The sequence below is a fragment of the Sylvia atricapilla genome, chromosome 8 (assembly GCF_009819655.1).
Source record: "Sylvia atricapilla isolate bSylAtr1 chromosome 8, bSylAtr1.pri, whole genome shotgun sequence".
Lineage (NCBI taxonomy): Eukaryota > Metazoa > Chordata > Aves > Passeriformes > Sylviidae > Sylvia > Sylvia atricapilla.
Genome location: NC_089147.1, coordinates 21,821,968 through 21,894,056, shown reverse-complemented (window position 1 = coordinate 21,894,056; position 72,089 = coordinate 21,821,968). Strand labels below are relative to the sequence as shown.

Below are 72,089 nucleotides of genomic sequence, written 5' to 3'. Positions count from 1 at the left end.
TCAGTACACGTACTGTCCTGCAAGTCTCCAGGGAGGGGGTAGCAGGAGACCACCTCCTCTGTCACCACAAGGGCAGCTTTTCTTTCCTAATATTACTGAGGCTATCTTCCTGTGCAGCCCTCTAGTCCTGCAGGAGGCAGAGGAACAGAACACCCCTCACTCAGTGTACAGGCAGTAAAAACTTGGTGGACATGCCCCAGTTACAGAGCCAGCTAGTAAAGGATGACTCCAAACTACAGCAGGTACTGCTGAGGCATTTTCACAGAGTTTCCTGCATAACACAATAAGCTAAACACCTCAGAAAGGGCATACATGCTCACATCTAGGAAATACACTCTGGCTCATTGCCAGTTAAAGGGCAGTGGGGGGATCTCTAAGCATGTTTAATAAAAGTTGCAGAGCAAGCGTCAGATGACAGAAATAATTTCAACTGTGTAACTGCTGCAAAGAGCCTGGAGGATTAGGAGCAATTTTATACATTGAGAAAGAAGCAGTTATTTTGGGAGATGGAGTGAAAAATGTAATTTATCAACTGGATACATATTTGGGGATTTCGGGATTATCTAGTTCCTGGTTCTAGGAAACCCTAAGGTTGAATCCAGTTCGAGTACTTCAAAGTTTGAGGAATGCAGGCAACATCTTCCCTTGAACAGCCTGGTCCTTGAAGGAACAAAGGCTGAGTTCCATTAGAAGGCTCCTGCAGGTACATCTGGAAACACACAAACCATGAGACTCAAGGCAAGACTCTGTATCAAAGGAACATTCTGAATACCTGAATAGATTAACAACACAGCCTACGTGCTATGGGGGGAATAACTAGAAGGGGAAGTGCTGGACTGACAATTACCAGGGCTCAGTTTGTGTCAACAGTTAAGAACTTGTTTAGCTAACAAGGAAATCCAAAGGTGAGGTTAGTTCAGAGCCCCTAAGTTTCGGGGGTAGTTTATAATTTTTCATCTACTTCTCTCTACTTAGAATATTTTCATGGAATAAATAAATCCATGTTTTCAGCAAACTACTGCTGCTGTCTTTCAAAAGGCTGCATCATGAAATCCTTTCCAGAACTTCAAGAGGGATCAAATCTATGTGGGCCTGCAGGAGGCAGCATCTCCCTGCCCAGAGATGCTGCATGTTCAAGCAGTACATCATAAAAACAGAGTGAAAACTGCAGCTTAAACAGCTCTAAGGACAGACATGGAACTGGAAAAGGCAAAGTCCCCACCGGAAAGAAAGAAACATATCTAAACCACTAAGACCAATCTCAGCTGTGGAACATGCAACTCCTTTCAACCAGTTTGTGTTGTGCTGACAGAAAGGCAAAGCACCCAGCCTTTCTTTGCAGGATGCAGTGAAAAAGCTTTGCTCAGTTCAATAGGAAACAAATTAAAAACGCTGACAGAGCAGAAGAAATAGACTGAACTGGCCCTTGCAAAGTCAACACCTTTCGCCACATTACCATTGCCACCATGCACATTAACTTGACCTTCAGCTCCATGGTCCATACTAGTAAAGGAGGGGGATAAGAGGAGACAGCAGTCAATTTAAGAAAGTGTTATTCCCATGCCCTCCTTGTTCTAGTTTTGCTCTCTCTCTCCATCACCACTTGGGTTCAACAAATCTTTTCAGCTTGTTTTAATAAGACTGCAATTATCATTTATGATTAATCCTAGCCACAGTAGAAAGCTGCAATCAGAGTTTTTTGCTGGAGGGGATGTTATACTTGGTACAGTGTAAAATTTTGTAATGCATGCTGACATGCAATACATGTCTTGGGGGAGGGTATCAAAAATGAGATATTTGGACTCTTGGAGGCAATAGCTTAAGATAAAAATGGACCAGGATTTCTGCTTCATCTGAGCCCATGAACTCTTATGTATCTTTGAACATTGCCATTCTGAGTCCATACACAAGAGGATCATATTTTCATCCCCATTTTTATGGTGTTGATGTGTATAACTTTAGTTATGGAGGATAATGCATGGGACAAAAGTTTTCATATAGTGAAGTTGCAGCAGTCCATAAGTTTAAGCATGAGGAAACATCTGCATTACAAGGAAGCTGAAAAGCCTTGTGAGCATGTTCTCTTTGACACCTTCACTGCCAACAACTTATCATATACCTAAAAACTTGCTCCCTCTTTACTGAGAAAATACAAGTAGTTTGTGCCCAGCAGCTACATGAATTAGGAACTATTTTTTAAAAGGAAGATATAACAGACACATTTCACAGAAAATGGTCCATATTACCTACTGTGGGGAATAAAAGTTGCCTACAATATGCTCATGCGTCGTACTAGGTCATTGTACAATTTCAATCCTGTCCAAATATTTAAATAAAATATTTTATTGCATGGATATTTCTAAACAGCATTAGGCAATTGCTCTACTGTGCACTGAAGCACAAGAAATTTTTTTCTAGACCAGTTGAAAGACTCGGTAGATGAATCCTAGAGAAAATGTCTGTAGCTGTACCAGTTCAGAAGCATGGGATCTCCAGTTTTCTGGGATGCCTTGAAGCATAAAAGCAACGTGTCTCAGCTTATTAGAGAAGCAAAAATGGAGGAAGAAGCTTGACAGTTTTCTGGCTAGACTTAGCCTATGTGTATTATGCCAAGTCTGCTCTAGAAAATCACTTTAGCAAAAGGCTTCTTTATGTTTCTGAACCAGTTTGGTTTCATGAAATATTAAAGATCAGCCATCAAAAGGGAACATGTCACTATGAACATTCCTCTCCCATACAGAAACATCCCACAGTTAAGTGACATGACATTAATGTTACGCTCTTGCCCTATTATTTTCTGATGACTGCCTGCTGCCTGGGCCTTTAGAGAAGTCACGGCCTGGTTTTGAGGATCTGTTGTTTCCTGAACCTTTGTCTAACACAAGAGAAGTTGAGTAGGACAGGTTTTCTAGCAAAAGTGAGTTGTTTCAGTCGACATGAGCTATGAAATCTGAGACACTACAGTTGTACCGGGACATTTGGAGGGACCAAGGAACACACTGGCAGTTGGTATTTAACTTCCATGAGTTTACACTAATGTACACTGGCAAAACAATCTTAACTCCTCCTGTACACTGTTGAGTTGCTAATACTCAACAAAAAAGGGAGGCCTTTGAAAGGAATAAAGGCAGAGGAGTCAACCTGAAAATCACAATAAAGTTGCCTACTCTCTTCCCACTCAGAAGAGTTACTAAAGCAGACAGCTTCCCTCTTTCTTGGCTCTGTTTAGCAAAGCTTAGAAACTATTCACACACAGATAGGCAACTTCTAAATCAAGCTGTCATCTGAAATACCTAGCTCAATCTTCCCTCTGAAAACACAGGGAAAAAACCAAGATAATTGAAAGCAGATCTAGGAAGATGAGTGGAATCAAGAGGCTGCACAGGAGCTAGAAATAAAAATATTCTTTTTGTCTGTTATTAAGTAGTTTGTGCTCTCTGCCACTACACAAGGCCACATAAAGGGGGCTGAAGCAATATCACTTTCAGTGCCCTTTTCATGCAATGACTGAAAAGCAGACACCTAAGATCAGGAGAAGTTCACTAATGAAGTTAATGACAGAATGCAATAATGATCACACCAATTCTTTTGAAGTAAAGTAAAATTCAGAACTAGAAGCAAATTTCCAAGAGGCAAGTCAATTTGGCATTAGAGACTACTAGTGTATTAAGAAATTAAAATCTGGTTAAAAAAATTCAAAGGTGGTACATGAGATTTGGGATTTAAAATGGACAGCTCCCACAGAGCAGAGTCATACAAATTACATTATCACACATAAAAAGGAGAAGCCAACATCTTCCTCTCATGATGAGGGGTCACCAGCACCCACTACATCTAGAAGTAGTTGTCAGTTTTATAATTAATCTGTGCTGACAGATCCATTAATTGGAGCAGACCACATTGCCCAAGCAATGTAGGTCACAATATTTTAAGAATACCAATGCAAAGCAGTCAGTGTCTCGAATCACCTCATGCCACAGCAATTTCTTTTGCAAAAAAGGACTCCACAAGGTAAAATCCTTGCACCTTTCTCCCTTTCGTGGCCGTCTTCTATCATAAGGAAAGATCAAACCGCGGCACATGTGGGAAAAAGTCATTTACTATGCCGGTAAATGGTAGAGGCAAATGCTGCACTGTCAGTTGCAATTTGGTCTTACAAACTGTTTCATTGGAAGTTTTATGTACAGCAATAAGATTTCCCTGCTGCACCAAAAGTAAATCTGTCCATCCAATTACCAGCAAATTATCAACTGTTAAATTCATTAGTGTACAGTAATTTTTCCTATCCCACAGGGGAAAAAGAAGATAGAAAAATCCTAACCCTGACCGACTTGTGTTCATTTACAGCAAAATTGTTTTCAATTCACTACTCTTCATGTGCCCAGAGTGAGTTTGCAGGTCACTATAGTTGATTGACTTGGAAAGTTACACAAAATCAGGGAAACCTGCAATGGCAAAATAAGCTCTGAAAGGAGAAATACTGTTGAGTCACACATACACACAGCTTCTCTTCCGGCTGCACTGACGCAGGTTCCCTATGTCACCCTGCAGAGATACCTGCTCTGCATCAGACGTGGCTGGCCTGAGGGCACAGCCCCCTGCAATGCAAAGACATACTCCGACTCCCAACATACACCTAGGCTGCTCTCAAGAGCCCAAAAGGTAAAAGTTCACTTGGAGCAAGCTGGAAGGTTGCTGAACATTCTGAATCAAAGCTACAAGTTCTTTGAGAACATCTAACCCCTGTCTGTTCCCTGGGGAAACCAGAGATGATTGACTACAGACTAAGAGACTGAAGCCATCCTTGCAGAAGTTTCCACTCATTCCAGGCATTCCAGTTTTGCATGCTTATTAAAAGCTGATATTTTGTCATACACAAGCAGCTTTTTGGTCCTATGAAACACAAAGGCATCAGCCTGTATATTCTTGATTGCCACCTACTGGCATTTTACATATTAGAGTAAGGTTTACAAACACTCACAAAATAGAAAATAGGCAGCTTCAGATAATCATTGCTGAAGCACACACAAATAATAAATAATTTTCTAAATCATAGCTTTTCTTTAGTACTCTGAACAACAAAGAAAGGAATGAAGTCTCACAAAACCACTACTTCATGACTAATTTAAACTATTGCAAACACAAAACCTGATTTTGGAAAACATATAAAGGAAGGGTTTTCCTTCCCACCAATTTTTATCTCCTTGACAGAAAAGTCCTTCTTCCTGCTTCATTGTATTAGAAATTTGAAACTAAAGCTTTAATCTGAGTTGAAGCTTACTTAAACGGTGAGCAACACGAAACACTAGAATAAACAGCACCTAAGATTTTAAGCAGCACTTTTCACGAGGAGATAGAGAGTACCAGGACAAGTCTCCTCCTGCACTGGTAATGTGAACTGAGAAAAAGTTGTACATTTTGCTTTGCATCTTAAAGGAAACCAGAATCCTCAACCCTGCTCACCAGATACAGAATTGGACACAAGAAACAAGAATGCTTTAGTTTAGCTGAGGTTACTCAGCAAACCAGAGACATGGCCAGGACATGGCCACGAAGGCAGGTCATCTCTAATCACAGGTCATGTTGCCAACCAGAATCCAAGCTACCTTCCCAGCAGAACGACTTCATCAGTGATGGAGCCAGCCTTGTAGGACCTCTGAAAGTAACCATCCTCTGCTAGGACACAACTTTGCATGACTAGCACTAGAGTCAGCTTTAAGAAGTCATTGATGGCTTTTCAGAGTTTCAACCTGACCTGTCCTGTGCATTACACTTCTTCAGATAGTTGGTCCCTCCTTTTATTCCATTGTTGCAGTGCTGAATGTCAATATGGCAATAATTAGGCTACTCAAAACATAAGGAATAAAATAAGAACATCCAGGTTTTGCAGGTTTTCCAGTAAAACCATGCTTTCTGAACAGGTCTTCTAGGCAATGCTGGAGGAACAAAGTAAGAGTGTATTAAGACTATATCAGGTTCATAATTATGCTATGGCACCAATTAGGAAATAAATTCACAAGCTACAAAAACAAAAGTCAAAGTCAAGAGAGTGCAGGAAAAAAAAAATCATTCATTTTCATCATGTGTTATTTTCATTCTTTTAATGAATCAACACAGTGACATTTTTATAAAGTAAGAAGGAAACCAGCCTCTATATTGAGTCATTCCTCAAAAAAACCTCCAACAACAGTCTACAAACTTAAGTCCAAAATTAAGTCATCAAAATTAGTAGGATCCTTTTCACATTACTATTCCCCCATTTCAGGTACTTACACACCTTAGCACAAAGTAAAGATTTAAGCAGCAACGTATGATACTCATAGTTCCACACCTGCACAGAAATCACAAGGATTTGCAAGTTTGAAACCTAGATCACATATTAACACATTTCAAAATAAAGCACAGTCCTTTGTGGAAGAGAGCAACATAGTATGATATTTGTGCAACCATAAATGGTTAATTCTCCCAGTAGCATTTTGAATATCAGCTTGGTCACTTTGATATCAGCTTCAGTGTATATGCCATGTTTTTTTATGTCTAATGCTTAAGTGTTTCTTTGCCTTTTTATTTTAATCAACTATTTGCTGGTAACCATTAGTGATATTTGACAATTCCTAGGAAGAACAGATCTTTTTTTTAACTTGCTTATTTTTAAGTGAGTTAAGTAAATCAAGAATCAATACTCCAAAAACATTTTTCACACTTGAAATCTAAGAATTCTTTTCAGCAGAACCTAAGAAAAAAGTTTCCTAACACTGCAAAGACCAAATCCAGAAATACTACACGATTAGACAACCACCCTTACAAGTTCCTTCAATCAAACTGTAAAAAGCATTTCATTCTGCCAGAGTAAGAAACTGGAAGGATTCTCTCTCTATTTATTTTTCTCCAAATCCAAGGTCAATTTTTGGAGGAGCAACAAGAACTGTTGCAGTAACATACTCCATGTCAGCACAGTATTCTTCTTTAACTGGTGCTCAGACTGTACTCCAAACAAGAGTCTCCAACAGAAAGGTGCTTAAAAGAAATAAACCACGTTACACAATTCTAATTGCCACCCAGGCTATCTGCTGCTTAATAACAGCATTCACATTTCCTGCCAGACAGAACACAGATCAGGACCTCTGTCAAGCCACTGGTCTTAAAACAAGCTTATCATAGCTACGATTGAGACATAAGCATTACATTCAGAATCAGACTTTCTAAAGTTGAGAACAATTTCACCCAGGCATTGTAATCAGATCACTTCTACTTCAGAAGAAAGAAAATAAATCATCACTTATTTGCTCCACTTTTATTTTCCTGCCAACTTCTCTGTAATCTCGTAAGACTCTCTTCATTATGTAACTATCCAAGCCATTCTTCCTTGTCTCTCTTTTCTCAGCATATCAGATAGAAACTGATGGATCAAACTTCCAAGGGCAAATTCATCTTTGGTATTCAATATTAGCCAACTTCTTTTCAAAGACTAAAGGTTGGAGCTTTGGCTCATACATATTCTATCTCAAAAAAAACTAATGACAGTTGATGTTGTGAGGATAATTTTCATTAATTGCTCTCATAGCAGGAGAGGAGGAACAGACTTCAATATCACAATCACCCCACATGAGAGTTCTTTGAAAAAAAATACAGGGAAATACTGTACAGGCCTCTGTATTCAACCATAGACATTCAGGCTAAAAACAGGAGTTAGTCAAGTTGTGTGATTACCATGGAGAGAGAAGCCTGGAAGCCTTCTATATGAGCCACAGAAGACAGCATTGACTTATTGCAGCAACTGCTTTGAAGATCTACTAACAGAGGAAACCATGAAGCCAGACAGTCTCCCATGAAGGGCCAGAGAGAACAGCATATAACCACTTCAGTTAAGTATTATGCAAGAAGCTAAGTGACACTGCAGTGCACAATTAACTGTAGATTCTCACCTACCTCTTTATTTCATGTTCAGGCAGGGGGGCCCTCACTTTACACAGACGGTCTTGATAATGGCAAAAGACAAAACCAAATAGAACATAAGGAATGTGCTCCCAGATGACAGTGGGGAAACCAACAGGAAAAAAATTAAAAGGCCTCAATTTCTTGCAGCTGACAAGAGATATATGACACTCCAGACCTGAGACTGGCTTTACATCATTTCTCCTGGTGAAACTGCCTGAGTAAGAAAGTAAAGTAAAGGTTTTAGAATCAGATAATCTCAAGACCACGCTGACTCTAGTGAGATAGGTATGACTCAACACCTGGCTGTGTCAGATAAGGCTTCATGAAAACCAGGCAGAGATACACCTCCACTTGTACAAGTCGCAGCTGGATTCTGCTAGTGCTACTCAACTACTCTGTGACTACTCTTAGAAGTGTCCTTCCCTACAAATACTTTCCTTTGACTAGGTTAACATTCAGTTATTCTAGAAACACAGATCCTACTCAGCCTCTGATCAAAACATCACAGGGAAGATGCAGGCACCTAGATAGCTATTGAATGCAACTGTATTTGACTGTGCATACCCAGTACCCACTGATCTAACACTAGCCATCCTGTTACTTGGCCACAGCACAGGCAAAGTCAAACCTGTGCTGCTGCAGAGGCAAGGGATTCCACAAGGGGCCCAGGCTCCAGAGAGCACTCCTCAGGTACCCAAATACAGTACATATGTTAAACACTCCCACTCAGCCTGGCCTTCAGCCAACTCTCAAAGTACCCACACCTTAAAGGTGTTCATTACCCATTACAGGACACTCTGTAAACTGGGAAGCAAAGAGTACCAGTTTCTCAATTCCTTCTGCTATGCTATATATAAAGACCCTCAGGAAAAGCCAGGAAAATCTCTCCTGCCATGAAGTCATTAAATATATCGAGGCAAGACAAAAGTGGATATGCATATTCCTGTTAACAGGAAACAGGCACAAAAGAAAAGTTTTGGTCAGTCCAGAGTCCTTTGGCAGGCTCATTGGATGTCAGGTCTCACAAGTCCTAGAACAGTGCTACTCTTCCAAGAGATAGGGTCAGACAATCACCTAAAGCCTGTTAAACTCCAAACTAGACAGCCAATATCATAATCGGAACAAAACCAAATCTGAACTCAGAAATCAGCAGCTTCCTTACTCTGCACTACTATTAAATGAAGCAGGAAAGACTTTCATGCACACATGCATCTGTAGGTGTTGCACACAAGTTGAATGTGATAGACTCATTTCTAGTGATTACTTGTAGGTTATTTTCTTGAAGGGGGGGAATATTAAAAAAAAGTCTAAATTCCAGAAAGATAACACTCATAATGTTGGATGCTAGTCTGTAAAAGCAGAGGAGCATCTGACAGGCTGGGTTCTTAATCTAAATGATCCACATTGACAACTGACAGTCCTTCCAATGAAGAAGCATCTGAGTACTTAATAACAGAGAATTAACAATCTGACAATAGGTAAGGCACTTGCTCAGGCATTAGTAAGGAAACAGAATGACACCTTACATGAAAAGCTACCTGAACGCCATTTAAACTTGTCAAATTGCAGAAAAATAGAACTTCAAAGTGATAAAATCAAGGTTATTCATTATGTGAACTGATGTCTAATTTTCTTAAATTGCATCCATTTTACACAAGTTAAAACAAGAGAGCTCTTCTTTCTCCTGTTCGCGGGAGCAAACTACCCAGCAACACCAAGAACTACTATAATGGACTCTCAGACCCTACAGCTAGAAGACACCAAACCAATCACCCTTTCTGACCTCCTGTAAAACACTGATCATACCAGTCCCTAAATGAAGTCCCTGACTAGAGCATGCTGTCAAGGAAGACTGAAATTGCCAACAGAGAAAAATCCATGACAGCCCTTAGTAAAACACTCCAGTGGTTAATTAGCCCCATTCTTTTCAAACACAGCTCTTTCTTCTTCTCTAAACTTGTCCAGCTGCAACTTCCAGCCAGCACCAATCACAGCACACTTGTCAGCTAGACAGAACATTTCTGGTCCTTATATAGGTACTTATAGACTGGTCAAGCCACCTTTAAACCTCTGCGAAATAAACTAAAGCAGATTGTGCTCTCAGAGCATGTCACTAAAGGACATTTTTTCAGACCTTTTAATCATTCTGACATTGCCTCTGATCCTCCTCCAATTTATCAGCATCCTTCTAGCACTGTTGAAATGAGAGCCAGGCACACTATTACAAAAGCAATTGCACCAGCGACAAAGGAATTACCCTTAGCCTCTCATTTAAAAATCCCTCGTTTTCACACCCAAGGACCTCATTAATCCTTGTGGTAACTTAGGAACTAGTTATTCAGCAGATGCCTCTCAGAGTCCCTGTCAGGGTCCCTCTCAGGGTCTACCCCATCCCAAAAGGGTCTCCCACTCTGGAACCACAACCTCTTTAGTTCCTAGGTGCCAAATTTAACTATTAGCCCTACTAGGAAGCTCCACATTTGCTCATGTACCTTTTCCTATATGCTACTACTGGCTTGGAAACCTGGTATTACAGAATACCATCTTCCTTGTTGACACAAGACTGGGGGGAGCATAACTGCAGACTTTAATCACTAATGATCTGGGGGGTTATTCCACAGTCATGCAATTAAAAAGCATCAAACAGATCTGGGAGCCAAATGCTGCAGAACCTTACTAGAAACACATGCTCAGCAATGATTTCTTATTAACCATCATGTTTAGAGACCTGTCACAGCTGGCCAGTTGGTAATATCATTAGTGTGTGCCATGCTAGTTCTCTATCACTTTTTGCCAAAATGTCCTGTGGTAGTAAGTCAACTGCTTTAGAGATGTCTAGAGAATTTCCTTTAATCAACTAAATTTATCAAAAGAGATATCAAGTTAGTTTGACAGGATCGCTTTTCCATAAATCCAACTTGACTGACATTAATTATATTACTCTTTTTAACTCTTTGCTACTCAAATCCTTTAATCAGCCATTTCATTATTTTGCCCGGGATAAATATCAAGTTGACAGGGCTACAATTACCAGATTTGTCTTGTTTTCCCTTTTTATGCATTGGCACAACATTAGGTTTCTTCCAGGCTTCTGGAATCTCACCACAAATCCAAGAACAAATATCATCACCAGTAATAACAGAGAGACAGACGCGCCATCATTTTAAAAACTTATGGTTTTTTTATGCTTATGGTTGCACAGTGTAAATTGGCTCCAGCACCTACATACCTGTCACAGGACGTGCATCACATCTCTCACTGAAGCACAACTAAGCCAGGAGCAAACACCAAGAAAGGGCAAGTTAAAATGCTAGATGGCAGGTGCCTCAATCTAGCACACTTTGAAGGCCTCGAATTACCACAAGAGTATTTCAAGCCTCCTTTGAGAGGCAAGCCCTCTGCAGCTGCCTCCTGACCTGTCCATCCAACAGAAGTGGGGAGACAGCCCCTGAAATGCTGCCCTACGTTGCATGGTTTGATCAGAGACCACAAATCAGAGCAAAGGTTGAACTGTGCACAAGTGAGCACATTTGGGAGAGTGGTAACAACAACTCATTACCATGAGAGGAGATGCTGTTTGCTGAAGCCTTCTAGGCATGGGCTCTAATTGAAATCAATGCTGAACTCTCAAAGTCAGGAGATACAGAAGCTTAAAGATGTCAGCAAAATCTAACTCTTAATGAAAAAAAGATTAGACAAGTGGAAACCAGGCTACGAAGGGGCTCGAGGGCCTAGATGGAAGTGATAGTTGATGTAAGAGATGGGGACATGTCAAAGAGAAAGAAATGTTGCAGAAGGACAATAAGGCAGCAGAGGAGAAAGAAGCAGTTAACACAGAAAGGATGGTGGAGGAGAAAGATATTAAATCAGTGGTACCACTGCAAAGCCAGATGTAATTGCTTGAAAGCATGTTTCAACAGTCCCCTCTCAGCCTGCTTCAGTCAGCTTTCACAGCCTTTGCTCAGTGCTGTCAAGTGCCATCCCACTGCACAGAGGGGAACAAATACTACAGGCAGCAAAAAAAAAGAAAACAGAGCTTTCAGGATGGAAAGCTGGACCTCCTCACCAGTCACTGCAGCCATGTAACTGTGGCTGCTCCGCTCTCCAGGGCTCTAACGCAACCTGTGCTAACACTGGGCAGAGCCAGAATATTTGCCTGATGGAAACAAAACAGACAACAAAAGTCAACAAAAGTCGCATTGGTGAATGTACAGTAGGTGAAGCTTTTTATTTGCCTCCTAACACAAGCAGCATGATACTGCATTGCTCTGAATAGGGGAAGTCACCAATCCAAGAAACTTCATTTCAAAGATCCACTCTCATCCTTAAAAGCAAATTTGGGCTTTTAAGATAGATTGAAGATGAGGTTGTGCATTTCCAATCTTATTCCACTGTATCACCCAAATTAATTGAGGTGAAAGAGACAAAAGGAAGCAATAACATTTCTATCTCAGAAAAGAAATAAGGGTGGCAGTGGCAGTGATGCCCTATGACAAAAAAACAGAAGAGGGCTATATTTTGAAAGGACATGGATAACTGTAACCTGACTGCACAAGACCTTCAACTGCAATGGTGACAACACTGGTAAGGGAATGCTAGCTGTGCCTCACTTTCATGGCAACAGACACAAGCAAAATAAAAGTATTATCAATTTACTAGGTTTAGTAAAACTTTATTATGCTATGTTCAAAGCATATTTGCCTCTATGTAAATCAATACCAAACCCATTGCAGACCTGGCCAAATTGACTGGCAACTCAGAAGAGATGGCACAGCTAACAGCAACCAAGCTAAAATGTTGGGACTAAATCAAACTGACAATGTCCCTTTAAGGGAACAAGCATACCCAAATAGGTCTATTTTTAAACCACTTTTGCAGAAAGCTGCCATTCCTGACACTGCTACCGGCAGCCAAGACAGCATCTGCGGCAGCAATTTAACAGAGACAGTAGAGTGGCAGGATGTTCCTCTACCTCCCTCCCCAGCCTTGTCTTAGGAAAAGAGGCGTGAAGAGATTTAAATGAATTTTGTTCCCCAAAAAACTCAAAGCAAAGCAACCAGCATATGGTGCATTCATCAAATGGAACAACAATAGCCACAGCTGTACACACTCTGTGCTCTGATCTTTTAGGCAGTGGTGTTATTGTTAGTCAGACCACTTGTGGCTCTAGAATATCAAAGAAGGACAGATGCAGCAATTCATCAGTATCTGTAAGAAATGGGTGAGATTAAATCCACATCCAGAGCCACAAGGTAGCAGACTTGAACTCCTGGTAAAGATTGGTCTCTAGAGGACCTTTCCTCCTCTCTGCCACCCAAACAAAATTCACTCATTTTTCAGAAAGTGTGTTAGGCATTAAGGGGAAAAAAAAAAAGAAAATCTTTTTTTTTTTTGTCATGCGAAGAAACAACACTATTCCTTGCAGAGTAACTTAAAAGACATCACAATTTTTATATGTTCTTAAACCGATTTTGTTTATGACTTCTGCGGTCATTCCTATCCAATATTTGGAAATACAAGTCTGAAGAGATGTAGCACACCTAGGCAAAGGACCCATTGTAAAATACTTCAGACAATATGAGACTTGGAGGAAAAGTGCCTACAAATCCTATGGTACGAAGTATTTTTCACCTCCCACTAGTGAAGAGTCAATTGATCTAGCTGATTCATTCAGAAGTAAAATCCAAGAGATGCTCCATGCATCAGGAAGGCTGTAGTTTTAGATTAGTAAATTCATCTGACATAGCTCTTAAAAGTTGGTCATTTGCAGCCTGTATTGTCACAAAACAGGGAAACTGTAGCAACATGGGATTTAGATGGTGGTTGCTGGTACCTATTTCCCAACAAGCATCACGTTTAGAAAGGCTGCTGGGTAGGCATTCAGGCAAAGCAGTCAAGTCCACACACCACACGCACCATGGCTAGCTCAGCTAAGAGAGGCAAGAAGGGCCTTTTGTATGATACATTCCAGCAAAGCTTATTCTAACACACCAAAGGCAATTAGGGACAAAAGACCCAGACCATGTAGGGCTCAGTGGTTAAGTAAGGGGTCAGGAACCAACGGTCTGAGGGCACAGGGGTGGTACAGAGGGCACAGCAAAGGGTGCCCTATGGGGGACACAGGGGCAGGCCACCAGGGATACCACAACCAATGCAGAAACAGGGAAAGGAGAAACCACGAGATTTAGGGACATATGGGGAGAACAAAACTGGAGTAGATCACATAGTGTTGCAAGGCACCACAGGGGAAGTCTTTTCTTTCAGCCTAGGTGGAGATTCTACTGTATATTCTTCCAGGGCAAGGCCCTAGGGATTACCTTGAGGGGTTCAAATGTTTCCACTGGAAACATATGCCAATTAACAGCAGTACTTCTGAGAGCTGAGTAGTTATACCCAATATTGGCAACGTTTTACCTTTCCACACTAGGGAATACAGCCATCTCTGCAATTCTTCAGATTTCCTTCACATTGTGGAACACAATTTAATAGAGGCACAACCTCCCCAACACTTTCCCTTTTCCCATTAACAAGTTTCTAACAGCCCTGTGGCACCCTCAGCAAGACCTTATGCAGCAAAGAAATAGCAGGGAGACATTTAAACCGTTTCAGCTGTCTTTCATACAGTTTTAACCATGTGATCAGCAAACACTACAGGCCACAGCAATCTACAAACTGTAACTTCATTATCTACTGCAAAACTGGACAGCTACATGGATTGCAACAGTGTAGCACAGAGTTCATAAAGCATCCTCTTCTAACCTTAAAAAGCGTAATTTCCAGAGCAGAAAGTGCTCCCTTATTCATTAACATCAAAATGTCACTAATAGTGCCACTAGGCATCAAGCAGCATCCTTTTGAGAATCTGGCACATTCTTCACTCCCAGCTTTCAGATGAGTAGAGCATTCGGCTGAATAGCTTTTGCAACAAATGACATGTCACAGCCTTGACACAAAAATACTTGCACCTTGTCAATCATTCACTCACCATCAAGTTCAAATGTTCATCTTCACAAAGATGAATTTGATCTGCGCTGCAGTTAATGTTAAATATGGACTCACAGAAGAGAAGACGAGTGTAAGTAAAAGTACAAAGTAATTGTGGCAAATCAGAGAAAATACCATGTCATTTGTACATTAAAGTGGCAACTAGGAACTTCTGTGGCATGTAGACATTCAGGCACACAGAACAACAACAGCTGAGTGTTAGATGACAAGGATGGAAATGTAAGCTGATATGGATGGCCTCCAATTTTAAACTGCTGACCTAGACGTCCCAGCCCAAAGGTTAGCTACTGTTTTATCTATCAAGGTTGTTATACTGCAACCATCACTATAATATAACACAGCCAGTCAGGTACTTTATTGCCAGAGAGAAATCCATGTGTCATTTCCAACACCCCAGTTGTTTTTTTGATAGATGTATAAAACAAAGCACTATTGTGCACAGCAAGTTGCCTGTACTAGCCAAGGCATCATTCACCACACGACTCAAACCAATTCAGTCTGAACTAAAAAAAAACCTGGTAAAAATTAAACATACCCACTACAAAATTATTCCAGAAAAATAATAGCAATTACTAACTTTAGTATATAATCTCTCTGGGTCTAGGTCACAAAAATAATTCAAATATCTTAAAGATGCCTATGAGGAAAGAGCACAAGTCACCTAAAAATCTAGTCAGGCATTTCAAAAAGGTGCAAAAGAATTAAATTCAAAAGATCTGCTTCCTTAATACTTGCAGGTCGCTTCAAAAATAACAATCTAAGATGCCTGCAATGACAAAGTTGTCCCCACTGAATCGAGATGCTAGTGGAATTGTAATTGGAGATGCTAGTGGATAGTAATGCAAGAGACATGCTACAGGAAAGGTCTTGGTTAGTTTTACACTATTCCTGCTTTTCAGAGTAATTTTAGACTTGTCTTGGCCTCATTCTCCCCTCCTCCCATAGTGGGCTTTACACTGAATTCTATAGTGTTTCACAACTGCATTTTTAATGGAGAACTACATTTAAAATAGAAAGCCATTTACTAGCATAGCACCACTTTGACACGATGTTTTTAACCAGACTGTTCCCAGTGTTTTTCCAGTCCTCTCAAATCACCCAGAGAAGACATTTTAAATATCCATGTATGCTATCTTCCATGGAGATCCTGTTGGGCCACCTCACATAGCTAGGACACAACTGAGTTTTTAATCAGGCATGTCTCACTCTAGAGTTAAGGATTGGGATATATTATTCCTCTCATTTAACATTGTTTATTTCCTTTTATCTTGATACCAAACACCTTAGACAATAACAGATTAAATAAACTTGTCAGTCATCATGCACCATCTAAGCTGATATACAACAGTTCTAAGGTTATTGATTCATACAGATTTTAAAATCCCATTGAGCAACCCAATATGATTAACTCAATTTAATTGAATGCCACTCATTCATTATTTTGAGCTCTTAACTCCCACATGCTCAGTCAGCTAGATTTCTGTCTCCTCAGTTTTCTTTTTATCCCTGTGTCACAGATCAGGTTACTCTATACAGTATTTGCAGTCAGAGACCTCAAGGAATCAATTCAAGAGCAGCAAGCAGTCCCTCCATTAAAGAAGGCTGCAAATAGTCCCTCTTTGAATGAAGGTGCTGCTGCTTTAATAAGAACCCCTCCAGTGTGGGGCATTCTAAAGACTCAAAGTAATGGACAACTGGCAGGATGGATAGCCAGGACTCACTGGGATAATGCCTCCATGTTCAGTGACAGCAGATAAAAATCACACAGTCACCAAGGTTGGAAAAGACCTCCAAGATCGAGTCCAAGCTTTGACCAAACACTCCCAGCCAACTAAACCATAGCACTAAGTGTCACATCCAGTCATTTGTTGAACAATTCCAGGGATGGTGACTCCTCCACTACCCTGAGAAGTTCATTCCAACGTTTCACCACCCTTTCAGTGAAAAAAAATTTTTCCAATATCCAACCAGAACTTCCCCTGCACAACTTGAGGCTATGTCCTTATGTCCTGTCATTGGCTGCCTGGGAGAAGAGGCCAATCCCCATCTTGCTGCATCCTTCTTTCAGGTGGCTGTAGAGAGTGATAAGATCATCACTGAGCCTTCTCCAGACTGAACTACTCCAGCCCCCTCAGTCCCCCTCCTCATATGACTTATTCCCTACATTCTTAGAGCAGCCTGCTCTTATGCCTCTCTTGGCACTTTGATCCTTTTTCAAGTTACTCTGGGATGGCTGGAAGCACTACACCTCCTCTTTTCACAGTGGCCTCCATGCAGAGAACTTCTTCCTGCTTTACTGTGCCAGTGCAACACAGCTATATTTCCTCTTCTAAGCCCTTTTATCTAAGGAGGGCTCTCATATATGAACACTGGCATGAGGGAGAGAAGAAACATAATAGCAAGTACTGGAGCTCTTAAAGCAACATATTTTTCTCCTGGTTCTAAATAATTTTATTTTATCTCAGATTTTCATCACATTATCTCAAATGGCAGGAACTGGCCCACCACTTGCTTTCATAGCATTGCCATTACTGCAAAGAAGCATTTCTTAATGGTGCCAGGGTTATTGCTCCAACAGAAAAAAAAAAAAAAGGTTTGTGGTAGGGTGCCCATTTACCCACTGCTACCTCATTTCATCAGCCATTTATCAACACATTCTTCATTTAGAGAAATAAAATCAATGGTAAGTGGAGCTCTTTCAGTGCATTTAACTTCCCTGGCATGATACAGGTGGTAACACAGCTGAGATCAAACACTTTCATCTTTCCTCCAGAGCCAGCTTGGCTGCAGACTAGCTGCTTCTCAATTAGAGACTGCAATATTTCTGGCAAGGATTATGTGTGCTTTCTACAGCTCAGATTTGCCTTGCTGATGCTTTTTTTACTTAAAGAACAATCACTTTCTTCTTACTAGATCATTCACCTTTTACTCAGGTCTGTAAGAAATAAAAAGGCCTGGCTCAAGTTATGTATGAGACATAAATCTGTGGAAAACTTTAAGCAGATATGAAGACTGAGATTTTAGAACATTGATTCTGTGTTACAGTTTATAAATCCTGTCACACACTGCAATAAGCATTTCTCTGTTGGTTTCCTGAAAGAGAAGGGTTATAACTGCATTTTGAACAAAGACCAAGGAAGCATCAGGTCACCTGGTCTGTTGCTAAGTAATTTCTGTACCCTGGACAGCTATATTCCACATTAGGATAACAACAGTTCCCCAAAAACAATTCCCTTGCACAGCAAATTTTACCAAGTTTAATTTCCTCAAATATCCAAGACATCAACAGAAAAGGGGTACCACCATTCCAGTGCTTTGCAGGGAGAAAGAGGTACTGTAGTAGCTTGTTCCACTTTCAGAATTCTTTTTCCCTTTCTTGGTTTTATATTTAACATGTAATTTAATAGGTAAAATTAGCTATCCGAGCGCTAGAAAGATTAGAAATCCTAGAATCAAAAGGTTAGTAATGCCTTATCTTTCCACGGCACCATAAGTGAGATCTCTGTTATGGCCTGTAAGAGTAGCTGATCTGGAGTCAAAACAAATACAAACCTTTTCTTTTTGACAGGGTCAGAGTATTTTATAATATAAACCACGTAACAAAAAAGACCAACTAGAAGTTCCTATATTTGGCATAAGTTCCCCATGACCTCTTTAATGACACTTATTACATTATTTAATATTGTAGTAGATCTTCAGATCTACATTAGATCTTTATCTGCATCCACACCTATCTACATTAGCTGCAGGGTCCACAGGATGACAGTACACAACTTAACTCATTTAAGCTTCTACATATTTCTATTTGTTAGCATTTGCTTCAGTTGGTCAGTCTTTGCAATTTATCTCCACTTCACAAGTAATGATTCAAAATAATTCAGATGTCTCATTTTCAAGTTTAAAGCCAAATGACCTGTAGTCTCACTCCTGATACTGAGATCAGTCACATTTGGCTGACAAGGTAACATACTGATTTATACATACGAGTGTTTAAAACGCTACATACCAGAGACATTTCTCCCCCCATCTTCAGGCCAGCTCCTCATCCAGTAATGTACACATTGTGTTTTGCACTTTATGAATTCCCACTATGCATGTAGCTCAATAAATCAGCGCTTATAAATCAGCCCCAGCTTCTGTGTTGCATCCATCTTCCCACTCCCTGCCCTGAAATGCTTTGTCAGCAAAGGCTTGAGCTATTGGTTCTGCAGGTGCAGGTAGATCAATATTAAACACATGGCAGTTCAGTCTGCAGTGACTAATTCTATCTCTGCTCCCCCAGTCATTCGAGAGTGCACGTACCTGGCTGAGATTTCCAGAGCCCTCAGCACTGACCAAAGCCCCCATATAACTCTTGTTGACACCCAGCATACAGGCTCTCCCATAGGCACTGATTATACTGACCATGGACAAAAAACACTCCTGAAAGTTGAGGAAGAAGGGCCACCTTAAAAGGAAGGACTGGATGGTTCAGAATAAGCTGTTGTGGGGTGCAGTTAACAGCTTTCACCTGCTGAAACCCACAAACCAAGCTCAGGGTACCCAGAACTCTCACTTTACTACCTTTTGCTGATATTCAATGCAAAGGGGAATCCAATTTTTCTACTCATTTTAGATTGCACCTTGTCTGACACTCCAGGAAATAAAATCATGGAATCATAAAAAAAGAAACAAAAAATGTATACCAGAGATCAGGCTGAAGCAGCATGACTTGGCATAAACTGTTTTCATCTACAAAAACAATCCTGACTCTTAATTCCATTAATATTTTCTCTTACCAAAGAGCTAGGAAATGGTTTATTGCTGAAGCACCGCATGATTTTTGGAAAGGTATCATCATAAGCAGATGAAAAGCTAAGAACTGGAATATAACAGAAAAAAAAATATTTTTAGTCTACTTGGAAGGGATGTAGAAAAACAGCATCAAGGAGGCAGCAGTGTTTCAGCCACAGGTATCACAGCTTAGTATATAGTCCCAGAGTAAATATGGGGGGCAGCAAGCTGATCCAGGGCTGCAAACACAATCAGAGACCATCACTGATGCTTCAGATAGAGGAATCTGCCAGCATTTTTTAAAAAAAAACCCTCCACCCCACACTCACAAAAACATCATACACTACCTGCCCAGCTCAGCTGTGTGGACAGGCAATAAAAATAATTCATACTGCAAACTTAGCACCTCTGTCAAGGAAGACAGTATGCCTATCATGGAGTGTCATGACATACTACAGACAAACAAAGCCCTTCACAGCTTTCAATTGACAGGTAAATCAAGCACAAGAATAACTTCTTTCCTTCTGGCATCACCACTGGAATGCAGTCTCCTCCAGAGCAAAACACTGAAGGAATTTAACAGCAAAAATGTAACTCCACACTGTAGATAGTACAAAGGAAACCACAAAGGTAGGTGAACTAAGGAAACAGTCTATAGCTGGAATAGAGCCAAATACTATATACAAATACAGGACATAATCCTGGTTGCATAGAGGGGTGGGACATAATACCACTCGTTAATGGCAACTTAAGTCTTTGCCTTAGAAACCCACCTGGAAGGAACTTCAGCAGTTCAAATAAAAAGAACAAGCCACCTAATAAATCATCATCCCTTCTTCTGCAGCACACAAAGTTTCTGCATTTAAAGTGCTCACCTGAGCATCTCAAGCTCTTGCCAGTTACAACCTGAGTGCAGCTTTCAGAGGGGAGGTACAGGGAGGCTCCAGACTGCTATGACAGACTGTTCCACACTGTCAGTAGGTACTGTGAATACCCTGTCAGACTGGGTCCATACTCTGGACCAAGGTGGTTTAAACCCAGGCAGCAACCCAGCCCCACACAGCCATTCACTCACTCTCCCACCAGCAGGACTAGGGAGAGAATCAAAAGGGTAAAAGCTAAAAGACTTGTACATTGACATAAAGACAGTTTAATAGGGAAAACCACACACGCAAGAAACCCAAGGGACGAATTCAGTGTTTCCCATGGGCAGGCAGCTGTTCAGCCATCTCCAGGAGGGCAGGGCCCCATCACATCTAACAGTGACTTGGGAAGACAAACACCGTCACTCCAAACATACCCTCACTTCCTGTCCCTGATCCCACAGGTGGGGAAGTCAGTGCATGGTACTTGGTTGCTGGCTAGGTTTAAACCACAACACAAGGGCACATTTTTACAGGCCCCAATATGAAATATGCAGGCTATTACATTTACATACAGTCTTCACGTTCCAGCTGCTTTAGGAATAAGACAATAGTCCACAGAGAATGCCTCTCTGCTCTTTCCTCTTGTTCTTTTCATACCCTTGAGCCGCTTTGCTTTTAGGCAAATACCAAAGATATCAGGCTTTCATCCTCCACGGCAGCACTCTACCCCACAGGGAAACACATCAAAGCTGTCAGTCCTACACACACATCAACATTTACTGAGAAATTGCCCTGTCCTATCACCCACCCACCCCTCAACAGATAAGCAACCTCACCACATGTGTCAGTCTTCAGTATGAAATGGAAAAGCCTGCAGCCAAAGCAACAGCTGCCACAGTCGATTTAGCCATTGGTAGAAACAGAAGTGAGGGAGAGAGAAGCCTGCTGAAACTCTGTAGTCTCTGCTGGGTTTTTTATTACAGAAGGCCTTAATCAACACCATTTCAGATATAATACCTATACACATTAAGAACCTGGATCAGGGTAAAGCCCCAGTATACAGGAGACATGCAAGAGACCTAGTATTTGTGTTTCTACAACCCACTAATATAGTGGCTACATGATTAATGTCACAAAGGGAAAACTGGGATTTGTGTCTCCTGTGACACTGATCAGCATCAGACTGGGGAATAAGGGGCCATTCACGTGCAAGAACTCCAGCAGCCCAAAAGAAGCCTTTAAGAATGAAATTCAATGAGCAAGTCTCAAAACTATCAAAATCAAACTCTTATGTTAATGTTCCTAAGCTGCTCCCAGGCCCTGAAACAGCTTAATTATTTATGTGGAATGGTGCAGGAGAGGTGAAGACAGAAAACCAGGCCCACAGCACACATTCAGACAATCCAGCAGCAATTTTCTTCTCCTGAGTTAACTTTTACTAAGCCTTCAGCAGAAAGCTCTACACAAGCTCTCAAGCCCCAGGCTGTAAGCAGTGCTTTGGTGTGATGGTTTTTTGTTTGGTCGTTTTCCTTCTGTTGGAGCATAATTTCCACTCATGGATGATCCAAGCGAGAGACAAAGAAAGAACTAAGAGAAGTGGGGTAAGCCTTTTGCCTACTCCATTAGCACCAAAGATGTGCTCCTATATTCCAAGAGACTACTGAAATTACAGCTTGTATCACTCAGAATCCACAGCAGAAGGACATGACATTTCTCCAGACTGCAATATGTCCATAAATTTGCAGCCCTCTCTACCTTGCAAGATGCATTTCCCCTGCCCTACAAGCATATCTGTGTTGTACTGCTGTGGCAAGTAATGGCTGCAGCCAGAGGAGGACTCCATGATGCCAAATGCAGCCCATCTACAGTAAAGAAACAGCTCCTGTCCCAAAAAGCAGTCATAATCTAAAACAAGGTGAAATGAGGGGGATGAACCAAATACAGAGGACAAGGTAAAAGGATGGAAAAGCTATTACATGAACAGGACTTTTAACTGACTCTCTACTCCCCCTCCTATTTTTTAGAGAGCTTAGCTGCCCACAACCAACAGATCATAAAGACTAAAACCATGAATTGCACCTTGAGGCTGTTTTTGGTCCAGAAAAGGGCAGAAATATAACAAAAAGCTACCATAATACAGGGAAATTCAGCTGTTCCCATGCTCTTTTAAGCAAGTAATTACAAGAGATTGGGTGATTCTCTAGAGGTGTGTTAGGGGAGGCAGGGATTTAAATGCTGCTCTGAATTTTACAGCAGGGGAAGATACTTATCTACTCTGACCTGGCCCTGCTTTTTATGACTGGCTTATTCCATTCTCAGATGCCTACAAAGGATGAGAAAGAATGAGAAAGTGTGGGAGTACCATTCTTTTATCCCTGCCTGAAGCAAAGAGAATGTTTAATTTATACCATGCCCACTACACACACCCCTCCACAGCTTGTATCACTCGGAATCCACAGCAGAAGGACATGACATTTCTCCAGATTGCAATATGTCCATTCATTTTCAGATACCAGTACTTCTGCTTAGGATAACTACCGCACACCAGGAAATTACTGGGGCGGGGGGGGGGGGGGGGGGGGGGGGGGGGCGGGGGTGGGTGAAGAAAAAAAAAACAACCCCCGCCATGTGCCAAGAGAAAAGGGATGCATGTGCCAAGCTCTTTTCCAAGAAGATTATGCTAGAAAACTAAGCAGTGATCTGAAAGGATAACTTCAGATGAATAGACTCATATGCAGCCCATGTACTTAGCCCGTATGCCAACTGCCAATATAGCACAGCTCTGCTATTCATCCCATCTGATTGTAAAAGGGTGGGAGTTGGAAGCTTTGCACTGCCAAAATGCCAGCCACTAGCCAAAAGGTACATTTGGTTGCTTGTCAGTGCAGCAGATGTGAAATGGGCAGCCTTTCCCTTCTCTGACCTCCTCAAGGACAGCAAAAGCAGCTTCAGAAAAGAACGGAGATCAGCAAAACTAACCGATTTGCTCAAAGTTCTGCTTTTTGGCGCTATTCCCACATCATGGGCTTTTTCTGACCAGAAATTCATAAAGAAAAAATATTTATCTCTTGTATGAGAAAATCCAGGGAGCTGATAACATTCAGATTAAACAAAAAAGGAGAGTTATCGATAGCAGCAAGAAGGGCTTGTGCTGACAGGATTGAGGGGAATGCTGACCAGCATGGGACTGAGACACCATAGAAAGATAAGCCCATTGGAAATCTCTGTTTTCTCTTACAAATGTCCTGCTTACTCACTGCCTTCTGAAGCACTAAAATATGTAACGTGGTATCCCATATCTGAAGGCATCTATTTTTAAATTCAATTATCACGTAAGTACTGGGGAGAAAAGTTGCTTCACCTTGCTGTGCAGCATGGAAGAAAACTACTTGAACCACAAATACAGAAGGAGAAGGCAGGAGGAAAGGAGTTTCTCTTCCTGAGTCCACTTGAATCAGTGCTAGGGAGAAATCAGGTGCAAACAGGCCAGCTAGAAATCTGTATGTAACAATTCCACCCTTAGAGGATATTGCTCTAAATAAAGATATGACAAAAAAGTAATCTTGCTGTTTAACACAAAGATAAATATTTGCCCAATCCTACCACACTATAAAACAGTCAAAAGTGGGAGTCAACTGCACCAGCTAGACAGATTCCATGCAAAACAGAAACAGCAGAGATGTGAGCAGATGTACAGAGGAGCGGCTTCACAGAGTTACCATCCTGAATGGGAAAGGACACTTGCTCCTCAGTATGCTCACCACCTTCTAGGAACTCCACCAAAAAACTAACAAGCCAAAAATACTCAGTTTGAGCCTTAAAAAGACTAAGATTTTTACATTTGCCTGTTAGGAAGAACTCCTGTATTACATATAATTATAAGCAAATCCATGGGTGATAAGCTTTTTAAAAGTTACTCATTTAATTAGCCATTGTATTTTCAAATTGGAAACTGCATTTAAAGCCACTGGGACACTGAAGTTATTAAAAGTAGGGTTTATTTACAGAGCCATTCTTAGCAGCATATTTAGTTAATAAAATATAGGTAAATTGTATGTGCTATTAATAAGCTTATTAAAACAGTTAACTCAAGCACATTTCTTACTTAATAAAGTAATCCATAACCTTCTCAGAGAACCTCTCCTTCCCTGTTCAAGGGAATTTACTGCAACCAAGCCCCTATTTTTAAATTCAGGCTATAAGTGGCAAATTCAAAGAGATTAATTTGAATGACCAATGTTTTAACATGTTCTATCCAATCATAATAATAAGAACTTCAACAATATGCCTCACTTAGTCACAACTCCTTATAAAAAATAATAATAAAAAAAAATTAAAAAAAAGAGTTCTTATGTTATCCTGGTAGTGCCAGGAAATGATGGAATTTCACCTTAGCAAGTCTGCGATAGAGTAATAAAGATCAGATGGAAACATCTCTATAAGTAGAACACACTTTCATCTACAAAGGCATCACAAACACCTCCAGCTGGAAATACCCGGGGACAAAGGCAAAGCCTAGGAACCAATTGTCTCAATGAAAAGCCAGGTTTCTCGATCACTATACTGTTTTTGTGTTCTCTTGATTACACATAAATAGCTATGCGATTTCCCAAGTACTCCTGAAGTGAATTAACAAAATTCTCACTATATTCCATTTTCCTTTCCAGCCCAGAGAAGATGCAAGGTGGTAATATGTCACAGTTACATGCACACATGCAAGTTAAGGAAGAGCTAGATGATGTGTTGCACTGATCAAAGAGAAAGACAAGCCTTTCTCCCTTAACACCTGAAGATTCACAGCTTTCCATCTCTTCTGCAACTAGTTTCTTTACCTGCCATCTCTACACAGAAGTAGGACAACTCAAAAAATATTCCAGTTCCTCAGATTCAGTTTCTCATGACAATATTTCAGTAACTAATGTCTATCCTTTCTTCAAGCTTCCAAAATTCACAAATGCTTCAGTCATGCACTCCATGCAATATGAGACACTTAAAATTCTGACACCTACACTTCATCTAATAATACAGAGTCAGAGAGCAGCAGGCATTTACAGAACACAATTCATCTTCAGAGATTTTTGGCTACCTACCTATGTGTTGTGCATCCAGAAATACCTGTTTCTCTGAAGTTATGATACACAAAGTCTGGTCAGATGTAGGTGGCTAAAGATATTAAGCTGAACACCTTAAATTCAGATTTACAGAGCACTTCTTCATAGAAACAGTAGGTGAAGCAAAGACACAAAATTAATAATTTTTGAATGGTGCCAGAAGTACACTTACAAATAATATTTAAAAGCCCCAAACTAATTTCCCAACTCAACTTACTTGTCACAGTTGCACAGCCTTTCAACTCACCTCAGAGCTAAAGTCAAGAGTAACCTTTTGCTGCCCTGCATACAAATTTTCTCACATTTCCTATAAACAAGTCCAGTCCCCAGTCCTCATTTTCAGGCCTTCCTCTAAGTTTGATCTGATGATCAAACACAGTTCACTGCTTCAGTATGTGAAGCCATTCTGCAGGCTTAAAAACACCAATTGCCCTTTCTTGACCTGAGACAATATCTTGTGAACAATTCATTCCTGATCATTCTGCATCATGTCCAAGATCTTTTTGCCCATCAGCCACTGTGTTATATTAGAATAGACAAAAGGGAAACAAGCCCCATGGCCTAAATGGCTTTCACAGTCTCAAAAGGAAGAGAAGTGATGTGGAGGTGACAGAAGGCAAAGCAATCCCAACCACTAACACTTCTGTTGAACACAGTCATAGTCAACTAATGATGAAAGTTAACATTTTGTTTTTATAAACATCTAGGAGGAACTGAACAATGCTAATGATGCGCACTGACTTAACAGACAAATTCCTTTATGATGGCAGAAAGAGAAAGTAGGATTTTTCACTTGTCTTTGTACAATTACCATTTGTATTGCTCAGGTTTTGGTTTGCACGGGGGACGCTTTACAGTACTTCATTAAGAGACTACTGTCCCTTAGAAACAGATTCTGGAAGGATCATTTTGCTACTTCCTGCATTCAAGGCTTTAAAAATGTATTACACCAAGGAAAACAGAAGTGAAGGATAACTTGCTGTAGCACTACAGTACCAAACACTGGAAAAGAGCAGTTTAGCCAGAGTTTGATGTACATTAGTGGGGAAAAAAAAAATCAATATATGGCATCAGCCTGCAACACCAGCAAACAGTTTTCTTTGTCAGAGACTCAGGATGACCCAATATGCATATAGTCAAATATCTTGTGTGTATTAATGCCCAATAAAAGCTCTTGGCATTGTCCATGTGAGGCCAAAGCTTCCAAGGCTCCAGGGAATCCCCAATTATTCCTGCACACTCACACTTCATCAGACTCTGTGTCATGACAAGAACAATCCTTCAACGTCTGCATATCTTGTAGCTTTCTCCTTCAACTCAGCAAAGGAGAAACCACTTTCTACTGAAAGATTCCCTGCCTCTGGTAGAAGATTCCCAGTCCACAGCTAGGGGCTGGAGCTAGATGATCTTTAAGGTCCCTTCCAGCTCAAACCACTCTGTTCTTTGATGACTTTGCATGTATGGTCTCAGAATGTACAACTCCTTTAAAAGCATCTAGATTGCTCCTTTTTTTTTTTTTTCACTGTCTTTACTTCTTCAGCTTATTAAGAACACACCTGTTCATTTTTGTGCTTTAAGACAGGAAATAGGTCTGATCCAACAACAGAGCCAGGTTTTAAAGCATGGTAAACATTTGGGCCTTCAAGTTGATTTCAGCAGCAGAAGACCCACCGCCCCCTCTGAGGATGTACCAATACAAAATACCATGGAAAAGGCTGAGAACTGGGGAAGAGCAGTCAGCCTCGTTTACTAGAATTGTTATGGGATGTACAACACTTGGTCCATTATGCCATTTGCCCTTTTTAAGGCTGAGCTGATTGCACAATAAACACCAAGTCCACATTTCATGCCTTATTTTACGTATACAAAAACTCTGCGGGTGCATAACCATCAAAAAGCTAAACAGTCCATGAAAGAGACTGCAACAAGGCTGCAGGAAAAATCTAAATCCCATTTGGCCATAGAAATTGTCTCTGCCTTGGAATGAGACAAACAACTTTGATTTTCCAAAAAGCATTTCATCGGGAAGGTGTATGGCACACAGTAATTACCCATGTTCTCCAAAGTGTCGAGACAGATGACCAGCTGCACACCTATTCTCCTCCTGGCCTAGCTCCCAAGTACTCTGGCATTTCCCCTTGTTGCCTACACTAACGTGACTGAAGACAAAGGCAAACTGCATTAAGGTTTCTGGCAGTTGGGTAGCACTTCATGTTTTAAGGACCACAGGCTAGGATTCAGCTACAACAGTAACTGTGTACAACATGCTACAAATACCCTGTTAGGAAATGTAACAGCTCCAAACTGCTCTGTTCTGTGAAATATGTCAGCAGAGCTCTGCCAGGGCACAGCCACATTAAGTATCCTGCACATCCTTGAAATCCAAATGCTCCTGCCACCAAATCTGACTAACTTCTCACACACTTCCTGTACAGGAAACTAAAGGTGGCTAGATTAATTTCTAAGTTCTGTTTGTCTTGGGTGGTTTTTTTGCTGTTTGTTTGGGTTTGTTTGTTTTGGGGTTTTTTATTAGCTTGTTTGTAGGGTTGTTGTGGTTTGGTTTTTTTTTTAACTTCAAATAAAAACAGTGTTTACTGTTCTGCATCATTTGCCTCTGCCCTTATAAAGCAGAACACCTGAAAATCCAGAGGCAAATAAAAACAGCTTCGCTTCAGTGATATGGTATGACCAGAACTTCTCCAAGTTACCTGTTACCTCTGAAGGCTCATTCAGAAAATCACTTGCCTCGTTTTAAGGAAAGAGCACTTACAATAAGGAGCTACTGCCCTTGTTACAGCTTTAATTTAATCTAATTGCCCAATTACAGCTGCTCCCATTTTCACAAGAGACTATATTATTTGAAGTATTTCTATACCTAGCAGAGTCTTTACTGACATCAAGCAGGTACAGTGTAATTTATTTCAGATAAAGATGAAGAGAGAAACAAAGTAAAGCTCTCAGGAAAGAGCACAGCAAGACTGCATTTCCCCTCTGTGGCAAAATGTAGCAACTTCAAAAGCAAAATGGCGCCAGAAACCATTTTTTAAAAACACAGAAAGGTTTAGGGGAGAGGGAGAAAAAAAAATATATATAGTAAAAGACTAGCAGTTCTACAGCTGTATTTGGAATAAGGGACTACCTACAAAAGGAATGCAAGGTGAAAAGGACTATAGGGAACATGAGGTGCAAAGGAAAGACTGTGAACTAAATTTCTCCCAGATATTTCTTCAAAGAGCATAGCAAATTCAGGAATAGATTCCATAGCAATTGTGCAATGCAACCCAAAAAAGCTAACTGTTGTCCAGAGATATTTATGATGCTCTATACAGGGAGGCTATTATCCCTTGGAATGGACTACAGAAGAATCATTTTGCTACTTCACAGGTCCAAAGCTCTAAAAATCTGTGTTACACTTAGGAGAGTAAAAGTGAAGTATGCAGAAGTGATCAAAAGAGAACAGGCTGGGTTTATAGCCTGCAGGGGAAACAACTGATCATATATTCTTCCTATGACAAACAACTGAGAAAGTAATTGAGAGCCTAGCAGAAACCAATGTTGTTACCTCAGCATTATTGATTTTCGGCAGACATCTTAATCTAACACATGACAAAACTTTGGTCATTCCAGTAAGATATAGCTTTCAAGGAAAAATGATATTTATAAAGGTAGTTTATGGTTCAGTTAGAGATTCTTATGAAGTCAAGCTCAGGCTATAAAGGAATGGAAAGAAAAAGACTTCTTAAAAACAAAATGGATAGAATTTTTGATTAAAAGTGAAAATATGATTCAAATATACTGAAACAGAAGGATCCTCTGATCTTCAAAACACTAAAAGGAGGCAGGAAAAACATAACTTTAAAATACTGCACTAAGAAAGCCTTATTCTTATCAAAGGGATGTGTAGCACTAAAGACTCACAGTTCACCTGTTAGGCAATCTTTTAAAAATTTCGTGCAAAATTTACCAGAAATGTTCCCACTGTTTATAGCAAAAGAAACTGGAGTTATTTACACTTGTATATATAAAAAATGAAGCCATAACAGGATAAGAGGATAAAAATCCATGTAGTCCTTTGTTAACATTCAAACTCAAAGAAATACAAGAGTAAAGTAATGAAAACTATTAATACTGAAGAGCAAAACCTCATAAAATTACAACATATGTCTTACAAACGTATGTTGAGAGAAAAGAGTTAGTTCAGCTCACAGCAATTACAAAGACTACAGCTTCAACAGGAAAGGAGAGAAGAAAGGGGAAGAAGGGGGAGGAAAAAAAAAAAAAAAAAAAAAAAAAAAAAAAAAAAAAAAAAAAAGCACAGTTCCTTCTTACTTTCCCTCTGTTTCCTCCTACAAGCAGCCTCCCCTTTCCAGTCTCAGACACCACCCTCTACATACCTCACTCTCCTGTTTCCTGGGGATATCTGAGCTATTCCCTCCACTCCGCCTTTCCAGCCTGCAGAGGGTAATGCAGCACTCATGGAGTTTCAGGTGATGGCACTAATTGGGTCTCTCTTCAGCAGATGTTTTCTACCTGCTAAAGTCACTACTGCCTTCTTCCCAGCTGCTTCATATTAGCAAACCACAGCTGATTAACACAGATGGCCCCTTCTCTGTTTTTTCCAACTGACAAATTGTCTACTAAGAGTTATTGATTTTAAGTCCCAAAGACAACAGCCAAGCACGGTTTTTACATGCTTGTGACAAATTCTTACTTGTGAAATGAAATCTGACCTAGAGCTCTCTAGAAATCACGCCTAGTGAGATGGCCATTCATCATTCTTTAATATGCTTGGGGTAGGCTACCTAATAACAACCCAGGCTTGCACCTCTCCTGCCATCATGCTGCTGCTGTTGCTTTTGTGCACTCTCGGACAAATGTCCTTAAGAGAAGGGAAAAACCACTCGCTTCCAGAAGTACTCTTTATCTTTGGTATCCATTCACAAGGCTGGTATGAAACAAATCCAGCCTGCTGGGCTTTGACATAGATTTTTTTTATATGTCAAAAAAGAGAGGCAAAATATATAGGCATGGGAGAGCCTGGTTAATGAAGTGTCACAGCTATGGTTTATTTGTTCACTGCTTCTTTAATTTTATTATGTGTATCCAAGTGATAAGAAGCAACATTTCTCACATTTTGTTTATGCACAATACAGTTTAAGGCTTAAGTGGAGCAGCATCTTGAGACTTACAGCAGGCTTTGCAAGTGAAGCAGAATGCTCCACTCATGTTGTGTCTATTTCAATCACATGAGGACAGACCATTTGCAGGAGCAAGTTAATGCTAAGCTTTATTCCTCAGTAATAAACACCCACTGTACCACTGCCCATGCACTTGTTCCAAGTGTGAGGCTGGACTGTGACCTGGAAGGAGATAATTCAGAAAAGTCTGACATCTGTTTTGAGGAATTCAATGTGCTTCTGATCCATGTACTTTGACTGAAAACTCTCTCTGTCAGAAGAACTGCTTCTATCATTGCATCTGTCAAGCTGAGCCACTGAACAAGCCATTTCACTGGGTCTCCCCCAGTCAAGCTCAATTTGAGTTTTACAGTCCTTGATACTTGTGGGATATTGTCATAGAAGCCATTAATGTACTTTGCACTGGGAATTATGCTGCTTGGCAGGGGCCATCTCTCCTCACAATACCTGCATGTCCAAAGCTCAACCTAGTCTTGTAATGAGATTGCAAAAAGTAGTCATATATATTCAAAATGTTGGCCTGTAAGCCAGTAAGGCCTGAAAATATTTACCAATATGTCAAAATGCTTCTAGCTGAGAACCGTTTCTAAACCATTCGCTGTTTGCAAGTTTAATGGCTTAAAGCTTATGGGCTCATGAATCACCAGCTTTCTTAGCAGCAGCATTTGAAATGTTGATATCTTAGCCTTGAAATAGATGTGAAGGTACCACAGCCTTTACAAGCTGTTATCGAAAGACATACTTTAAAAGCTCCCACAAAAGACTGAATGCAATAGAAGTAGCTGAGCGGGATGAAAGTAACCAAACCAACTTAGTTAAAGTCATTGTTCATGTCTGTGTTCCATTTCAGTGATTACCCTCCAGCTGGACAATGAATCATATTAAAGGAAGCTTTGCCACTTACAGTTCGTCTGATAAAAAAATCTAGATGACTTCAGAAGCAATGATGAGTATTTGGGAAGCTATTACTCTTATTTCAAATTACTGAATTCAACTAAAAAAGAATTGGAGATCAATTCCATTTATCACAAATTTTAAAAAAAAAAAAAAGTACCATTCTTAAAATTCCAAGATTTTCAGCTGAGAAGATGAATGAACATTTATGAGGAAAAATTGCTATATCAGATATGTGTGGAATGAGTATCTCTAAGGTCAAGTAGGTTATGCTGGTAAATGGCATACCCTGCTTTACAGAAATGCAAAATGAAATGTTAAGCATAATACTAGAAAGATAACAGGGATGGAACAGACAAATACATAGCAAAATCAATTGAAGAAATAAGAAATTTCAATCATGAATAAAATAATAATTTCATATATAGTCCTCTAAAATACACCACCAAGTGATTTATCTAGGTCTTGCAAGCAGATATACACTGTGGAATGTAAAATTTTTCATCCACAACACCCAAGAAAGATGAATGAACACATAAATATGGTAAATAAATTCTGTTTCAATTTTAAACAAAGATATTACAAAAATCTATTAAAATAGAATAAATAAATACAATTGAATGCTTATGGGTTTGCTTATTTGTGAATATCTTAAAAGGTAAGGAATTCATGGCCTTCATGGTCTTTTCTGAGTATCTGCCCCCATCTATGGACACATTCATCCACAATGTCAGTGCAGATGACTTGTAACTGTGCCTCTTCCCTCCTATCTTCTTGAACCAGATTAAAATCCAAATCTGTATTAAACATTTCTCTGAGGATGGCTAAGATCAAATCAGCCTCAGCTCTACAAAGTTTTTGCTCCATAAATATAGATAAAAATTACTATTTTTCCTCTCAACCAATAACTCTTCATTATCAACCCTCATTTCACTCCAAACCCTAACACTCAGCTATGCAAAAACAAGCAGAAATACTTTGATATTTTCAAGATTGTATGTTCATCTTCACAATCAAAAGCTTTGTCTAAAGTCTCATTACGTCGCCTACTAGGTAATGAGAGGCAAAAATAGTCATTTTTATGTATATTGATGGAGCAAAATCTCATTTGATGGAGCTCTCATCTCATTTGAGTCCCATTTGCCCAGAATTTCAACCCAATCAGCATTCTCAGCAATTAATCTGACCATAGGAATGCATGAATGCAATCTTCCTTGGTTTCTCCTTGTATTTGGGCTTTTACTCATTCTGCACTCATACCTGAGGTAAACTTTTAAACAGCTCCAAACTTCATTTTCTTTCCTCCTGATCACTCCGTAAAACTTTGCTCTGATTTCTCCTAAGAAATTTGAGTTAGGCTACTGCCAAGCATACTGCTCAATACAATCCAATTCCCTACATTTCCCACCCATGACCATGGTTTTATATTCACGTTGTAAGCTTTTAGGGACAAAGACAGCTGTCTTCTCTTTCAACTGTACACAAATGTCAAACATTTTTCCACTTCACTCACTAAAACAAATAAATGTAGCATTTACACTTGCTTGTCAACATTTTGACCTGTTTTAGAGGGCTGTGTGACTGTTGTCCTCATTGAAAACAGAGAAAAACAATGCGCATATAACTAAGATTTTAAGTAAGCAACATTTAAATTATGCTTGAAGCCACACCAGCAACATTGCAGCCTGAATGAAGCAGACACAACATGCAACTCCAATGAATGCTTTCCAATGTCATAGGCCAATATAGCTTCAACAAACGTGCAGGGCAACAACACATGTAGAGCTTATGTCCAGTGAGTTGTGCTGTTCCAACAAGCCTGTACACACTTCCTTTGGGGTATCACTTTGACAGACAGTGATTTTATGGTTTTAGAGTCGTCTATACTCACTCTGGTCCACATCTATACCCAGGCTGTTCACACTGGACAGAGGTTGAAACACCCACAGATTTTATTTCTTTTTAGTGCAGCAGTAAGACAATCAAGGTGCTTATATGGTACTCTTTACCACCACCCTGGAGCAGGCCACAGACCATCACCAGCAACCTGGAAGGCACAACCTGCCAGAACAGGCTGAGTTCAGGTAGTTGACACATGGAAGAGTGAAGAGGGAAATAAAACAACAGAAAAAAATGTAAATTATGAGGACAGTGAAAGGAAAAACTTTCTATATTCAAAGCAAGTCATTTAGCATTTTACAGTGGTGCCTCAGTTACTAGGTATAACTGGTCCATGTAAAAATAGTTGCAAATGAAAGGCAAAAAGTGGAAGTGAGATGACAGCCTTATCAGGAGGCCAACTCTCTGCCAGTCCCATTGCTACCATAAGTCTACACAGATGACATCGAGGTAGATGGTGTGCAACATTTTCACAAAGAAAAACACTCTTGAAAGGAAGGTTCCAGGAGAAGAAGAGACTACTGCATATATCAATTACACAGTGTCTGTAAATCCCTGAATAGATTATCAATATGAATAAAGTGAGGATTTGTATACCCTGAGGTTAGCCACTATCCTGTCTGTCAAACTCCATATGTTTTACAAATGTGATCATGTTCTGACTCCAGCCTGAATATGCAGCCAAAGCCCTCCTATCCTTTCAAGAATGCAGTTCCAGAGAGAAGGCACTTTCAGGCATAGCAATATGCCTACTGACTGCAGCACTGAGAACAATCCAAATCTCCCACAAAATCTGTGCAGCTGGACTGACCTCACAGATTTGGGAGCAGTGGGGTTTGTGTTCAAGCCCATATTACACTCAGTTTGTAATCTCTTTGCACTGGCTACCTAATATATAGGTAGCCTTCACCTTACTTAGCAGAAGTATAGGCAGAAATCTCCTGCTGATGGCTCCATTCTATCTAGCTGGAAGATTTTAACTCTTTTGACCCCTTTATAAAAGTGTTTAATATCTCAGATATCTGAAAATCAACTTCCTTACCTAAAGGAAACAACATGTTGTCCAGTACAGCAATACAGTAAAACACCTGACACTGCCAGCAAAGGTAAGCTATTGGTGATTAACAGCTTGGGGGTGGGAGGAATTTCAGAAACACATTTAAGTATGTCAGCAGTTCAGTTCACCAATTTTCTTGGAGCTGTCAGAAACTTGATGTTGGCAGAGATGTCCAAATGGGGCATCTCGTCGAGTCGAGAGGTCAACACAACACTGGAAGCACACTTCGTGTGTTTCATTGGACAGAATAACCCACAGTCCCTCTCTCCCTTGTGCTGCAGTTGTAGAGAAGAATCACTAGATGGAGCCGCACCGTCACGAATCTGATTTATGGCTGCTGCAAGAGTTGTTGCCTCCTACGGTTGTTTGGCCTAAAACTGACATGTTGCAGCACATGTTGATAACTCATCTTCTGAAAGACGGGATGAAATGCTCTCATTTACAAACGCAAAATGTACACAGAGAAAGTGACAAAATACTGAATGAAAAAAAGCCACCAAGAAACCAACAACACTCACAGCTTTCAAAATCAAATAAATTTTAGAAGTGAACTGGAAGTTATTTTATCTGCCAAGACAGATCATATGTCTTACTTTGTTCTGTAAATCAGAAATCACAGCAGACTCCCTAGTGAGTGACATGATCAGTTTCTGCAAAAGAAATACAAGAGCTCAGGGAGTAAGTCTTTGTAAATAAACTCCAACACACAAAAAGTGCAGTGATAGACAAACACATTTCCCATAAATACACTGGTGATATACTTAATCCCACACTTAAGACATACTTAAAAAAAGAATCTTTTTCTTTTAACTGCACTGACATTCGTTTTGCTAGCATAGCAAAATAGGTGAAATGTTTTCATCCAAACCAACCAACACACAGTTCATCTGGCTTTCTGGAGATAGATTATTTGCCAAAAGGGAATTTTTTACCTACTTTCATCCTACGTCTGTGGAGGCCAGGTTGCAACTCCACCCATTTCTCTGTGTTCCTGGTCTGTGTGCAATGGCACTACTTTCATTCTACTCCCATAGAATGTCAGAATGATAGATCTCCATATTTTGCTTATGTTTTCCAAAACCCAGATACCACCACTACTTCACACACTGAAAACCAAATCCCCAAGCCCATCTTCCATCTTCCCCCAAAAGCCACAGAAGCACAAGTTTAGGCTGACATAAAAAAGATTACACTATCACTGTTTACGTTGTTTACGTATAAACCAATTGCCTCAGCAAAGGATCCGGTCAGGGAGGAGATCCCACAACAAGGCTGTTAAGCCGTGGCAAGGGCACTGCTCCACCTCGCCTGGAAAGCACTGCAAGAAACAGCACTGGAGGAACCCAGGCCCCATTCCTCCTCTCTTGGAAAATCTTCCTTGACCCCTTTCACCTGGAAATTCACAGGTCACAGGACTGAAATTCCAAAAATTTTACATGCTTTTTGACGAGTAATTGCTCACACCTCAGCGGCAAAGAAACATGTTCTAGGGAAAGGAGAGAACTCACTTCCTGGGCTAGTTGGAGTACCAAGCCTCTTACGAGCATATTTCTGTGACAAGCCCCTCCATCAGAGCCCATTACGAGCTCACACGACACGTGGGTATGTTTTAAAACGAAGACTGCGGTGAAGCCGTGCCAGAGCCGGCCTCTGAGGAGGCGATAGCACAAATCTCAGGTGCTGTGTCTTTGTCACCTTACACACCACAACCGAGTACGTCACCGAGAGGAAGGCGCACATCTCCCGCGGGCGACCCATCCTCTGGCCACCCCAGCCGAGCCCGGCAGCGGCAGGGCGGCGGGGGGACCGTAAGAGGCACCGAGCCCAGCCCAGCAGCCGCCGAGCCGGCAGCCACGGGCCGCGCGGCCCCGCCCTCCGGGACGGGCGGAGCGCAGAGCGCCGCGCCGCGTGTGACCGGGCCGGGCCCGCTCCTGCTGCCGCGGCGCTCCCCGCTCCGCAATGCCGCTCCTCAGCGTGTCCAAGGAAGTGGCCGTCGGGACGGCCATGCTGGGGGTCGCCTTCGCCACGGGTATGCTTGCAGGTAAGCGGCGTGCCCCGAACCCTGCCATATACACGGAGACGTGAAGGCTGCGCCTTCGTCGTGTCCCCGCCGGGGACGGGACGGGAACAGCGGCGCCCGGGCAGGTCCCTCGCAGGGCGGGCAGGAGTCCCCGCCGTGGGTGCAGCCCGGCGGCCGGCCCGAGAGCTGACCCCATGGGGCTGCCCTGCGGGCAAGGATTTCTTTTGCTGAGCTGCGGCAGTAAATACATTGATGTTCTTAGAGCCCAGGCCGCTCCCTGTAATCCGGCTACCTCAGTGTGAGGGCCGGGCAAAGGTCCCAGCGAAGGAGGACGCGCTCCCCGCCCGGTCCCCCGCCTGCGTTTGTTTGGGCAGCCCGGAAAGCCGGGGCGTGGGCCTCGTGCACAGCATTGTTCTCTGGTAGCAGTTTCGCTTTCATTCCCCGGGGGCAGAGGAAGAACGAGCCCACGATCCAGGAGGGGAAGGAGACTGGTGTTGGGCACTTTGTTACTTTGATTTAAGGCAAGTTGTTGAAATAATCTACATCTCTGCGTGATCGTCTGTAAAATAGAACCATTAACAGAAAATAAACCCCTCGAAATAAGAGTGTTCTCTAGTTGCAAACAACTACCAGATGTGGAAATGATTTTTTTATTTCTCCGAAATAGTTGATCCATTTGGTAAAAGAAGCATTGAGCATGAAAGCTGCAGTCAGTTCTGTATTTGAGTAGATGTACTAATCCCTAAACTTCAGCTTTCAGTAGCTACTTTGTCTGCGCAATGGTTTCATGCTAAACAAGCCATTGAGCAATACCAAATTTCCCCTGGATGAAGGGCAGGACAGTGTCATGAGGAGAGCACAGGGTTTGAGAAGACACATCAGCTGATGGGCCTAAAACCCTGCAGCCTCTATTCATCGGCAAAACAAGGGCCCCAGACTAAGAAAATTGTGCATCTCATTCATGTTTCTCTCTTTAAACTTGCCCTTTGAGTTTTGTTGGGGTTACTTCTCCTGTAAGATTATGGCAGTTTGTAGCCATCATATTGGCGATTGAACAACACAGTACTGAAGCCTTTCCTTTTCAGCCTTTGGAGGCCTGGGCTGGACATCTTAGAGGTGAAAAGGAGAAGGGGAAAAAAAATTATAGTCCACTTGGTTGGCCAACTATGTTGCATTTTCTATTTTCACAGTCATTTTATAGTGGAGAAGTTTTTAATCCTTGGGAATAATGCAATGCTTATTTTATTTAAAATGGCAATAACCAAAAAGTATAAAAGTTCTTCTTATTATATTTTTGTAGGTAAAAGATACCCTTCTTTAATTTTTGGGACACGGAGTGGTATGATTGAGAAGAACAGTCCTCTCCGGCAATACATCCTGGATCACTCTTTGCGGGAACATCCGATTCTAAAGAAGCTGCGTCTGGTCAGTATCACACACGTGTCATGCTGAACTGCTGGGCTCCTGGGCCCATCTCCTTCCTTTGTTTTATTTGCATACCTACTAGAGGAGCTTTTTTAACTGGTACTACCCAGACTCTTCGATGGTCCAGGCTGCCTACATGACTGTTTAATAGTATTGGCATACATTTTAGACATGTCTTTCTATCCTCGGTTCCCAAGGCCATGTGTTAGGGCTGCACTTGAGTTGAACTTGAACAGATGATTTCTGTTCATTTTGGTCAGCGTATAAGGAACTTGTAGCTCAGAGAGGTCATGTCCTGCATCAGGCTCCAGTGTCAGACGTGAGACTGGACATCCTGACTCAGGTTAGAATAATTTTAGGTGAGACAAACTTCTTGTATAAAAGAAATTAAATGCTAATTGCTGGAACAGGTTGGTTGAAATGATCCCTAGTAGAAGAAAGGAAATAGGAAGACATACTTTCTCTTCAACTCTCATGGCACAATGCTGCTTCTCCATTGCCCATTCCTCAGTTGTGAGAGCTCTTCCACCCTGGGATGGGCATAGCTTCTCCACATTTGCACTGTGTAGCCAGGACTATGTGGTCTGACCTTTGGCAGACATGAACCTAGCAGTTCATTAAAGCATTCTACACATACTGAAGGAAGTACATCTCTTTGTGTAAATTCACAGAAATAAAGGACTTTCACGGTCAAAGTTCCTCTATGATTCTTTGTTAGTTGCAGATATTGTTAAGTTTGCCACAGCCATGGTAACTCTGGAGCATATTACTGCTTTGAATATCCACTGCTTACGACACACATAACATCCTCCTTACTTATAGTTAAATTCAAACCAATTTCTGGCTTACAGATGGAGCAAAAAGCCATCTAAAATGAGAAGACAGAGGTATCTGTTTTCCCTGGAGTTTCACTAGGACTTTTTTCTTTAGGATATTAGTTTGGTACATTTGGGGTTTTTTTGATGTGATGTGTTGGATTCTTTTTTCCTTTTCTAGCTCACTGCTGATCATCCCTGGGGCAGAATGATGGTGTCCTGTGAGCAGGCTCAGCTTATGGCAAATTTGGTCAAACTCATTAAAGCCAAGAAAGTTATTGAAGTAGGTAAGAGTGACACTTTGTAGTAAAATAAAACTCTTGACTCTCATTCTCCAAATATAGCCATGTGTTACATGAAATATCCAAATACAGGAAGGCACTGCATAGCTGTCAGTAAACACGTGGGCAAACTACAGCGTGAAAAGGAGTGTCTGATTTGCACTTGGTTGCCACTTTGTCTAACTGTGCATTCAGTAGTTCTGGCATCCACATGGATGGCTCATCAATTCTGAGGCAATCTGAAAAACTGAGCTAAATAGATCTCTTGTGTCTTCAGCAGTTGCGGGACAGGGTGTATTCTGTCCTTCCTGTATCAGTTCCTTTCTGTATCAGTTGGAAGAAGATATTTTGCTGCACAGGCCCTGTATCAAATCCACTTTGCTTGATGCAGCTCTATTACCAGGATGTCCTAAAAGACAGACTGATGCTGAGCAGCCAGGTATGGCTTCCCACCATCTTCATTCTTGGCCTGGCTGTTACAGTTCCATGGTGTTTGGCTGCTCATCCAGTGTCTCTGGATTACACCTGCAAAACCAGACTCTGCCTTGTCTGTCCATGAACCTTTTGGAAAAAGCTAACATTGAAGTTTGCTAAAAGATGGATTAAAAAAAAAAAGTAAAAAATCCTCTCAACCTACCATTACATTAAAACGGATGGAAAAATAAAAAATCTTAACTGTCTGTTAACCAGTTGCCATCCTTAATTCCTCTGGGGATTTTATTCCTGAAGAGAGTCCTTTTTTTCACTATACAATAAGTGTTGATGTCTCTCATGATTTTCCTAGGTGTTTTCACAGGTTATAATGCCTTGAATATGGCACTTGTCCTGCCAGATAATGGCCGAGTTATTGCCTGTGATATAAATGAAGACTATGCCAAAATTGGAAGGCCACTGTGGAAGGAGGTAAGCACTATCTCCTGTACACGAAGGGGACAGCTGCCTTTATATGGGAGGAGATTTTGATATTTTAGACTTGCACATTCACACAGAAGTATCCTTATCATTAAAGAAGGATGATAGAGTTCCGTTTGGGAAGAAAAATAATTGGTGTTTGGAACCTAGAAATAATCGAAAAGCTATCTGAAACCCAGTCACTCTCTGAGTACAGCCTACTAACAGGTTATTTCTCGACCACTTTTCATCAACACTCTGTTCTTTTTCATCTTAGGCAGGAGTAGAGCATAAAATTGACCTGCGGATTAAGCCAGCAATTCAAACACTTGGTAAGTAACATGAAAAAACCAATTGTTTCCCCTTCCTTAGAAATAGAAGAAGGATACAATAGACCATCTATTAAAACCAAGTATGATTGTGAATGTGATGCCTTTTGCTAACAGTGAGGCAGCTTCTCTTATTAAAAAGTAAAAATCTTGAGGAGTTCACAATTTTCCTACCTACTAGCAGGGTGGAAGAAAATGCTTGTCCTGGGTAGTGGGCTGTACTGGTCACTCAGCTGTCCTGTCCATTGCTTGGTTTAACCTATCAAGTACTATTGTCAGCTGCTTCTGGGAAAGCTGATTAAAACAGATTAATTAGACAAAGCCAAATTTCTCTTACCATTGTCTATTCTAAGCAAGAATTCCTTTGTTAAGAGAGGAAGGGCTGAGGGTGCAGAAAAAATTCAGAAGCCAATATATAACTTAGGCTGAATTGTGTTCAGAGAAGTTCAAATTTAGGATGTGCCAAGAGCATTCAAGGCTATTAGTGAGGCAACGACTTTTCTCATTCGAGGAAAGAGAAAATGTGGGGCAGAGGAAATACTTATAAATGTTCTGAAAATGTAAGACATTTTCTAGGACTGGATGCAGAAGGTTTCCAGCAAAGGTGTTTGATGGATCCACAGATCCATTGATAACCTTGTATTACTTTGAAATCTATCCCTTCTAAAGAGGCAAATATAAGCAGTTTGCTGGTATGCACACTCCTTGGAAGTCTGTCAAACTGCCCTGTCCAGGCCCTGCTTCAGACAGAAAGATCTTCTGCTGACAGAGGCTAAGGGCAGGTTAGAGAGGTGGCAGAGGACCTTAGGAGGCAGCAATCACCTCCTCTGCAACTGGCAATTTGGAATTCTCAGTCAATCAGTTTCTTTAGGAGAAGTTAAAATTGAATTCTATTTGCTTTGGCCCAGAGAGTGACTACTTAGAGCATTTTTTTGCTGTAAATATATCTGACAGGGTTTGTTCATGACCCGTGTCATGGCACTTGATCTGCAAGGAGAGATTAGCATTTGAACATGTTTGTAAAGTGAGAAAAATTCTAATCCACTCAAGAAAACAGTTCTCAGCTCAAAAAACGCTGAAGGTGTAGAGTATGTCCAGTTTCAAAGTACTCGACTTGTTTTTACTGTACATTTCAGCAGTCCCAGCTGTATCCTTCAGGTTTGGAGCTACTCCACAAACTCCTAAGCACACAGAACTCACGTTAACTGCGTGTTTTATGGCATATATAATGTCTAGGTTGATTTCTGTGGGATAAGCTTTTCTAGTAATTACTTGTGGAGGAATAGGCTGCCTGGTCAGGCAGAAGAAGGCAGCAGAAAACATTTAATGAGAACTTTGACAAAAATGGATTACTTCCTCCTACACAGCACTAACCAGGGTGTAACAACTCACTTTGTTGCTCATCTAGATGAACTGTTGGCCAGTGGAGAAGCGGAAACCTTTGACTTCGCTTTCATTGATGCTGATAAAGAAAACTACAATGAGTACTATGAAAAATGCTTGCGCCTCATAAAGAAAGGGGGAATAATAGCTATTGATAATGTAAGTACTGCAGTTCTGGTGGTAATGCACAGGCAGTTAGTTACTGCTTCTGGCTGTGGGAAAAGAAAAAAAGTTACAGTAGAATTCTAGTAATGTGATTTCAACCCTGCAGTTGGGTTGCTAATTGTGAAGTGCTTGTCCCATGTAACAACAAAAAGAAAATTCAACATAAAGTCTTTAAGTAAGCTATAAAAAACACTAATAAAAACATAGACTTTTTTTGTTATTTGTTACAGAGGATGCACTGTATTGTTTTGGTTTGTCTTTTAGTGCATTTATACTATGTACAGTACTTAGACAAGATGATAGTAGCACTTGTAATCAGTAACTATTAATAAGTAATCAATTAATTACTTTTACAAAAAACAAAGGATGTTAAACTTTGGGCACCTTTGGCACATCCCCAAAGGATGTTAACCTTTGAGGTTATGGTAGCAGCCAATAGGAGCTCTTAAAAATACTCTTTTTAAAGACTCTTTTTTTTTTTTGCTTCAAATCTAAAGTAGAAGTACAGTTAAGAAAAGTTCTGTGGGCTCTCAATACCAGTTACTTATGAGAGTTCCATGTCAGAGACTATTAGACATTTGAAATACAAGAAATAATATCAATTCCTAAAAAATATACAGCAGCTTTTCCAAAGCTTCCTTTGTGGTCCAAGGACCACATTGGAAGAAAGGAGGTGCATCATATTTCTTTTTTTTCAATAGGTCTTTTGGAATGGAAAGGTGCTAAAGCCAAGGAAGGGTGACTTGGCAGCGCAGAGTATCCACCGCCTCAATGAGAAGCTTCTCAGAGACGCACGTGTCAATATCAGCATGCTCCCAATCGGGGATGGAGTCACATTAGCATTCAAGTTATAACTCGAAGAAGCCCAGCAGATGGGAAATAGCAAGCGGCATCAAATCATCAGGGAAAAAATGCAGGTGGAACAGTATCAAAAATTTAATTTAGCCTATATCTCTACTGGATGCCATAGTCTGGGAAAGAAGACTTTAGAAGCAACAGGATCCTATGGGCAGCTAAGTAGAAAAGAGAGATTTATTATGAGATCTACTATGGTTTCTTATTTTTATCATAATAAAGGAAATAAACTTACATGAAATTGTCCTTGCAAGACAGTGGCTGAAATATCCCCCTCTATAGATTGTCCAAGTGACTCAATACAACAAAGTAATTTTCTGTCCTAGAAGAGCCTCTTGAGCAGCAGAGTAATCAGTCAGTACCATCAAAAGGAAAAGAAGTGCAGTTTACTAATGTTTATAGCCATAATAGAAAAATGGATTTTTAATGAAATGGCATCAAGGAGATTGCTAGCCTTCTCAGACTAAATAAATTTTAAGTCATTCCTTATCTTTGAAGGGTACCACAGAATAAGCCTCAAAAAGACACCATCTGAAAAAAGAAAAGTTCTTTTTAAAAGCGTGCCAAAGGACAAACTGTATTCACAATACAGTAACTATTCTCTAAAACCTTTGTGCACAAGGACTGGATTTCTTTAACCTAGGTAAGAGTGCAGGTAGATTTTAAGTCAGAATGAGGAGAAGTAAATGGGCAAAAAGTAAACCAAAACACTTCACCCTCTTTCCTGTGGCCCTCCCTCTTGCCCCCTCAAAGAAGCAACTTGCTAGTTGCTTGTTTCCTAGAAAGTTGCAAGCACAGAGTATTGGTGGCAAGCCTATGGAAGGACTATGGTACTATGAGGATGCAATACAGCTGTTAACTGGCTATTCAAATCATTATTGCAAGCAAAGATTCCCTTTCCTAGGCAGCATGTAACAAAATTTCATCCTGCAATTCTTTATTACACATAAAAATAAATAAGAAATTGAAATTAGCATTTTACAGGCAAAAGCTTCACTGGTAACTGTTTTGGGGGACTGATAACACTGGAAGGGTATCATATGTATAGAGGAAAGAGAGTTTTGTGACAGCCTGAAGGGAAGCTGTATCAGAGCTAAGAGACTCCTTCATCTGTTTGCTTAAACAATGCATTTGAACGACTTGAGGGACGAAGATTTCAAGTCTAAGAATATTTAAAACTGTCTACTTGGCTCATATTTTTGAAATTTCAGCTGGGTGGCCTGGGTTCTGGTAAGGGGCAGAAGTTCAGAGCATGGCTCTTGCCTGTCTCAGACACTTGCCATGGTATGCTGTGGTGGAGAGCAATAAAGAAAGGAAGCATTGCCCGATGGCTTCAGAGTAGGGTTATGACCAAGGAAATCTCAATTCTATTTCTGTCACTTCCACTTAAAACCCTGATTCAGCAAAGCATATCAGGATGTGCTAAAGTACTTGCCTGAATTGAGGACTGACTGCAAAATCCATGTCTGGGAGAAGGCCAGGACAAGGTGTGTGTTGCCCTTAAATGAGAATTTTAATTGGGCATAAAGTTTGCCCAATTTCCTTTTCTGTGCACAAATTTACCCTCAAGAGCTTCAAACCTCTGCAGTCCTCAAATTTCTTCTCTGCATGAAAGAAATAACACCTTATTAAATTCTCAGTCACTATAACAGCTCTCAGATGGAGTGCCTAAAGGAATGTACAAGATCATTACACATTTGCATGCAGACCTTCTGGCCTTGTTCTACTTTACAATTTTACTTTGTTGGTAGGTACCAAAAGAATCCTAAGGGTTAAAAACACAAAATGGGACCCTTTAACAGCAGAGGCATCTCCTCAAATATTCCTGCTTTCAGAGGCTAGAGGCTGATAAATATGAGCAAGCCAGAAGCTGTTAAAAATATATACCCTCCCCTAAAAGCACCATGATGGCCTTTCTCAAACATGGAGAAGTCATTGGAAGATCAATCACAGACTCTACAACTGTTTTACTACTATTTTCCAAGTTGCAATAACTTTCTTAGTGAAGCTGAACCAAAAATGGGCAAGCACCTTTGCAAGAAACTGTCAAGTAAGACTTCAGCAACATTCAAAACTAGATACAAGCACTCATTAACTATGAGTTCAAAAACAACTATTCTTTGGTGGGACCTGGCAAAGTCCCCATTACCTATGCTAGAGGAAGACCTATCTGCCTGAGGCTGAAGCCATGTGCAGCAGCCAGCTAGCATTTTGCTTCTGCTTTGGACTCTGTTCCATTTTAAATATGCAGATCATAATGTGAGTATTTCATCAAACCCGTCTCCATCCTGATCACCTAATTACCATTAGAAAGAATAGCAATGTGTCCCTAAACTATAGATTGATGAGCCATCTGTAAGTGGAAACAAAGAGCAGAAGGAAGCTTAATTGAATCAAATATTTAGAATACATTATCTTGTAGTTACTCAGAAAACTGGCCTTCTCTTCAGGCTTCTGTCCTGTACATCTGGAATTCATCACTGCTAACTGCATTTAATCCCTCAACCTTACTATGAAGTGACTGCTGATAATACATAATTATGGCTTAATTTGAGTGGTGAATCAGCTATGGGGAATTTGTGGGGGCCATGAGAGTTTATATTTCCATTAGCTGATGGGAATGGACCACCCAATAATGCACTGCAGTCTGTCTCTAATGGAGAGACCATGTATAGAAGCCCATGGGTTTGCTGGGTCTGCTCACCCCTCTCAGGTAATACACCTGCCTGAGCTACTGCTCACGCTATAGAGGCTCAGGATTTTCTGCCCCTGGAGAGGAGCTGACCCAGGGGCACAGCTGTTGCCCAAACCTTCCCAGCCAGCTGTTCCTGCAACACCAACATCTCTTCTGCGTGCAAGGGAGGACCCCAGAGAGGCCAACAGAGGTGACAAATGTACAGCTGGGACTTGCTCAGATCCAAATGGGGCTGAAGGATGGGTCATTAAACAAAAAACAATAACAACAATGAAAAAAGATTTCCCCCTAATGTGGTAACTCCCAGAAATCACCATGAGAATTAAGGCATGTAATCCTAACTGCTGGTTGGGTATCTGAGTCCCTGCTCCAGATGCAATGTTCAAAATGGTATGGTATGGGGTATGGTATGGGGTATGGTATCTACGTGGGTGACAGCTAAGGGAACAGAAGACTTTTTAAGAGTAGGCTTTGCATCTCTACTAGCTAATTAAATGAGCAGGACTGAGACTAGATGCTCAGAAATCTAGGGAAAAGACTGCCGCCCAAAAAAACAGCTCATTGTCCAAGAGTAGACACAGGGCTCAAGGCTCGATTCTGCATTTTCAATGCTGCAGCTTTTAATCCTGGTGGGACATTGAGGACGAAGCAGGAAATATGCTCAGTCTCATGTTTTAAAAGAAAGTAATGGCCTAAAGAAAAACTGGGCTACTGAGTGTAACATAAATTACAGGCATTTGTTGAACCTCTGACACTGCTGTCACTCCTTTTAACAAACTCAAGTGGTTTTAATCTGTTTGAATTCAGTCACATTACACACAGACAGCATTTTCTGTGAATTGCTGCTCATGGAAGACAATTAGCAAACTTGTTACAAAGCCCTTAGGATACAGAGAAAGGAACATGAAGATAAACTTCATCCCAGCTCCTTCCTTTGAGGCATGAGCAGTTCCCAGAAACTTTTGCAGCTCAGATCTGAGGGATATGCCATATCTCAAGCACTGCAATCTTGATACTAGAGTGGCAACAGCAAGGGCCTTAACTGGCCCATTTTTGGTGATGTAGTAGCACAGAGGTGGCTGCATCCCTGGTTATGTTCTGTTTATCACTTGAAGAAATTGATCCTAAATGGTCATAATGTAAAAAAGCTGAGAGATCAGTACGGGTTTAAGAGATTTTTCTCCTTGTGTGCTGGGTTGGGCTGGAGGAGAGTTAATTTTTTTCATAGCAGCTAGTACAGGGCTATGTTTTGGGTTTGTGCCGGAAACAGTGTTGATGTTCCCCTCACTCCACTGCACTAAGGAACAGGCTGGGGATGCATGAAAAATTGGGAGGAGGGAGAGCTAGGCAAGCTGACCCAAACTGACCAAAGGGATACCACACAGCATCATGCTCAGCATATAAAATGGGGGGAAGAAGGAGGAAAGGGAGATATTCAGAATGAAGGTGTTTGTCTTCCCAAGTTATGTGTGGTGGAGCCCTGCTTTCCTGCATGCAGATGGGAAGTGGTAAATTAATTCCTTGTTTTTACAGCTTCTGCTTTGTTTATTAAACTGTCTATCTCAGCTTACAAGTTTCCTCACTTTTACCCTTCCAATTCTCTCCCCTGTTGCACCAGAGGTAAGTGAGGGAGCAGCTGTGTGGGGCTTAGTTGCTAGCTGGGGTTAAACCACAACACCCTGCTAGCTGAGATTAATGCTGCTTGGTTTTATCCGTCCCATCTACTGAAAGTGCACAGGTCTTCTCCATCATGGCACCGCCTGTGCACTAGCTTGAGAAAGGTGACCATGCTGAGTGGCTCCATCTCTTCCTCCAAAGAACAGCCAGACCAACACAGTCAAATAACCTAAAGCACCCTGCACACAAAAGATCTGGGCCCATCTCTGAATAGTTTGCAGCACATTTGATTTTCTTGCTCATCCCATGTTAATGGGAGAGGCAGCACTACCATGGCCTTCCCAGTATGAAAATGTGGAAATCACAAATACAAGAAGGGTCTTTTGGGGAGGGATTGCTGATGACATCCCAAACAAGGATGAGTGAGAGAATGACAAAGCTGATTTTTCTCTCTGTGAGCACCTAAGAGCTGGAAATGAACATTTCCTGTGACAGTGAGCACTGAAGTTTCTTCAGAGAAGCTTTAAGAAATTCTTTTGTTTCCTAACCCATCAGTTGCTCTGGTCTCTGGTCTGCCAAGCCTTTTCCCAGGGCTGTGGCATTTTCTGCTGCTGCATATTGTGCCAGTGATTTGCACTAGATGAAAAGGCTCTGCACAAGTATAAAGCATTACCTCTGCATAATTCTAATCACACAAAATTGGTCTCATGCATTTGCAGCTACTCGTGGTTTCTAAGTCACCTCTTTTATAATAATTTTTAAAGCAATGTTTTGAGAAAGGAAATGAACAAACATAAAACCTGCAAAAGAGGGAAATTAATGTGGGATTTCAGACAAGTTATTTATCTTCCTTTTTGGCTCAGTGCAATACTGTAGGGATAAGCACATAACTAGCTGCTTTAATATTTACTCCTATTATAAGAAAAATAAACATTGCTGATAAGTCACTGCTTTCCAGGATTAGATTTCATATTTTAGAGACTGCTTTAAATTAATGCAGAAGCAAACATTATCTTTTCTTCTTATTCATATATTTCCCTAATGAGTTCCAAGCAAATTGTGCCTACTTATATTTTATGATTTTAAATAATTAAAACATTTTATGGAGGCAACTAAAATTCTCCCCAGAGTTAGCAGAAAGATTATTGATTGAACAGATCTCAGGCTACAAGGAAAAAATTATTATTTAGTTTAAAGGCTCATAATTTTATTCCTGTTCACCTACTAAAAAACCATGAGACTGTGCATTTTTCCAGCAACCTTTTGAGTTATGCTGGGGTAGGGACTTGGGTTATGTTGGTGAGATGAAAGTAGTAACTTTTTGACATCATGAAATTAGATTTCAGAAGATAGTTAATGAGAAAGTGTTACTGCTGCTGTCACAAGTAAATGCAATACCTAAATACTGCACACCCACACAACACCACAGCATTCATTGCCCAAGATAAAGCCTTACTGTACATTTACAGCGCCAAGAATTTTAACCAAATCCACAAATACAAAACATCAACAGAAGAAATCCACTCTCAGAGAGGTCTGGTTGACAGGATACACAGGTTGTCATGTCATATGACATGGCCAGAGAAGTCCATAGGGTTATGGCTCAGATGTCACAACATCCAAAACCAGAAAAATACCCAAAAACAAACAAACAAAAGCAACCAACCAGAAAACACCCAAAACACCTACAGTTCTTAGCTCGAAAATGCTGATTTTGAGCATTATTTTTACCCTGCATTGCATGTCAGACTCTTTTGCTGGCACCAGTGAAATTCACACAGGCTGTGGCTCACAGTTCTCAATGTTTACTTCATAAGGTAAGTATTTTTCCATCTGCCTACCTATTTTTCCTGCTGCTGCTGCTATCTGCTACAAATCAAAACCTGGAAAGCCAGGAGGAGCAGGAACAGCTGCAACGAGCCAAACTGGAAAGCTTTGTCATCCAACAATGGACACCTTTGGATTCAAACAGAGCTGTAAAGACTACATGGGGTCAGGGAGAAAGGGGGCAATGAGAGCTCTCTGCTGCTCTGTGTGGAAGGACACACATCTGTCTCCACCTCTGGCAATGTTCAGCTCCACAGAGGCAAGAAAGGATCCCTCAGGTGCCTTCACCAGCTTCCACACAGCTACCACTGTCTTCCTGGCCATATCAGCTGAGTTTTGGCATGTCATTTCCAGTGTCACCTTCAACATCCTCCAGCCATCTAAACATCGGCTGCATGAAATGCTCTCCCAAGACACTTAATCCATCTTTTCTATCTAGTGTAATTAGTGGGGTCATTACAAAGCAGAAAGCCATAGTTAACTGTGCAACTATTGTGCCATCGTGTATTATAACGACAAGATTAACACAAGCTGAAAGAAAGAGCAGAGCCCTCCTTGGCTTCCTTTAAGCAGCAGAGTTAGATTATGTTCCAATGAGCCTCAAAGATATCCCCAGTGAGGAGGAGCATTAATTCACTATCAAAGCACAATTACAAAACAACACACACTAGGTCAAATTCCTGACAAAATGGTTCCTATACAAAAAACTGGAGTTTCTCCACAGATGTTTAGAGCCAGCTTCTATATCACTACCTCTGGGTCTTCCCACAGCTGTTACGGATTTTAGGCACGGTCATTTCTTGGGAGCTATTCCCACCAACAGGCCATAGTCCCTCTCCTCAGGTCAGGAGGACCATCAAGACCCCATAAGGTGTCCTGTGAGCATTGTGCCACAGTACCAAAGCTGAGCTCCCCTGGCCCTATTGAGGACTGCTGTATGGGATCAGACCTATCCTCACAGTTCTGAGACTGATCCAAGATACCAGTGAAGACCCACCCAAAGGAGGCAAAAGCACAGACACATTTAAATAACACCCAGAGACCCAGCACTTAAATTCCTTCTGTCATTACAGAAGGTGTCTCAGGTACCATCAAGCCCATCTCACGCCCCTCTCATGCAGCTTTGGTTACTCGGACGGCTGCTACCAAGTTTTCCTTTCTTGATTTTCAGTGTTGTCACCCACCATATACTGATTCACCCTTTAGCTCAAGCTTAAGTTCAAGTGTATATTTAAACTTCTAGACACAGACTATGATAAACTCTTAACGAACACTTTAGACATGCAGATAGGGTGTGTCTGCCTGTGGACCTTAGGAACCATTCATGGTCATCTTTACAAACTACACTAAAACTACATGATTAAGGCTGCAAAGCTAAGCACCTACAGTGTTGCAAAAGACTAATCAAACTTGTACAAGCAATCAATTTTGACAGCCCCTATGACATGTAAGCATTATAATATAATTTTAATTTTGTGATCAAACACTTCTGCATTCAGCCTTTGATGTGGTCCTTCCTGACCTTACTGAGTTTCACATTACTTTTTTTGCCTTCAAGCTAATAAACTGAGAACCTATAAACAGGAAAATAGCCGGCTTTCAGCAGTCTGTGCTAATGGAAGATTCCTAGATCTCAGAAGGGCCAAGCAGCTTTGGTCACAATTCTCGAACAAAAGAAGTAGACAAAATCAGGGAATCACCAGCAGAAGTTACAACTGCCTTTTCTGTGTTTAATTATCTTAACTTTCTGCTTTGGGTTTATATTACTTCATAAAGAAAATTGGACTGTGACACCTACAGGAACACCAAGTAATTTCAGGTAACTCCCTGTACTTTTTCTCCAAGGGATTAAAGGCTGTAAGTCAAAGGAAAGAAAAACAGAGCAGAGGTAACAACACATTCTCCACGGTTATCCTGTAAAGGAAAGTTTAAAGTTAGAGCCCTTCTTCTGGAAAGTTCACATTTTGGATGCTTCTCTGCTCCTCCTCAGCTGTTCTCTCCCTTGCTGCTATGCAGGCTGAGGTCTTTGTGCCTGTGAGCCTGCCCTCAGGTACCCACCAGCTGCTGTGCAGGCGGCTCAGCCCACAGGCCGAGGCAGGCCTGTACCCACTCCCACCCAAGGACAGCACAGCCGCACTCCACGGTGTGGCCACCAGGTGCCCCAGCCCCACCAGCCCAGGTACACGTGACACACCACGTTTTTAATTCACGAAATCCCAGACAGAAAGGTGAGCGCAATCTCAGTTCATGAACGAGAAACATAATCAGCTTAACACACAAGGTTTGTAAGGCAGTGGGCACATGCCTTCTAGGAGCTCTGCTCTCTCTGCTCACCACTGACTTATGCTTTGCCAAACCCAGAGAAGAGCCAAGAACACTACCTCACATGCACTCCTCTGGCATTGGGGTGTGCCACAGGTTAGGAGGAGCTGTGCCCGGGAGAAGCTACTACTAAAAGACTGTGCTGGGACTCCATGTACATCTCTGCTACAGCAGCCCACACAGAAAAGGAAATATTAGAAAATGGAGCTCCAAGCCAGATTGTTTTGAAAAAGAGAAGGTGTTTTAGGTAGGTTGTGCTGTGTTGGCAGAGAGCCTATCAAAACTGCTACATCAGTGCTCACTCATTAACTCACCTTATCATGGGCATGATAAAGCTAAACCAGGGGAGCTTCAGGCTATTTAAATTAACTGCAAACAATTTCAACACCAGCTCACATATTCTAAATGCAGAGAGGACCTGTGCTACAAAACATTAAAGCTCACCCAAAAGCCTACCAGTCTTGCACCAGGACTAAATGCTGAACCAGATTTCCTAAAGTACTTCAAAAGATTAATACCAAAGTAAAATATTTTCTCAAAGATTCAGTGGAAGAAGATCAGCCTTCTAAGACTGCAATATTAGCCTCCATCCATAGCAAATTACAGCACCATGAAGAAATATTTGTGAATTGTGGTTCTCTTAGAAACATTTCATAAAATATTGATCCCTGAAACATAGACACACACTCACCTAGTGCCATCTCTCTCAGGGCAAATTCTGCAGCTGACAGCATAGAGGGCCACCACTTGTGCTTACCACATCCAGGGAATGTCTGTCAAAGCTGGTTCTGTTCAGCCCAGCAAATGAACCTCACAGGTATGACAGCAAGAGCTGCTGCAAACTCCATCACAGTGAGCAGGCTTCTGTCAGGGCTAAAGGACACAAAGTGCACACCACTACTAAGAGAAAGCAAAAATACTCCCTACCCTGCTCCCCAAAGCACATGCTGACAATTAGAGAAATTAAAAAGACACTGGGTGTTTCCTGTGAATAGTAACAACCCACCTGATCCACTCTACAAGGTGCCAAGGCAAAAAATTCACCACAGCTGTCAATTTGGCCTGGGCCCAGGCTCAGCCCCCTGCACCAGGGCAGCAGGCAATACACCCATTTCTCCAACTACCCAGGAGCTGAGGGGTTCAATACAACTGACAAAGAGGTGTTTGCATGCTCTGCTTGAAGGGAAACAAAGCCCCAAGGAGGACAAGGTGAGGCAGCATTCAGGAAGAGGCCATGGGGAGCCCGGGACAGCAGTTGACTACCCAGCACCATGGATGCACTAGTCTTCTGGTTTTGTCCAGGAAAGACAAATTTTGTATGTCCATGAACAGAATGGCCCAAACAGAAGTCTATGTCTGCGCTCCATCCTCAACTGAAATATTCTGCACAGCAGCTTTCTAACAGCCCTCTGTGTGAAGGGGTTGGTGGTACAGTCACTCCTCACAGCAGCACTAACCACTTCTGCCCCATGGCACTAGCAATGCAAACAGCAAAGACTGATGCTTCACCACAGCATCACACAATCAATTAGGTTGGAAAAGGCACCAGAGATCATTGAATCCAATCTGTGATCAAACATCCCTGTATCAATTGAGTCACTGAGTGCAGTGTCCAATCTTTTCTCAAACACCTCCTAGGACAGACCCTCCCTGGGCAGTCCATTCCGATATTTAATCACCTTTTCTGTGAAGATACTCCTCCTAATGTCTAAGCTAAACCTTCCCTAGTGCAGTTTGAGGCTATGTCCTCTCATCCTGTCACCAGTTGCCTGGGAGAAGATGCTGACCCCAACCTACCTACATCCTCCTTCCAGGTAGTTGTAGATAGTGATAAAGTCACCTCTGAGCCTACTTTTCTCCAGGTGAAACAGCCCCAGCTCCCTCAGCTGCTCCTCATAGGACTTACCCTGTAGACCTTTCACCAGCTCAGCTGCCCATCTCCGGCCATGCTCCAGGACCTCAATGTTCTTCCTGAACTTCTCAGGACCTCAATGTTCTTCCTGAACTGAGAGCCCAGAACTGGACACAGTGCTCAAGGTGTGGCCTCACCAGTGCCCAAAGGGACAATCACTTCCCTTGTTCTGCTGATCACATAATTTCTCATAGAAGCCAAGATGCCATTGGCCTTCTTGGCCACCTGGGCACACTCCTGGCCACATGGAACAGGTCCTTAGCAGACTTGCTGGGCTCCCTTCCCTGTTCTCATGCTCTGGTGGGTTGATTGACACTTAAATTACAATTAATTGCAAAGATGGGGTAAGAGTTTGTGAGGTACCCACACAGTAGCAGTGTGAGGTTCCTGGGCTGCAGCCATGGGACACCTCTGATGTGTCCTGTGCCACCACAGCATTAGTCCAGCCCCACCGCACTGCCTGATGCCACCAGACATGGGAATATCGCCAGTCAGCAGCGTTTTGGATCCTTCCCCTTTGCCTGCTGGGTTTTGGCAGCTGCTGTGCCCTGTCCTCCTGCCAGCAAGTATTTCTTATAGCCAAGGGTGGCCAGAACATCCCTTTGGAAATCAAGGTATTGCAAGCTACGTGGGGATTTCTTCCAGAAAAGCATTGTCACGTCAGGAGCAGAGCAGCAGTCGGGAAGATAACTTCTGCGTTAATTCATTTCGTTCAGCCAGGGGAGCGGCTGCTCCCAGGAGCCAGCGGCCGCAGGCCGCGCGAACGGCGCTGGCTGCTCCCTCAGAGCCGACGGCCGCTGCCCGGGTCTCGTTCGCAGGGACAGAGCACACCGAGTGCAGGCCTTGCTCCTCTAATTCTACTTTTTTTTTTTTTTTTTTCCCCTCAGAATCAGCTGGGGCTCGCTGGCACCATCATTTCCCACCGCGCCCTTCGGTCGGTGTGTCGGGGCCCACGGGAGCGGCTGCCGCTCACGGCGCTCCGGCGGCCTGCGGGGAGCACCGGGGGCCGCCAGGTGGCGCCCGCCGCCCGCGGCGGACTCGGGGGGGCGGCGCCCGCGATGGCGGCCCGGCCCGACGGGCCATTGTCCCGTCATCGCCACCTCCTCGGAGCGGCCCCGGCCGGACCGGCCATTGTCCCGCCATCGCCACCGCCTCGGAGCGGCCCCGCTCCCGGCCGGACCGGGCCATTGTCCCGTCATCGCCACCGCCTCGGAGCGGCCCCGCTGCCGGCCCGACGGGCCATTGTCCCGCCATCGCCACCGCCTCGGAGCGGCCCCGGCCGGACCGGCCATTGTCCCGCCATCGCCACCGCCTCGGAGCGACCCCGCTCCCGGCCGGACCGGGCCATTGTCCCGTCATCGCCACCGCCTCGGAGCGGCCCCGCTCCCGGCCGGACCGGCCATTGTCCCGTCATCGCCACCGCCTCGGAGCGGCCCCGCTCCCGGCCCGACGGGCCATTGTCCCGTCATCGCCACCGCCTCGGAGCGGCCCCGGCCCGACGGGCCATTGTCCCGTCATCGCCACCGCCTCGGAGCGACCCCGCTCCCGGCCGGACCGGGCCATTGTCCCGCCATCGCCACCGCCTCGGAGCGGCCCCGCTCCCGGCCGGACCGGCCATTGTCCCGTCATCGCCACCGCCTCGGAGCGGCCCCGCTCCCGGCCCGACGGGCCATTGTCCCCGTCATTGCCAGAGCCGTGACACGGACCGCAGCGGATCACGAGGAACAGTAAATTGGCAATAAAGTTCGCTCGGAAGCTGCCGGAAAAACATCCCGGATTGTACAGGAGAGATTACACACACACGCGCCCCTCCCCACGCCGCAGCCAAACCCCAACCACAGCAAAGTATTTAACCATAGACTTAGCATTTCTTAAACGAAGGAGCCACGTGTGCCTACTAAGAGTCATTTTAAGTGTATTTTTGATACTGCCACCACAGACCTCGCTAAGAATGCGAGGGCAAAGCGCACCGGTTGCTTGTGAGCATCCCTCCGTGCCGGCTCTCAGGCGGAGCTCGGGTAGCTCAGGCTGAAGCGATGAAGCACAGTGAAAGATAAGGGACGCTTCTGTAATAGCCATTTAGTGTTGTGATGCTCACAGGAAAGTAAACAAAAACAAACAAACAAAAGTTAATAGGTGCTAAGAATGCCGAACAGTGAAATAGCGTCATTGCTTCAGCATTACGATCTTCTCCCATGGATCCAGGACAAAGAAAAATTCATGGGGGGAAAAAAAAAAAAAAAAAAAAAAAAAAACACTAATCCTCAAAACATTTCTCATATGTGCGCTGTTGTTAACCAGCAAGTGTACTGCTAGTACTGCCTTGGTACTTGGCTCAGCAGAAAATCCTCATTCAAAAGATAGTGAAGTAAAGAGCAAATATTAGAAACTGAAACAGTCCATGCTTTTCATCTTTAAAGGTCTGTCAGCACTTTTCTCAACACCAGCAGATAAATGAGGGTAGATACAAACCAAATCTCAGTAACAGCTCAGATTTTGTCCAATAGTATTTTCCTAAGTTTTAATTGCACATTCTCAGAAATTACTTTGCAAAAACCCACATTTTCCTCTTTTTACATGAGCATTTGCATTGAACTTGCAGATAAAGTAAAAGATGCTGCACATTACGCTCAGAAAAATCCAAGGTTTTATTGCTTCCAATTTGACCCAGCAGCATGTAGAAGGACCCAAAGCACAACTAAAAGGCAGCCCCAGAAACAATAATGAGAAAGGAAACACCACTAAATACAATGAATGAACACTACACTAATGGATATCATCTATGTTTTTATTACTATTCCAAATTGGGCACAGAAATATTCCACTGCAAAGGGAAACTGATGAACACAATAAAACCACTTAAAATAAATGTAGCCTTTTCATGCCACATAACAACCCAATCAGCTTTTTCTTTGGGTTTCCCTTCCTGCCAGTTGGTTCCTAGGAAGCATTTCTACCTGCCATTAAGACACTATTGCTACAGGTGTGAGCCAGTTTTATCATTACTGACTCACCTTGCATAGAATTGCTTCTGTCTTTGCTTACTGGTTTGATAAGGGAACAAGGACCTTTGGTAGAAGTGGGGCTGAATCATCCGTGCATGAGCTGCTGTCTCGTTTGCCCGGTTCTACCTCCCCTAGGAGAGCAGTCACCATGAACTAATGCGGATCTGCGCCGGCCGCCGGGCTGCTGCAGCAATGAGTCAAACACCAGAACAGGACATTAGAGGGCAGCAAGAACCCTTACTGCTGCCTCGCTTTAGCCAACGCCAAGGGAAAGGTAAAAACCCCTGGCCCACCGCTTGGGGGCAAAAGGTTTCCCTGCCCATTCCAGAAAAGTTCCAATTTTCTGCTTCTGAAAAACTGCAGTGTGAAAGAGGCAGATTGAGGAATATACCACACCCAGCTAAAGCACGTGAAGAGTCCAAGGTTAAGTGAACCAACCTTGAGAATTTTTACAGCACAGAAGAGCATAAACGGTCAGCACACTCAGACAGCAACTCGTGAAATCCAGGGTGTCATAATCTCATGTCATTTTTATTTATGAAAGCGTGATTAGGTCTCCTATACACAGACACCCCCTACTCCAGCTGTAGCAGCTGCTACAGGTCACACAAACAAGATGCAGAACTATGCTCTCTGGTCATTGGTTATCGCAAGTGGTGGAGGGTTTTTATTCAGGACACCTGAGGAAAGGCTGTCTGGCACTGGAAGTTATTAAGGCTTTTACATATATTAATAAAATGGAGCTATATGAACTACCAACATTCCTTACCACAAAACTCCAATTACACCACAAGCTTCTGTAACAGCTGAAAAGTAAGTTTGAAAGCCATTTTTAATAAGCCTTACTTGGGAGATATTAAGAAAAAGATACTTAACTTCCTTTTCATGTTCAAAGTAGTGATTTATGACAGAATATTTTAGAAAAACTCCTATTTTCACAGTTCTCAAAACTACTGCAGAGCCCTTTTACTTCTCCAGTTGCCTGTTAGCACTTTAACAAATACAACTACTTAAGGTTTAAAGGCTGAGGACTAGTGAAGTCATGCATATTTACAAAGAGTAAAATGAATAGGTTCCAATCTTCCATTACTAATTTTTAAGAGTTGAAGAGAAACTCCACAATATGTGCTTTTATTTCACTCACCCATTTTGTGACCTCAGAAACAAAAAATATCTAGAGGAGCAGGCTATGAAGAAAAAGGTTATAGTATTTGCTTCTAAAGTAATACAAAAAAACCCCAGAAACCAGCACCACCAAAACAAAAAGTCAATTACAGCCCTATCAAAAGCTGAGAAACATCAGTGTCACTGGTTTAAGGAGAGAAACAAGGCATTATTCATAACCACAGGACACAATCCAGTATCTGCCTGGGTGCTGCAGCTGGACACTGTATACAGGTACACAACATTTCAGGGAGGTTTTTGGTAGGCTGTTTTGGTTTGTTTTGCAGATTTTGGCAGTTTGGGTGTTTTAAGCTTTTAGTCTTGTTCTTTTTGTGTTTTTTGTATCAGAAGCATTTGTGAGGCACCAAAAGTGGTGATACTGAAAATACAAAAATTCAATGTCTGGCTGCATAGTCTCTAGCTTTTAAAGTGGTCTAGCACATAAAACCACCTCAAACTATAAATACTCACTACGGACCTTAACATGCAGTAACAGCAGCGAATTGCACCTTATATGCTTCTTCCACCCTAAATGGTAAAAATGCAACTAAATGACAAGGACATTTAATGACAACAGCAGTAAAGGTACTCCACAGCACAAATGCTTCACAGACATGTAAGAGAACTAGTCAAACACACTAGCACATCTGCTCAGGAGCCTGAGCTGGAGGCTTAAGCTCTAGTCTGTCTTCTGCAAAGAAGGTGGCTCAGCTACTCCACAGCTAAAGCCTAAACACAGGCAGTTCATAACAGAGAGCTTCGTGTGAGAATTTCAGTCCGAGGGCAACAACGCAAGATGGAACAAGACCTTGAGCAAACCACCAATACTTTTATGGGCATTAATTTTAACCCAGTATCAAATGATAATAATTTCAAACCAGAGAGAGCTTCCTGATCATGAGCCAGCCACCTGCACTATGAAGGGAGCTGCTGTGAACCACTGACTGCAAGGCTAAGTATCAAGACCCTCTTCTCAGCTATGAATGTCTTAAGAAGTAGGCTCCAGGCATTCCCTCAAGCTCAGTGAATTCCAACTCTTAAATGTAAGCAGTGCAACTACATGTATAATATATATTACACATTAAAAGCATTCACAGCTAGTTCACCCTTCAGGGATGTTAGGTTCATAGACTAAATAGCCCTCATACTTCTATTCTCTCATTACTATTCTGGAAAAACATGAGCATTTTCCCATTATTCTTCTTCAAGTTTCTGGACTTAAAATGGGTCCAACATTTATTAGTTAAAGGGAAAGCAAGATCAGATGCATTTTCCTCCATCTCCATTTAAAATTGTCTTTATTTCAGTCATTTTAAGCAGAAACCTCTCACAGCAGTTGGGATAAGCAGGCTGTTATACCATTACACTGTTACATTCAATTGCAGAGATACATCTCACTTCATACAAATATAAGCAAAAGGTGTGTTTGTGGTGAGGTTTTTCAAGGAACATTTCCTAAATGTCTCAGAGTGTGCCAAGTACATCGATGCACTTTTTGCATCAGGAGGCCAACTAGGAACACAGTACATGTCGCCCGTGGATCACAGGGGGAATTAAACCATTGTGTTGTGACAAACCTTACCTGACAGAAAAGCACATTCAGTTTGCTTGAGGAATCCAACTGTTCACCTATATTCAGTATAGTCATGGGTGGGGGTTCTTAACTGCACAAAAGTACAGAGCACTACTTCTTGGATTACTTAAAAGTTAAAACTTAACTGAGCACTACCCTCGTATCTTTAGTCTTAAAATATCTGAGGCACAAGTATGTGTGTGTACTTGTTTTATTCATAATTTGTCTTGGGATACCAAATGTATTTCTAGTTCAGGTCATTCAACAAAATTGTTGACCTCATTTCAAAACATCCAGTGATCCATTTCTCATTCAATGGCAATATCGAATGTTAAAAGGAACATAAAAACAAACATGCACACAATTGTACAGTTTTCATAAATGTCTATTTCATTATTTGTGGGTAGCGCATTAAACAGTTAAATACATTTAAATAATGTTTAAGTGACTGCACTAATGCAGAATTTTAACTAGATGGGTAACCAATTTAACTAGAAACCAGCTAACAAGTAACTGTCTAAATACTTCAAATACAGCTCTTGTTCTAGGTCATCCTTCCTGGAAAAAAAGCCTGCTGGTCACATTGGAAATACATTTTAAGGCCAAATTCTTCTGATATCCCTTCTCTGCAGCAGTTTCTTCACCTTTTTAAGCCTCCAATTCCAGGCCAAGACCAAGTTTATGGCCACCAGCATTGATGCTCTTTCCATCTATCAGGGCAGACAGTGTAAGCTTCACACCTGTAAGATTTTTAAGCAGCATGTTGACAACACACACATTAAGTTTCATTCAACTTAACCTCAGTCATTACAAGTCCCAGTTGTAGCTCTCTTTTTATACAATTACTTTTCTCTAAAGATTTTTAGAAAAGAATATACTTACCCACGAAATTTACTGAAAGTTAGTCACATGAAGAAAGCTCTATGATTTTTGTGAACAGTTATCAAGTCAATATACGAAGTCTCTAATTGCTAAATACACAAGAGTTCTCCCTTCCTGCATTAAGGCATGCAAAGGAGGAGGAAAACTGTGCACAGATAGACACTTCTACCTATAAAGGGATGGAATGAAACTAGCTTTTTCAAGTAAGGAACTAGCCAAGGGTAATACAGCCTTCACAGGTGCTTTCATACTTATGCAGAACAAGTTCTGGAGGGTTTTTTTTTACTAAATAAGAAGAGCAGGAAGTGTGGGGTTTTGACAATTATTCATAATTTGAAGACCTGCTATCATTCAACATGGTATGATTGGACAAAGCAGTGCCAAAAAAGAAGACATGCTATGCCTAGCCTAAAGCTTAAGCTTTAAAGCCTTAAGCTGTCCAACATAATACAGTCCACTCCTGCACAGATCAGTGAAGAATATGATAAATTAATACCATCAGGTTAAATAGATGTCACGTTTAGATAAAGGTTTGATGTATGACTGAAGCTACCACAAAATATCTACTTGGCCTCCAAAGAAAAAAATTTCTGAAGGAAAAATATTGCATATAAATGCAGAGATCTCAATTATTTTCTTTAGCATGCACTGAAGATATACATATGTAACATAATTCACATGATAGGTCTTACCTGGCCTCAGGGTCTGGGTGTAACCCACTCCAACTAGACTAGAATTGTTCACTTTTGCCTAAAGAAAAAAAAAAAAAAAAAGAAGCAACTGAAATGTTGTAACTGGTTAGTTACTTGCTTCCATTCAGAATCTAGACTAACTATGGCAAAACTGCTGTTATCAGTTCAACCAAATTTTATCTGCTCTTTCAGTATGCCCGTGTTTCCTGAATTCCCTCCTTCCAGCTATGCCCTCGTCACTCAACTTACAGCTGGAGCAGTAACATTTTGAAGCAATGACATATTTAAGAGCATGGAGAATGCGAAGGCAGGGAGAACTGTTATTAGAATGTGATTTTGCAGGTAAACTTCACCCCCTCCCCTTTTTCAGAAGGCCAGAGCCATTTACCACCGTCTGCCAAAAAATGCCACATCAGAAGACTCCTCCATGTTCATATTATTACACAGGAATTAGTATCTTGCAAGTCCAATCAGTCATGCAGCAAACATTTTGTAGTACCATCATAAACAACATGTACAAAATAATGTCTTAAGACATTATTTATCCTACTTCGTATCACTTCCTCAAGATAATGATTCCAATTTTGTAACATACAGAAAACTTTGCTGCTTATCAACTAATTTTAACCAGTATTGCCAGAGTTCCTACCATGAGAATGTGACAGAGCTCCCCAAAATCTGGTTTACAAAAAATAATGTGGAAACTTACAGGATCAGAAACAAGCTTTTTAAACTGTGTTTTTCTTTTAATATATACAGTAGGATCCCTAACATAAGCACATTTGACAGTCAGATTCTATGAGACTTTGCTGTAAGCAATATTACAGGATTTTAATACTGCTGGTTTAATTATAATTCCCACAAGGTCTCCCAGCCTATTCTGTACTAATTACACACAGATTCACAGCAACTGAAAATACAGTGTACTTTGCACAACCCTTTGGGTTACAGCCATACTTACTGAAATAGAAGCAGTGCAGTCCAACTTGTATTTAGCTGCAATGCCAAAGCGAGTGCTGTTGCTACCTGCTGTCCAAGCCAGGTTCACAGCAGTTTCAAGACAGTCACTCACTTTTTGGTAAATTGACCCACCAAATTCGGAACCATCATTGCTGCACAAATTAAGAGAAAAGTTAGTTTCCTATTTGCATAATCCACCCCTTTCCCCTCCCCCTCTTTTTTAACTACTTCAGATTTTTATTCAAGTAAGAACTTCAAAAGTTTGAGTTGTTTCACATTTTTTGATAAGAGACGGGAAGGAGAACAAAGGCTTCAGGGCAAAATTGAACAGCAGTAATAAATGGAAATAAAAAGGTATTTCAGAGTGCTACAGCTATTTCTCATGTCAGCTGTCAGACAAAGTCCTTCAACAGAATTCCTGCCCACATCCTTAAAAACCAGACTGATGTGTGTCAATGCTTACAAAATGGACCTTCTGAATTATATGATCATTGAAGATGTGAAGCTCCTACAGAACTGGGTGACTTTTCAAAAATCTGTCACAATGTTTTACATTAGTAAATTGAAATGGAATTCTTACAGCCTGGACTCTAAACTATTTCATAGTTTTCTCCTATATTCCTCAATTTCCATTAATTCAGACAGATACAATCCCCATGCTTTCCCTTCAAAAGCAAAAACTTTTAACTATATTAACACAATAAAACTCCACCAATTTTATTAATTTAGATTGAAAACACCATGTTTTTCAGTAGGTTTTGATCAGATTGCTCTGAAATAATATCTAAAGGCAGGAAGTCTGAAGAAAAATATCTTACACTTGTTTACACTGTTTCATGCACTCTTAATCCCTGACAGACAAGAAGATGAACCTCTACAAAAAATCCAGAAGAAAAGCCTTAGTCGTACTCAAAAAACTAGTACAGCATGATTGCAACAGTAATTACTACCTCTAACAAATCTACTGTCCTTATATTGTAATCTGATACAATTCAATATAATGAGATAGCCAGAAGAAGCATTATTTCTGCACAACTGAAGTACTGCACTTCCAATTTGAACATACTTCAGTATTTGGCAAGCTGTATCATATATGCTGCAAATGCTAAACAGCCACAGGTGTTTCCTGTTTTGAAAACGAGATACAAAGTATCACATTTATTTTGAGTTTCCTATTAAAAAAATGCACTCCATTAATGGCCTTGTGGGTGCCTCTTGATATTTCAAGCATTTGTACTTTGACTAGAAGGAAAGGTGAAGAAAGCCTACTTCTGGAAAGCTGGAGAAGCTTTTACAGTACTTACACATTAGTGTGCAGTTGGAAGTCTCCAGTCTTGTATCCCACAGAGAAATTATTTCTTGTCAATTTCGATTTGGCACTATCAAAAGTCATCTGATAACCAGCAAGCCAGCCTTCATAACCAAAGACAGCTGAACCATGGATTGCAGGTCCAGCAAAGTCAAAGTCAACATCACAACCTAGGTTCACGCATTCACGTTTATAAGTTGACTTAATTTTACCACTTTTCTTTCTGAAACAGAGAAAAGAGTTATCTAAGACAAGCATACATGATCTATCCCAATGACCTTCCAATTTCAAGAGTCCTATGACTCTACACAATGTATATAAATGCCTCGCATATGCATCCCCTGGAGCAGTGACAAGTACAGCCATTACAAGCACTCAAGGCTATGGCAAACAGGTATTTTCTGATGAATGTAGCAGGAGTTTCATGTTTCCTGCCATCTTCCAGGTGTTTCTATCCCAGAAAAAAACACAAACTTGTGAAATGTGCAATACTAACCCCATAGTGATGTCATGGTAAAGGGCAGAAGCCTTTAGCATTGGGATTTGCTAAGACAGATCAACAGCAAATCATACAAACAGCTCTGTCAATACCACAGACTAGATCAATGGACCATGGGTGACGTTACTCCCTAACTAAGGTAAAAACATTAACAATTCTTACCCTGTATTTGGTGAGAAAGTTGTATCAAATGTCAACTTCAAGCCTTTGGCAATCTAATTGAAGGGGGGAGAAGATAAGATAAAGCCATAAATTCAGTTCTTACACAGAGGTAAAACAAATAAATATTCTCATAATTTATTACCTGATCTTCAATTGCAATTTCTGTTCCCAGAGTGTTATCTGTGTTCCATTTTTCTGTGAAAGTCAGACCATACTCAGCCCACTTGTATTTGGTCTCCAAGCTCCCATTCACTTTTCCAGTGTCTGTGTTCGATGAACCAGACGTTGTGAATTCCTAAAAAGCACAGAAGATACATATGATCCTGAAAGCATTACAGAGTGTCTCCTTCTGCAAGCACCAAGAACTTGTTATTATATGGAAAAAAAAATAAAATCAGTAGACAACTTGCAGGAGAGAAGGGAGAATAGAATAGCACAGTCAAGAATTATTACTGACTCATGCCCACAGGGAGGCCTCCCCACAATCCCCATCTCAACTGCAGTGTTCCTGCCACTGTTACAAAATGTACAGGGTGACCAATTAACACAAAAGCAAGACAGTAGCCACCATAAAGATTCTCCTCTAAAGCAGCAACAAATTCTTGAAATGTAAGGCTGTTTGATATTCCCAATGACCAACTTAAAAAATCAAACCAAGAGCCAAGAACACTATTAGGCACATATTACAACTCCAGTAAAATTCTTTAAGAATCATATATGTATTTTCATTACTCTTGTCAACCATCCCTGAAGACAGTGTGCAACTGCCATAGAATGGCATCATTTTTCAAAATGGGGGGTGGTGTGTGTTCGGGTTGGGGTTTTAACTGTTTTTTAAAGAGTTCTGAGTCTGCCCAATGCACTAGCCTTTCATAGCAGCCACAGACACACCTTTTACTGACACCTATAAAATTCCTATTGCCCTGCACTTTGGTTCAATGACACACAGAAACAACACCCACGTTTGAAGTGGGAGCTAAGCAAACAGGCTGTGTTTATAGTATGGTATAATCTGACCTGGAATTCTTGAAAGTAACTCCGAAGTCAACAGTATCACTCACATTTCTTTATTAAAGGAAGTAACCACTGATGTCTCTCACCGTTTGGATTCTCACAAAGAATAGAATGAATAGTTTCTGTGTACCACTATTCAAAAACTGAAGGTAATTAGAAGTGGAAGCCAGGTTTGCAAATACCTGTTAAAGTGCTCTTTCCAGTGAAGTATTATTGACCTTATTATTTAAGAAGACCATTATTTCAACTTTTTAAAACATATAAATAAACATTTTGATCTCTGTCTTCCTCCATACACAACATTATTTTCAAACAGACTCCTCACACTCACCTTTCCCAGAAGGAAAAACAGATTTGATATCACAGGTCCTTAAGCACTCTGGGAAGGGATGGGAACTACACAAATACCTTCAGCTTTAACTTCTTGCTTTGTGCTATTCCTACTGCACAGGGTCTATGTGACTGTAAGCATTGGGGCAACAGCTTCAGCATAAGCCAATTATTGTATTATCTCTTATCTCTGCTTTAAAACATCTGCAGTACATATATGCCAGCAGTTTCTCCTCCCAGGAAGAATGGCTTGTAACTGATACAGGATTCACATCAGAGCTTGGATTTTGCAGAGAGTTTTACCAGCATAACTGGTAGTCCTCCAAAGAAACAAGCTATAGTAAGAACAACTACCTCTGTAATAGGGCTCTTGCAAACTGTGTTTCAGTTGGCACACAGACTTCTAGAAAAAACAGAGCATATACCCCACAAACCTTGTTTCCAATAGCAAGTTACACTGCTCAGGCTCCAGTTATGGGGAGAAAAAAAAAATCTACCTTGCTATCTTGCAAAATCTGTTCTAGAAATAGATAAAAGTTACAGGGAGCACTGCTTGCATGACCAAGACATTTTGCATGGAACACTATTGCAACATTTTAATACCATGCTTATTCAATGCCAACTACTTCATGCAAGAATTAAGATGCCAGAAATTGCCACCAAAAGTACTTCAGAAATAAAATCTGTATACTATAATTGGTATATTAAAATACTTTATTTGTTCACCTTCACATGTAAGACGAGGGACAAGTAATAAACCCTTTTATTATACACAGATTACTGAACAAGGCAATATTCCTGATACATTCAGATCTTTAGGGGAATCTGAAATTAGATCTAACATCAGATATTTATCATTCATATAACCTATAAAATACTTAACTTTAACCTGAAATGTTTCCCTTTTAACTAAGTATCAGAACATAGCTAGAAAAAAAATTAATAAAAGTTACTTAAACTCACCACTCCGCTTGCAGATTTTGTTTTCACATCCAGTTTCACCAACCCAAAACCTTAGAAAACAGAAGTCAAAGTTATGTGATTAGGGCTTAACTAAAGCCCTGCACATTTTTCAGTAAGCTGGTCTTTCAGGCAGTCTCAGCAGTGTACCACACATATACAAGTATATAAACAGCTATAGACTGACTTCAGCAACGTCCAACTTTTAAATGCCACGGCAGGTAAAGGAGGCCTCTCCAAAACAAGGCAGAGGAGTGCCTCTCAGATCTATACAAGTACATTTAACTACCAAATGAAGCTTCCAAAAGGAAACACGTTATTTTCTGTTCCTGGAATGGAACAGTTTTTATAGTCAATGCCTTTTAAAGAGCTATTCTAACACATAAAATGCCTCTTTCTGCACCAAGATAAAATATCTTAAAGTAAAAAACTGTAAAAGCAAAGTCACTGGAAAATACACAACCACTGGAACTGTAATGTAAGTTACGTTTTGTGGGAGCGTCAATTCACATAGTTATCCAGAGAGGTGAGCAACGGTCCTAGTGAAAAAAACCCCACGTTTCCAAAGAACAGAAAGAAACAGCACTGTGACAAAGAACGATTTAACTGTGCAGCTGTCTGCATTTTAAAGCATTTTAAGACGTGGAAGGATTCTTTATCCCAATAACCATTCCTCTTCCTAGTCCAAAAAAGGGTACAACATTATACTGGTATATAACCCTTTCTGTATCAACAAAGGCAGCACAGACAGACCAGTAAACAAAGTGTGCTCCTAAGTTAAACTGCACTTGCTGCTTACATTCTTGCATACTTGTACACCTCTGGCATTTATGCGGCTCAAGCAGTAAGATTTAACAGCCTTCACACCAAAACAGTCCACAAAAAGCCTTCAACGATCTGTTAGTTGCTGGTAAAGATACAAACATAGCACATCTTCCTCCTCCCCAAAAACGATGGCATTTGATGATTCAATTTTCCATACACACTTAAAAAGGCAATTCATTGTTGCATCTCAAACACCACTTATAAAGGGTACTGTTCTTACCATATCCTTTATTGAAGATATCTCTGGCAGGTTTGCCAAGGTCTACGTATGATGGAGGAATCGCCATTGGAGCTGAAAGGTAAAGGGCTAATTAATAATGAACCTTTTGCCACTGCACACAGGAAAAAAATGCTACCCCAATTCTTTCAAGATAAGTCTTTAAGGTAGATTCGCCTATATGAAGGGAATTAATAGATATAATTATACATTTTAAATTAATAGATATGATACTGCAGTATTCTGTAAAACACCCAGATTTTCCCTAAAGGTCACTGTGAACATGGGATGTTTTCTCAGCTTATGCAGAGAAGAGGCATTGCAGAGAAAAGGCATTACAGGACCATCCAGTTCCTAATTTTTCAGGTAGATTTCTCCATACATCCCTCATTACCAGAAATTAACTAGTAACTCGCATTTCCAGAGTTGGCATAGTTACTGCCAAAAAAACTGGACACTAGAAATCTGAAAACCTGTAATGCAGACAGTTATTCCCTGAAGTTCTACAAAGTCAAAGCTGACTCATGCTTATGGAAACTACCTGAAAGTACCCACAAGGTTTTAGTTTTGAAAATGTAAAAAGAGAGCATATCTGCTCTCCAATTTCATTTTTGCCCAATATTTTACACGGCAGACATAGAATTTAAAAAAGCAGATCTAAAACCATTAACCAGCAACCAATCTGATAACATACAGATGGAAGTTTGGGAAGTTGTCCCGTTGGTTTAAAACATCCGAGTAGGAGGAGCGTGGGGTCTGTGAGAAGAGATCTCTTTACAAGTGCCTTTCTGAGACAGGGAGCCTCTGGCAACCTCGCTGTTAAAGAACCTGTCACTGCAGATGAGCTACGGCCCAGCGCTCCGGCCTCACGGACACACACCAGGCTAAGGTCTCACCCAGGCCCATATCACTCACCTCCCTGGCAACATGAACTCTTATCTGTACCTCCTTGACAGTCTTTTCCCATGATTTCAATAGCAAGAAGCTGCTGTTACAGAGGCCCTGCATTTTAAAGTTGTGAAATATAGAAAACAGAGCATATTAATAACACCCCCAACGCAGTGAAAGGGGGAAGAAGGGGATGGGGGAAAATGAAACTAGACAAGGCCATGTAAAGGCTTAACACATCCAAACAAAAATCTTATCTTCTCAAACTGATAGGTGACATTTGTTTAGCTGAAAGTCAGATTAACATTATTGACTTCTTATCTTCCTTTTGTGTGGTAGATATTTTTTCATTTACTTAAAAAGAAAAAAAAAAAAATCAGTCTTTAGAACTTGAAAAATAACAAGGGCAGTGTGCTCACACGTTGACTTCCAAACCCTAATTACACCTCCCATACACAGCCAAATTGTATTATATAATTACTACTATAACTACTATATAACCAAAAATAAAATAAAATAAAATAAAACCACCACACACTACTTTAGCAATCAATAGGAGGGCAGAAAACTGTTGCTGACTTTTCTACAATTCATAATGCAGTCTTCCAGAGCACCCTACTTTAGCTCCCTATTGCCCTAAAGGGATAATTTCAACTTCCTCTGAGGAACAATATTTACACTCACGTTTCATACACATACACAGGAACTCAGAAAAACTTCTTTAGCAAAAACGTCTAAACTCTACAACCAGGTCACTATATCAAGGCCCCTCTCACTTGCTCAAGAACAAGTCCGGTTGTCGAGGCAATAAAACTAAACGATTTTTTTTAAAGAGACATGAAAATGGCTTAGAGCATCTGAAGTTTAAAGACACTTTACCCAAGTTCAAGTCTGTAGAAGAACAGACCCGAATCCCAGTGACAAGTCATTGAATGTTTCCTAATATTTATTCCATAGAAAGAAGCAAGTGATAGACCAAATTACAAGAGAGTGTGAGAACTCCTGCCTGTAGAGGTCTGCTGCACATTTTTCAATGAGTTGGTTTTATTTAGGTAAATTATTATAGAGAAGGTTTAGCTACATGTCTCCCTTAATCAACAGGTCTCATCTCTAACTAGCATCAGCAGAATAATTATTTCTAGTTCTTAAGTTTTATATTAGACTTTAGCATAGACATGCTTTTACAGTGTAAATAAATGAGCTTTTGCCTTTTGTTTTCAATGTTTCCAATCTGTCTAGACAACCAGAACAGACAAGAGATTTATGCTAAACATAAATGTCCTGAGAAGGTAACAAACCTGTATCTGTTTCAAAATTCAGAGGATTATTACAGTAAAAACGCTGTTGCTGTTTTATTCTGGCCTAGTTAAGCATCCTTACCACTTCAGGGAAACCAGCCAGTACTTGCTAGACACTCCATCCTACAGATGAAAGTTTTGTAATAAAATGCTGAAAGAGAGTACAACTGTCACACTGCTGTTCTAATAGCGTAATACTGATGTTACAGATGGAAGAGGACAAAACAGGAAACCAAGAGTTAATTTCAGATATACTAAATGTGTGATAAACCAGCACTCATTAAATGAAACCAAGGCCATAAAAAAAATCAATCCTGTGTCCTCCAGTGTTAGCTAGATTCGCAAATTCTTATAATTGCAAATAATTTTTTCAACCGTATTTTGAAGCACCTTTCACGTAAAAACTACTAATTAGAAGTGACTAAACAATAAGCATCATTTAGCTGCTAGAGGTTAGTTGTAAGAACTGTAAAATAATCGACTTGAAGTACAGAATATACTTGAACCAAGTGAGAGCTCCACCCTAATCTTTGTTTCATGCCACCGCGATGAAAAAAGTTAAATTAATCTGCTACTCGAGAGCCACAATCTTGCCTTCTTCTGAGATAAAAGAAAGAATCACCCCAAGAACAGAAAAATATATTAACGTTACTGAAATTACTAGATCACAGTTCTCCTTCGAGGCAGTATTTCAAAACTCTCACGCCCTACAATTAAGGAATGCCACAGACCTCTATTAGGATTTCTAACAATTTTAAGATCGCAAGATATTCAAGATCAAGCTACAAACCGTATCAGCCTATAACAGATAAAAAAGCTGTATTCACGCAATTTAAAAAAGCAACAACTATGCTGAAATTATCCAGTATCCAAATAAAGTGCAACAGAAAAATTGAGATTATTAAATAATTAATTTGTTAAAATACATCAGACAGACGGTGACCTTCAGGCTTACGCCGATACTACACAGAGCTTAAAGAAAAGAAAAGAAAAGAAAAAAAAAAAAAAAAAAAAAAAAACCCACCGCCTTACCCTTGCATTAACCCTCTCCCTACTTACAGGCCGGAGGCGGACACGCAAGCCTAATATCGGCCAGGCCAATACGGAAACTTTAAGGACAAGGTCTGGAAACGGACTACGGCTCAGAAAGCGAAGGCGGGGGCAGTAAAGCAGCGCCTCCCAGAGGGGAAGGGCCGCGAACGGAGAGCGGGGATGCGGCCGCAGCCCGGGCAGGGCAGGGCCCCCAGGCCCGGCGCCAGGCGCGCCGCCCGCCCCGCCGCAAGGTGAACCGACCCGCTCGGCGCGGCCATCTTGGGCATCCCGGCCTGACCCTCCGCCCCGCCGCGCCCCGCGCACCCGAGCCCGGCCGCGGGGGCAGCCCGCGCGGAGAGCCCCCGGCCCGCCCCGCCGAACCCGGGAGCGCTGGGACGCGCCCGCGGCCCCGCTACCCCCGGCCCACGCGGCCCCAGAACCGCTCGCCAGCGGGCGAGCCCCGCCCGCCCCCCCTCGCCCCGCGGGGCCGGTCGCGGCCGGGGCCGGCACCTGTGTGTCGCGGGCAGGCGGCAGAGCGGGGCCGGGGCCGGTCGCGGGCGGGTGGGGCCGTGCTAAGGCCGCGCTGCTGCAGCCGCGGGCACTGGAGGGCGAAGTGAAGGAGACACCGATCCGCCCGCCCGCCGCCGCCGCCGCTCAGGACCCCGGCGCGCCGGGGCCGCCCCAGCCGCCGCCTGCTCCGCCTGCCGCGCCGCACCGGCACCCGGCCCGCGGGACGCGCCGGCGCTCGCGGCCCAGAGCTCGGCAACGGCGAGCGGCGCCGCGGCCCCGCACCGCTGAGCCAGGAGCCGCAGGGCGGCGCCGCGGCCCGACAGGCGCTGGAGCGGGCAGCCCCGGCGGCGGCGGGGGCCTGCGGGAAGGCGGGCCCTGCCAGGGGGCGAGGCCGGGCGGGGCCGCTGTGCGCGGGGCCAGGGCCGCCCGCGGGCCGGGCGGGGCTGCGCGGCGGCCGTAGCTGCCGCGCCCGGAGCCTTCCGCCCTGGGGCCTTCAGGGAAGTGTTCTTCTGTCCTTGGGGATGGGCGGCTCTGGACTGTACATACAGCAGGATCTCTGCGGCGCCGCCCTTCCTGGGAAACTACCCGTCACCCTGGCGGGCCCCAGCCGCCTCCCGCCCTGGCACAAGGGCTGCGGAAGCCCATCAGCTGCGGCCAGCCGCGGAGACCCGGCGGCCTTTGTGTCGATGGCGCTTGCCGGGCGCAGGCGCTGCTCTTTAGAGCCCCCAGGAGCCCTTTCCCTGCTGCAGGGAACAGCTCCCGCGGAGCAGTGGGCGATGACGCAGTGCCCAGCATCGCTCCGCAGGGCTGCTCGCCTTTGCTGCCCACCGCCACTGAACACATCACGCCTCACATGCTCTGCTGCTGGCCGCAGGCACACAGGGACACGCCGCAGGATGGCTCGCCCATTGCTGCTCTGGCCGTTGCACTCCATCTAACAAGGTTTGGGACCTCCTGCAGACAAGTTGCCACAGGCTTTCCAAGTGCCTAAGCTCCGTTTTTACCTCACCAGACACCCCCCATAAGAGCACAGTGTGTCTCAGGCCAAGAGAAGCAATAACCGTCAGAAACCTTTCCTAGATAGTGCTGTCTGACCATAAATCATGGCTGGAGAACAAAGTCACACGACTGTTACGCAGCAGGCACTGCACAGCTCTGCAGGAGGAATCGCCGAGTCACCAATGCACACCACGGCACGGCCAAGGAACTGCACAAGAGCCGTTTCTAAAATTCATACTCTTCTCTCCTTTCTTGGATTATGACGTGGTCTTGAATTCCTCAAAAAAGTAAAACTTACAGATAAAAATATATTTGTGTGATATGAAAATACATAATAGCACAATCCATTTTCCAGAACACATGGTACAACAGTTATTTTCCAGGATATTAAGGAGACAGCAGATTAGCAGCAAGGCCCAACATAATGCCAGTCAGCACCTGCTTGTTATATCAAAGATAAGCAACAGATTTGTGTGTGTGTGTACAAGTCCA

General features: G+C 41.9%; 2 protein-coding genes across 3 annotated transcripts; one reads left to right on the top strand and one right to left on the bottom strand.

Moving 5' to 3' along the window:
- Positions 1–36,662: 36,662 nt before the first annotated feature.
- On the top strand, positions 36,663–43,146 carry COMTD1 (catechol-O-methyltransferase domain containing 1). The gene is made up of 7 exons (XM_066324094.1): positions 36,663–36,782; positions 38,062–38,186; positions 39,183–39,288; positions 40,067–40,185; positions 40,451–40,505; positions 41,911–42,044; positions 42,752–43,146. Exons 1-7 carry the CDS (start codon positions 36,701–36,703, stop codon positions 42,902–42,904), a joined length of 774 nt encoding a protein of 257 aa, XP_066180191.1. The 5' UTR covers positions 36,663–36,700; the 3' UTR covers positions 42,905–43,146.
- Positions 43,147–58,728: 15,582 nt separating this feature from the next.
- On the bottom strand, positions 58,729–70,744 carry VDAC2 (voltage dependent anion channel 2). 2 transcript variants are annotated; one of them, XM_066324092.1, is made up of 9 exons: positions 70,599–70,744; positions 66,874–66,945; positions 65,832–65,881; positions 63,667–63,819; positions 63,525–63,577; positions 62,859–63,086; positions 61,556–61,706; positions 60,595–60,652; positions 58,729–59,760 (listed from the first exon to the last, which is right to left on the bottom strand). In XM_066324092.1, the coding sequence occupies exons 2-9, from the start codon at positions 66,938–66,940 to the stop codon at positions 59,669–59,671; spliced, it is 852 nt and encodes a 283-aa protein (XP_066180189.1). In that variant the 5' UTR covers positions 66,941–66,945; positions 70,599–70,744; the 3' UTR covers positions 58,729–59,668. The 2 variants fall into 2 exon arrangements, with proteins under 2 accessions (XP_066180189.1, XP_066180187.1); XM_066324090.1 differs by lacking the exon at positions 70,599–70,744 and adding an exon at positions 67,786–67,852.
- Between the last annotated feature and the right edge of the window lie 1,345 nt (positions 70,745–72,089).

Excerpts from the sequence above, each read along its gene's own strand:
- COMTD1 (XM_066324094.1), top strand. The coding sequence starts at position 36,701 with ATGCCGCTCCTCAGCGTGTCCAAGGAAGTGGCCGTCGGGACGGCCATG. Across the intron at positions 36,783-38,061 it reads CGCCACGGGTATGCTTGCAG|GTAAAAGATACCCTTCTTTA; the intron begins GTAAGCGGCGTG and ends ATATTTTTGTAG. Across the intron at positions 40,186-40,450 it reads GAAGGCCACTGTGGAAGGAG|GCAGGAGTAGAGCATAAAAT; the intron begins GTAAGCACTATC and ends TTTTCATCTTAG.
- VDAC2 (XM_066324090.1), bottom strand. The coding sequence starts at position 67,837 with ATGGGAAAAGACTGTCAAGGAGGTACAGATAAGAGTTCATGTTGCCAG. Across the intron at positions 63,820-65,831 it reads CAAAATCTGCAAGCGGAGTG|GAATTCACAACGTCTGGTTC; the intron begins GTGAGTTTAAGT and ends TGTGCTTTTTAG. Across the intron at positions 63,578-63,666 it reads AAATTGCAATTGAAGATCAG|ATTGCCAAAGGCTTGAAGTT; the intron begins GTAATAAATTAT and ends CCCTTCAATTAG.